Source organism: Macaca mulatta, chromosome 7 (assembly GCF_049350105.2).
Source record: "Macaca mulatta isolate MMU2019108-1 chromosome 7, T2T-MMU8v2.0, whole genome shotgun sequence".
Lineage (NCBI taxonomy): Eukaryota > Metazoa > Chordata > Mammalia > Primates > Cercopithecidae > Macaca > Macaca mulatta.
The window spans coordinates 79,293,837-79,365,925 of NC_133412.1; the positions used below are offsets into that span (position 1 = coordinate 79,293,837).

At 46.0% G+C, this 72,089-nt stretch overlaps 1 protein-coding gene and 1 long non-coding RNA gene across 4 annotated transcripts in view; both read right to left on the reverse strand.

Moving 5' to 3' along the window:
• Positions 1-13,074, reverse strand: part of RHCG (Rh family C glycoprotein) — a 24,909-nt gene extending 11,835 nt beyond the window's left edge. The window contains exons 1-2 of one of the 3 annotated variants that reach the window (XM_077937660.1): positions 12,781-13,074; positions 2,960-3,179 (exon numbers count right to left, since the gene is read on the reverse strand). In XM_077937660.1, coding sequence (XP_077793786.1) covers positions 2,960-3,126 — 167 coding nt within the window. In that variant the 5' untranslated portion in view covers positions 3,127-3,179; positions 12,781-13,074. 3 annotated transcript variants of the gene reach the window in all.
• An 8,040-nt stretch (positions 13,075-21,114) lies between these two features.
• LOC106999279 (uncharacterized) lies at positions 21,115-40,960 on the reverse strand. The gene is made up of 4 exons (XR_013395264.1): positions 40,516-40,960; positions 24,501-24,551; positions 23,418-23,423; positions 21,115-22,948 (listed from the first exon to the last, which is right to left on the reverse strand). It is a non-coding gene; the product is annotated as an uncharacterized LOC106999279 (long non-coding RNA).
• Positions 40,961-72,089: the final 31,129 nt, after the last annotated feature.

Genomic DNA, 72,089 nt, shown 5'->3' on the forward strand with positions numbered 1-72,089 from the left:
AGGTCCTGCTCAAGCATGGACCCTGAACACCCTGCCAGCCCAGCAGAGGGCTGATGAGGCAGACAGCTGAGTGGACATTGTGTAGACCCTGGTTCCATCCATGTGCCCACTTTGCCCAAGCCTGGCCTCCTTGTCCCCTGCCAGCAGCAAAGCTGTCCTCTGGATTCCAAGGCAAGACCCTCAGTGTGGCTGTTAGGCTGGGAGAGTTGCTGATGGGGTGGGTGTAGGGATAAAAGGGGCTACTTCCTCATGACTGTCACATCTAGAGGGGACTCCCTTCCCCTTCCATGCTCAGGGTTGTGTGTGTGAGAGAGAGAATGGGGTGAGGAGCGAGAATGAAACTAATTGTAGGGCCAGTTAGTGGAATGGGGGTGGGGTCCCTCCCAGTCCCTCCCAGTCCCTCCCAATACAGAGTGTTCACTGAACTGTCCACTCCACTATTGCCTCATTCACCACTGTGTCCCCAGGGCCTAGTAGGGCCTGGCTAAATGAGCGATGGCAGTTCCTAAGTGCTAGGCTCTAGGGTATCTACTAAGTACTATATATGCTCCCCTGTGCCATCCCTGAGCCATACAAGACAGGCACTGTCATTAACCACATCATTCAGATGGGACATGGAGAATTAGAGAGGCTGAGTTATTTGCCCAAGATCCCATAACTGCAGCTGGAAGATTCATCTTGATAGAAGTGACGGTTAGAAAGGAGAGAGAGAGGCCGGGCACCGGTGGCTCATGCCTGTAATCCCAACACTTTGGGAGGCCAAGGCGGGTGGATCACGAGGTCAGGAGTTCAAGGCCATCCTGGCCAACATGGTGAAACCCCATCTCTACTAAAAATACAAAAATTAGCCAGGCTTGGTGGCAGGCACCTGTAATCCTAGCTACTCAGGAGGCTGAGAATTGTTTGAACCCGGGAGGTGGAGGTCACAGCGAGCCAAGATCATGCCACTGCATTCCAGCCTGGGAGACAGAGTGAGATTCAATCTCAAAAACAAAAAACAAAACAAAACAAAGCAAAAAAACAAGGAGAGAGAGAACAGAAAGGCCCATCCCTTGGGCTATCAGCATCTGGGAGATGGAGATCCAGATGCCACATATCTCAGGAGGGCCAAGGAGGCTTGGGCAGGGCTGGCAGAGGGGCACTTTCTACAGTGACAGGTGGAACTTGGAAGACTCTTCAGCAGGGACAGGACAGAAGCCGGCGGGGGCGGGGGCTCCACATCTCTGGATCCACAAGGTCAGGTCTGGGGACTACATGCTCATCCCAGCCTTGGGCGCCAGAAATCAGCTCCAAGTCAGGTGCTGAAAAATCAGTCTCCTGAGAGCCAATTTGTCCAAACTCAGATTTTTCAAGTGACCAACTTGCTGAACAGCTGGTTCACCACAAACCTGTTAACTCACGGTTTGTAATAATTCCCTTTGAATTTTTTTTTTAGATTAAAAACATTCATTTAGCCATAGCTATTTTGCTGTGGTGGCCAATGATATATATTACAGGTGTTTTTATACTTCGGATCTATGGCTTTGGGAATGATAACTTCTTGTGCATTTTGAACTTCAGGGTGATATGATATGTGTGTCAAGGGTCTTATACACAAAAAGACTCATTTATTGGTTCCAACACTTATCCAGTCAACTACCTTTCCTGTTTCTCTTAATTCATGGGTTAATTAGTTGGCTTGGATGAGGTAATTTTTTGCAAATATTTGACACGTGTCCTAGATTTCAGACACCTGGCCTATCAGAACTGGTTGGTATCCTAAAAGCAACAGCAGGGATTTGCCCTTTAAAGATGGTTTATACCAGTTCGCCTCTACGCCCTTTCTGTGGACAGTTTATGAGTGAGCTAATGAATGTTCATTTTCAAACACCAATGATTACTTTTCTCAGATTAAATTTTTTTTTCTTGAAGGATGGAAGAATGGAGGAAAACAATTTTTTTTCTTTAGCCAACCTTGTCGTATATCTACAGAAATAAAAGTCTGCCTAAACTGGACTTAAAGAAGAACCTCCAATAAACTAAAACTTGGTTAAAGCGGGAAAAATCTCCCAAAGGCTCTTGATTAGGACCTGAGCAACAGAAATTGCTATAGGTTTCATAAGTTGCCATGGGATAGAGAGTTTGATAAAGGAGTCATTCAGTGAGCTGACCACTTTGTCCACTGATTTTTTGGCAAGTTGGCTTTGGGTGAATTTATTTTATAACCTGTTGGTGGTGTTGTGGGTTGGGGAGGTGTGTTGAGGCTTGGAGGAGGTCACTGCAGAACAGAGGGAGGGGCTGAGTAACCTGACAAGAAGGGGCTGGTGGTGCTCATCAGGCCAAGTCATCATAGAGAAGTCATGAGAAGGACGGAGCTGGGAAGTGACGGTAGGGTGCTCCACCCTTGGAGGCTGAGGCAGGGGGAGGGGGGCTTCAGCCCTAACACTCCACACCCACACCTGTCTCACAGCTGTTTCCAGCACCTGTTCCCTGGGATGGGTGGGGCGGTGAGGCAAGGCACGGAGAGAGGTACTTCCATTTGGCTGGAGTCCCCATTCGCTGTTCCCTTCACAAGGAGCCTCAGAGGCTGGCGCAGACATCCCGGCTCTCCCACCAGAGTCCCGTGAGCTGCGGTCTCTCAGGGCACAGGGCTGGGCGATTTTGATGTGCCGGGCCCGGCTGCACCCGGCCGGACCCTGCCCCCACAGGAAAGTCTAGCCTCAAGTCCCTGCAGCTTTTGTCGTAGGAGAAGGGAGACTCTCCTATGACACGTGGACGACTCCCACCCTGGAGAGTCGCTGATCAGGAAGCGAAGTAAGTGTGTGTGTGTGTCTCGCAAGCCCAGTGTGGCCCGAAGGAGGAGTTGCCCTCCAGCCCCAAGCCCCGGCACCGCCAATGGGCACGCCCTCCTCCCGCAGGCTCACCTGCCCAGCCCCACCCCTCCCAGTCTGCCCCGCCTCCGGGACCGACCCACGCTCACTTCTCCACTCCCACGACGATGTAGCGGCCTTCTAAGAAGTGGAACCAGCCCTGCATGAGCAGCGCCCATTGGATGCCGAAGGCCGCCAGCAGGAAGTTGAAGCCGACAGCGCTGAAGCCGTAGCGCTGCAGGAAGGTCATGAGGAAGCCGAAGCCCACGAAGACCATCACGTGCACGTCCTGGAAGCCTGCAGGGACAGTGCAGCCCGGGACTCGGTGGTCTAGCAAAGGATCATCCCAGCCCTGGGTTGTACTAGGAGGGCTGGGGCAGCGCCTCAGTCTTCCCCGCCACTGGCCCGTCTCCCTGCTCCACCATCCTAGCCCCGTTTCCCCATCCCTACATCTGAACCCTGGGGCTGGGCGCGGTAACGCTGCCAGCAGAGCCTCCAGTCCCTTCATAAAGGCCTCTCTAGAAAGGGAGGCGCTCGGGGGGACCCGAGGTGGGCCCCCACCTTAGCTTATTTAAACCACTGGGCTGTAGTGCCAAGAGATTCCCAAGCACCCTCCTTGAGAGATGGCAGTTCCTTGGTTCTACCCTCCTCCCTGGGTGGCTCTGCTGGCCCAGGCTGGAGGTGGCAGCTGGGCATCGGAATTTGAGGCCAGGTGTGGGTTACACGCAGGGTCTAAGGTTTATAGCCCAGACCATCTGAGGCTATGATGCCCTGCCCTCTCCACCACAATCCTGTTCCTTTGCTATGGAGAATCAATGCTCATCTGGCCAAGGAGTAGCCTGGACAGGCCAAGCACATCAGTTACGCTGATCACATCCCCACATCCCACCACCGACTCCAGCAGATACATATCCCTGCATCACTGAGACTTGAATTTGGACCCCAGTTACTCCATCTCCTGGGTGGATGACTCTGGGAAAGTTAAGTGTTTTAACTTAGGGCTCGGCACCTGCTTCTGTAACGCTTACATCACAGATGTTGCAGGGATTAAACGCAGATGTGTATGTTAAGAAGCATCTAGCACAGTGTCTACCCCATACTAGGTGATCCAAATGGGCAGATGTCATTGTTTATTTTCACTCAGGCATGGCCTAATTCTGAGTTCTGACCCAAATCTTCTCCACCTCACAATGTGGCCTTGGCAAGCCACTTCCCTTCTCAGAGCCTCGGTTTTCTCAACGACCAAACTAAAGGGATGTATTAGGATGATCTTAACTGCCCTCTTGGCACTTATGTTGTATGGTTCTAAACTCCAAGAAAATAAGAGAAGACAAAGAGCTTTGAGAAGCAAAGAGAATTGCAGAAGCATAACACACTAATAGGAACTGCAGATGTCACAGGACACAGGGGCCAGATGGAAGGGCTCCCACTGGCCAAATCTGGGACAGTTTGAGCACCAAAGTAATTACGTGTTATAATGAATTAAAACCATTAAAAAAGGAACTCATGAGATCATACTGATAATAAGTTGGTAAACACATAAATGAGGTAGCAGATAGGGCTCTTGCCTACAGTAGAACGCTGAGGCTACGCTGGTAAATGTGGAAAAAGTGCTAGAGTTGGAAAATCATCATTTTCATGGTAAAGATTCAATCAGTGGATGGTAAATGCAGGCGGGAATTTTGATTATGCACAGGACATTTGCATTGTCTTAAAGGGTTTCCTTATAGACTGCTTATTAGTTGCAGAGGAAGAAAACAGTAATTATACTGGGCAACATATTGACTGGGTGATCAAAATTAATATCACCCATGCCTCCACATGTGATACCCTGAAAAGGACCTATCCCCTATGTGGGATTCTAGCTGAGACTGCAGAACCCAATCTCATCATGAGAAAACATCAAACACAAAATGAGGAACATGCTATTAAAAAGGGGTAAGGCTGTATTCTTGAAAAGTATCAGTCATAAAAGACCTTCAAAATGTTCCAGATTAAAAGACATGACAAAAGTTATTAAAGTCAATACCTTACTCTAGACTGGATTCTGTATTTGGTGGGGCTGGGAGGGTTGGGGGAGTGCTATAAAGGTCATTATTGGGTCCATTGAGAAAATCAGGTATAAACAGATGAAGATATTGTATTAATCAGATATAAAAAGATGAAGATATTGCATTAATGGAAATTTATGAAGTTTATTACTATGGTTATGGAAGAGAATATCCCTATTCTTAGGAAATATACTGGAGTAGTTTAGGGTAGAGGGCCATGATGTATGTGATTGACCCTCAAATGGTTCAGAAAAACAAAGCACACATGTGTATGTGTGAGTATGTGTATGTGTGTGTGCATATGTGTAGAGAAAGAGTGAGCAAATAGCTGAGTCTGAGTATATAGTATTCTCTTAAATGTTGAGACATAGTCTCATTTTGTTGCCCTGGCTGGAGTGCAGTGGCGCAATCTCAGCTCACCAAAACCTCTGCCTCCTGGGGTTCAAGCGATCCTCCCACTTCAGCCTCTGCAGCAGCTGGGATTACAGGCATGTGCCACCACGCCCAGCTAATTTTTTTTTTTTTTGAATTTTTAGTAGAGACAGGGTTTTGCTATGTGGGCCAGGCTGGTCTCAAACTCTAGGTCTCAAGTGATCTGCCCATCTTGGGCTCCCAGAGTGCTGGGATTACAGACGTGAACCACTGCACCCGGCCAGAGTGTAGCCTTCTTTGTGCTATTTCTGTTTGAGCAACTTTTTGTAAATTTGGAATTATTTCCAAATAAAAAGTCAAAAGGAAAAGAGACTTCAGGGCCCTGACTGGCCTGTCCAGCCCCATCCACTTGTCTCCCCAGGGATTCCTACTCCCTCACCTACCTGCCTCCCAGGGGATCTCTACCTCCCCACATCTTCACCTCCCCTTGGTGCTCCAGCTGCTCTGGCCTTCCTTCTGCTTCTCAGTCCCACACTCTAGGGTCTTTGCCTATGCTGTTCCCACCACCTGGGATGCTGTTCCTGCAGAATGGCCAGATCTCAGCAAATTGTCGCCTCATTAGAGAGGCCTCCCTGACCACCCATTTAAGATAGGTTCTCTCCCTATGGCACCCTGTTTTCTTTCCTAGGTTCTCTCTCTTATGGCATCCTTTTTTCTTTCACGGTTCTTGTTATAATTTGAAGTTATGCATTTGTTTGTCTATCCAACTCCACTATAAAACTCCAAGAAGGCAAAGTCATGCCTGTGCCAAGGTCGACTCTCAGTTAATAGCTATGGATGAATGAATGATTGTTATTGTCTCAGAAGCACCCAGGTGTGCCAGCTGAGCAGTGGTCCAGGAGCTCAGGTGGGATTTCACAGGAGGGGCTGCAGCCCCCCTCCAGTCCAATGCCTCCCACCAGGAGGGCTGATAGGTTCTGGTGCCCACTGTAGCCTGGCCAAGGTTGCAGGAGCATTGCTTACGGCACAGCTGCCTGGACCTTGCCTGCCCTCATCTGTTTCCCCTCCAGGCTTCCCTGAGGCTCAGGCCAAGGCCACAGACCCCTCAGCTATCACCTACCTGGAGGAGGCTTAGGGGGCTTGGCACACTGAAGGGCAGGGGTACAAGCCAGTGTGGGAGAGCTGTGGGTCCTGCTCCAGGGTGGTGCTCTGAGCTTCCCTCTGAGTTTAGCATCGGTGCTGAGTTTACATGAACAAACACACCTCAGCTTAGGTTTCTCAATGTGTGCAGCTGATTTCATGTATGATCGTGTTGCAGGGTTTATCACATTTCTAACTGTTGTGGAAGAAATTGAGCTGATGTATGTGAAACACCATAAATGGTATTATGGTTATTCTGGGAAGAACTGATGGGTGACAGACTGGAAGAGAGGTGTAAAACAGAGGGAGGTGACAAATTCAGATGACAATTCCAGAAGCAGGGAGGGGAGTTGGCAGGATGACAGGATGGCAGTGCTGTTGACAAACACAAGGCAATGGCAAGAGGTTGCTGTGTGGGAGGGAGGTGCTGGGTCTGGCCTGGCCGTGGTGAATTTCAGATGACCACGGGGGTGAGGGCTGGGCAGTGGGTGCGGGGTGAGGGGAGAAATGGAGCCTGGCCGTGGGGGCTTGGAGCTGGGGTCTGAGATTTGGCAGGCCTTCAAATAGAGCTGTGAGTTGCAATGTGGGAATGAAGGGAGAGAAAGACACAAGCTGAGAACTGGCTGTGCCTTGAAGCTAGCAGAGAAGACAAGGAAGGCGCTGGCAGGGAGGTGGGAGGAGCCCCTGGGGAAAGACAGCATCACCGCAAGTGAGGTCCTTTCGAGGAGAGGAGTATCAGTTGCCTGGTGGTATAGAGGGGCCATGCTGGCAGGGGCGAAGCTGAAGAGGACCAAGGGAGCCACTGCTGCAGGGGAAGGTGTGTGTGGTTTCAGGGCTGCCTTGGCCTCTGTGTGGCCTGAGAGCAGGAGCAGAGAGCCCTTGTTTTCCTGGTCCATCCTCCCTGCCTGTCCCCTCTCACCCTGCTCTTCTCCCTGCTCTGGTGGGTGCCCTGTCTCTCCTTTTCACCCTGTCTTGGGGTGTCTCTTTTTTTCTCTTCCCTCCATCAGGAACACAGACACCCACTTCCTTCTCCCTGGGCACCTCCCCGATTTGTCCTCTTGCTTCCCATCTCTTTATCTGCCCAACTGGTCTTAATTCAGCATCGAAATGTATCCATTTATTAATTTCTGTTTCATGAAGTTTGGTGCTACCTAAAATGATTTTTAGGCTGGGCGTGGTGGCTCATGACTGTAATCCCAGCACTTTGGGAGGCCGAGGTGGGTGGATCACTTGAGGTCAGGAGTTCGAGACCAGCCTGGCCAACATGGGGAAACCCCATCTCTGCTAAAAATACAAAAATTAGCCGGGCATGGTGGTGCACGCCTGTAATCCCAGCTACTCGAGAGGCAGAGGATGGAGAATCACTTGAACCAGGGAGGCGGAGGTTGCAGTGAGTTGAGATTGTGCCATTGCACTCCAGCCCGGGCAACAGCGTGAGACTTCGTCTCAAAAAAATAAAAATAATTAAAAAAAAGATTTTTAGTAGTGATGATTTGAGGGTCCAAACTATATGGACCTTCAGCACAACAGGACAGAACCTCTCAGATCTACAGGTTCTTTGTCAGTCAAATGGGAGACAGTAACAGCCCCTGGACAGTGCTCACTGCAGAGCTTTGTAGCACACACGTAATGGGATAACCCAATCAAAGCCCTGTGCAAAGGCAGCTGGCTCTTTAGCAATTGCCCCATAATATTAGTTATTATTTCTCTTTTTCTCTTTCAAGACTGACAAGGTTGCATTGGTTGGCAACTTGCTGAGGGTCAACCAAGGTTGACCCTCAGTCTCCCTCCCCAGCTTTGGTGACTCCAGCTGTCCTGCCCAGAACTGTCTTCCTCAACCTGGAGGTCCCTGATGGGGCGGGGCTGGCACTCTGGCCTCCAGGGGGCACTAGTACCCAGCTGTTCTCCCTCTTCCCTTACTCCCAGCCCCCAGCCCCATTCTAGCTCCTGTTGCTTCCCTCTGTAGATGAGTCCCCCACCAAGATGGCTGAGTCTAGGGGATCATTAGGGTCCCACACTAATGGGCCTCTGCAGCCCTCTCCTCTGCTGCATCAGCACAGGAAGGACGGTGCCCTCCAGGGGCTGGGTGCCGTCCCCCTCCCCCTCCCATTCACAGCCCAGCCTAACTGTTTGGTTTGAGACCTACTGGCCAGTTCCCTAATTTCCCCAAGACTCCGTGCCCACCTCTTCCACATCAACACTGCAAAATCTCCTGGGGAGATGGTCGGGGCAGCAATGCCACAGAAGACCCTGGAAAGCAGGTAAGCCCTGGGGCAGGGGGGCTTGGCTCTGACCCTGCCTGTGCCACTGGCTGGCTGAGAGTGTCCAGCACCTCTTGAAACTTCATTACTTCCATCATAAAATGGAAATTATAAATGCCCCACCTGACAGGGCAGGCAAAAAGCATTTTGTGATTGGGAAGTGCACAAAATAATTTAAATCCTATAATAGTTCCAACTAATATTCAGGGAGACGTGTCTCCACCATGTTTCTAACAAGGTGCTGATACTTAATCACCTTAATGGAAGGAGCACTTACTCCCTTCTGGGAAACTCAGTGGCAGCATTTACTGTCTTCTCTCTTTATGCCAGGAGATGAGTGCCCTAACAGTCACCTGTCATCTTGACTCTTCTTAGACATCCTATACTTTAAATAATATTTCCACCTTAACATGGGCACTCTGAGGCTCGCTGTGGTGAGGTGGTTGGCTCCTCCATGCAGTGATGCACCCGAATAGGATCTGTTTAATTCTAAAGTTCCACTGCCTCCTGCCTGTGGGTAAGCTTGTCCTTTATCAAATGGAGCCTGCTTTGGCCTCATGACACAGTCCTTCCAGTGTTTGAAACCAGAGCTTCCTCCACCCTGGGTCATCTCCCAAAATGTGTCCCACTCCCTCCTTGGTCTTCCAGGGAGCTTCTGGAGTCCAGGGCCTGGTGGCTCCTCCTTGGGCCAGCCTCCCTGAAGCCACTGCCTTCAGCGACTCACCCAGACCCTGGATCACCAGCCCATAGGGAAGCTGCATGTTCAGCAACCACAGCCACTGCCCCCATCACGGGCCTCCAAGGGCACTGCCAGGGTGAGTCCCCAACTGGCTCCATGCCTGCTGCCTGCTGTGGGGCCCATGCCTAGGGAGCTATCCTCAGGCCAAGCCAACTGGAGCTGGACTCCTCTGGACACTGGAGATGGCCAGCAGGCTTCACTAGCCCCCTGAGTAGAAACGAGGCTCACACAGTTGCTGATGGCCTGGATCCAGGAACAGGGAGGGCACCTTGAGGCCTGCCATCACCCCAATCCCCTAGGAATCACCTCGCTGCCCAGGAACCCAGGCTTGGGGACTCACATGGGCCAGGAAGCCTTGTGCCCTCTAACTCCTAACCACAGCCACCGTGAGTGGAGGAGGGGAAAGGAGGAAGGTTGAGAATAGGGAGGAGAGTGGGTCAGGAGTATGGGCTCAGACCCCAGGGCTGCTCCTCTTACTCCCTGGTTTCCCAGATGAGTGACCTTTGCAAGACACTTCTCCTCTCTGGCCTTAGTTTTCTCATCTGCAGAATGGGGGTCGTCACAGTGCCTCCCTCACAGGTTGTGGTGATGATTAAAGGAGAGAAGACGTGCAGTTGGAGGGGTGGCCACCACTTCTTGCCAACATTCTTTCCCTATACCCCTCTCCTCTGCTGCTTCCTGCTCCAGTGGCCAAGAGCTCCCCAAGAGAACTAGCAGGGGAAACTCAAGGCCCTCCTTGATGCTGGGGCTCTCCCCCTCTTAGCATCCTTACCCCATCCCTTTCACAAACCCTACTGTTGGGCCACACAGAACCACTCCCCCTCCTCACAACACCACCCCCTTTTAGTGGCCCCCTTGGTTGCTCAGCTTCTCCCCTCCTCGCCATCCACCACTTCCCAGGAAGCCATCACAGATCCCTTCTGCTCAGAGCACTTGGTTCCACTGAGCCCTGGGCACCACGGTGCCCCTCTCTGCTTCCAAAAGTCTGGGAACAGAGACCCAGGATATTCAACTTATTTATCCAGAGTGACCACAGCCCTGGTTTGCCGGGACAGTCATAGCTTATCCCTGGGTCCCAGCAAATTACTACCAGCACCACCTTCACTCTCAAAGGTGTCCTCTGAGGATGATAAATTATATGATCACACTACAGATAAGCGCTTGTTGCATGAATACGTGAAGGTGGGGTGTGAAAGGTGGGTGGGTGAGAGTGGTGGGAGGATAAGAGCTGGGGAGATATTGGCCGGGTGCGGTGGCTCAAGCCTGTAATCCCAGCACTTTGGGAGGCCGAGACGGGCGGATCATGAGGTCAAGAGATCGAGACCATCCTGGCTAACACGGTGAAACCCCGTCTCTACTAAAAATACAAGAAAATTAGCCGGGCGAGGTGGCGGGCGCCTGTAGTCCCAGCTACTCGGGAGGCTGAGGCAGGAGAATGGCGTGAACCCGGGGGAGCGGAGCTTGCAGTGAGCCGAGATGGCGCCACTGCACTCCAGCCTGGGGCACAGAGCAAGACTCTGCGTCAAAAAAAAAAAAAAAAAAAAAGAGCTGGGGAGATATAAGGACTGTACCTCCCCACTGGTGAGGTTCTGCAGCTCCTATTACAGAGTTTCTCTCTCTCTCTCTTTTTTTTTTTTTTGAAAGGGAGAGAGATAGAGATTCATTCTGCCACCTAGGCTGGAGTGCAGTGGTGCTGTCATAACTCACTGTAGCCTCAAACTCCCGAGCTCAAGCGATCCTCCCACCTCGGCCTCCCAGAGTGTGCTGGGAATACAGGTGTGAGCCACCGCACCCAGCCTATTTAAGATCTTGAGGTCCTCCACTCCCCAGACACATTGAGCACCTGTGAACGCCTATGGGAGGCCTTGCCCCTTGTGCTCTGGGGTCAAGTGGGAAGCAAGAGCAGGAGGGAGGGACAAGAACAGGCAAAGGAGGGTCTCAAGCTTGCCTGCCTCACTTGTTTGCTGGAAAGCCCCCGCTGAGGAGAGGAAAGGTGGACAATGTGAATAGTGGATTTGGAGCCTGAATCCCAAGGCTGCAGCTGTCAAGATGCCTTTTTAAAAACATCCCTAAATGGAGCCCAGGAGAAACTGTGGTCTCCCCAGCAGGGGGCGCACCCCTTGTCTGTTACTTCCCTTCTAGGCATCATGTAACTATTAATGCAGCCCATGATAGCCCTAACTTTTTGGCAGCCACTTAATATGGCTGGCTTCCACCAAGCCTGCAGCCCCCCAAACTCAGTCTTTTTATCATGCAGGCTGCCATTCTGAAAGTGTGCAGTTGTTTTCTTGGAGATAGAGAATCCCCTGTTGCCGAGAATGTCTAAAGTGCGGAGGGAACACCAGTTGATATAGGCGGATGCTGGAGAGGGGCTTTAGGGTCCCTTCCGAAGCTAACAGTCAATGACTACATGAACACCACCAGCTAGAATAATTGTCATTGACTGATGGCGGATGGAGTGGAAAATTAGAAAGTACAAGGACATTCTGATTTTGGGAAGAGCCCCGGGCTGGGAGTCCAGAGGTCGGGCAGCTCAGAGTGACCTTGGGCTAGCTCTCCCTGCTCCTGAGTCCTAGGACACCTGTGTTTGGTGCTCTTGTAGCAATTGCTCCATTATGAAGAGAGGATCCCACCCCAACTCTGTGCCAGAGCTTTACCTACACTGCCTCGCCACAGCCTCACCCCAACCCTTGTGAGGGAGGCCCTACCATTATTTTCATTCTGTAGATAAGGAAATTGAGGTTTAGGAAGGTTGGCATTTGCCTGAGGCCACCCACCTGGTTTATGGTAAGAGCCACAAGAGCACGAGACAAAGAGAGGTATGTGATTGCAGGGTAGTGCTCTTAACCGCAGCACCGCTGACACCAGAAAATTCAGGAGTGCTTGTTTTCCCTCTCCAGACTAAAAGGGGGTGGGTGTCCTGGCCTTCTGGACCACCAGTGGTCCCACAACACCTCTGCCCACAGCAGGGCTGGCCGGCCATTGAACCATCCCTGTGGCCCTCGACATGGAACCTACCCGCTTATTTGGAGTAAGCGCTCCTCTGGACAAGGGAGCCAGGTCACCCACTGGTTGGTAATGGAGCGAGAGGACTCAGGTCTTTTTAGGATACCAAGCAGGGCTCTCTGACAGGGATGTTGGGGGCCTATGACGGCTGGGAGCGCGGTCAAATAAAAACCTTATCCCGGTGTTTTCCCTACTAGTTTTTCACGGGGAAAAGGAGTTTGTGCACGTCTGACAATTTCCCACGCATGCCCTGCAGAAGCTGGCGAGATGGGGAGTCCGCGGCTGCAGGGCAGATCCCCTCCTCTGCCCTGCGCTGGGCCGAGCCCTTGGCCAGGTGGGGACCGGCGCGGATATGCCTCCACTGGGCCTGCAGGCGGCGGGACTTACTCGGGTAGCGATAGTAGAATTCGTTCTCCACCTCGCTCAAGTTCTTGTGCTTCCTCTCTGTCCACCAGTGGGCGTCGGCATCGAAGTCGTAGCGCACGAACACCCCGAAGAGAATCACCATAGCTACCTGCAGGAGTAGGCAGGTGAGCGGCAGCCGCCAGCGGAGGTTGGTGTTCCAGGCCATGTTGCAGGGGTGCCTGGCCGGGCGGGCAGAGGGCAGTTCGGACGCTCGGAGGCCGGCGGGGCTTTTGAGACCCGGGCAAGGGGGCGGGGTGGCCACGTGGGGCACGGAGCAGCTGACTTGGGCACCGCCCGCGCCTCGCTCGCCCAACTGGCAGGGGCCCAACCCAAGCCAAGGGTCCCAAAAGATTCCCCGCGTTGGGCTGGGGGACAGCGGCAGGAGCAGAGGCCGATAAGGCAGTGGGCAAGAGGATCAGGGTGCCCCAACTTTTGTGTCTCCGGTTGATACTGGGGCCTTTCTCCTTTTGTTCTGCTGAACAGGGAAACGGGGATCATTGGCCTCCAAACGAGATCAGAAGGAATTCCCAGACCTAAGTCATCATCATCATCTGCATCATCATCTGTCCTTTTTCTGATAATGAAATTCACACAGGGCACATGAAAAACAAGGAATGTTTGGGACACTGTCACACAACAGAGCGGCCTGGGGAGACATCTGTGATGTGCTACCCCAGACTTGACCCTGGAACAGAAAGAGGATGTTAATGGGAAAACTGGTAAAATCCAAATAAAGCCTGAAAATTAGTTAATAGTGACGTTCCCATGTTGTTTTCTTAGTTGGGACAAATGTGCACGGTTATGTAAAATGTTAACAGTAGGGTAAACTGTGTAAGGGCTATATGGGGACTGTCTTTGCACTTTTCTGTAAGTCTAAAATTATTCCAAAATACAAGGGTTTTAAGAAAGAAAAAAAACACACGTATAAAGGATTGTAAGAACAATTTAAGAGTTTTTCACAAATTCATTGATCTATAATCAGAAACTGTCTTTTGGTTAAGATCTGTGATCTTGACATGAGTTAACCATAATATTTAGGTAAAATCTATGCTTAGTCTGTATATTGTCACAATAAGTGTGATTTTATAATTTTTCTTTAAAAATACAGAGATAATTGTAGAGATTTTGAAAATACAGAAAAACACAAAGAAGAAAGTAAAAATCACCCATAATCCCACCACCCAGAGGCAATACTAATATTTCAGTGCATGTACTCTTGTCTTTTTCTATCTCATTGAAGAGGGGCTGGAGGGGACCAGGGGGAGTGTTTCAAACGATCACACTAATTTATAGCCTTTTTAACTGCTTTCATATTTTGTAAACACTTCCCCATATTATACTTCTACAACTCTTTTTTGTTGTTGTTGTTGAGATAGGGTCTTGCTCTGAAGCCCAGGCTAGAGGGCAGTGGCTTGATCGTGGTTGACTGAAGCCTTGACCTCCTGGGCTCAAGTGATCCTCCCACTTCAGCCTCCCAAGTAGCTGAAACCACAGACATGTGCCACCAGGCCCAGCTAATTTTTTAATTTTTTTTTTTTTTTTTTTGTAGAGACGGGGTCTCCCTATGTTGCCCAGGATGTTCTCGAGCTTCTGGGCTCAAGTGGATCCCCCTGCCTCAGCCTCTCAAAATGCTGGGATTACAGGCATGAGCCACCACACCCAGCCTGCCACAATGTTACTTTTATAGCAGGATATACTGTGCCTTTTCTCGACAATCCCTAGTGTTAGGTGAGGAGCGATGAGGACATTTTTTATTTGTTTAGTATTGCAAATAATGCTGTCATGAACATCCAGATATGTAATTCTTTGCACAACTTTCTATGAATTCCTGCAGGCAGAGCTGTTTTAATACATATCTCTAGATGTTCCCCTAGAAAGATTTTACCAGACAAAGCGTGCACCCTGCGAACCAGGGGTCAATGATTTTTCCCATGCACTCTTGCCAATGCTGGCTTTAAAATATCTTGCCAGTTGAAATCCCAGATTTGTAAAAGCCACTAATGCCATACATAACATCTGAGGCTAAGCACCTAATCAGGGTGCTTGGAACTTGAGTGTGGCCATACTGTGCCAGTGTGGGGTACCAGGGTATTCCCACTCCCTTGGCAAAGAAGCAGCCAGACACTGCCTGAGCAATACCAGCAATAGGGACCATTTATTAAGTGCCTGCAGTTGCCAGATCTTTTAGATATATATTTAAATTCTCAACTAAATACTTGCTAAGTGGACATTGTAGGTACATCCTACAGTTGAAAAACTTGAGTTCTCAGATTGGCTAAGGAACTTGCTGGAGATTCAAACCCCAGGCTGTCTGATTTCAAAAGTTGTAGTCTTTCTACTGCACCATTCTGCTTGTCCCCTCTGGAAGGAGCTAGAAGGAGGGTTTGACTTCAGGCATGTGCGTTCACTGCTGGGGAGAAAACCATCTAAGTACACGGCAATGGGAGTAAGTGGACGGAGGGAGAAAAGGACTGGGATGGGGAGGCTGCTGCAAGTAGATTCATGAGCGTCTAGGTTCCACACAGGAGCGGTGGTGTTATGGGATAGAGGGCAGTGGGTGGCGTGGTCCCTGAAGCCTGGGCCGGGAGGGGGCAGGTGGAAGACCTCCTCGCCAGGCTGGCCAGCTTTAAGGATAGGGAAGCCGGGGTGTCTTGCTCATTGTTAGAACTGCCCTCCCATCCAGACCTCTTCCAGAGTCCCCTAGCACACCTGTGGTGCTGGAACCCCGGTGCCCCTTGGGGGACTCCTTGCTGGGGCAAGGCACAGGGTCCAGGAGAGAGATGCTGACTCGGGAGCCCTGCAGAGGCTCAGTGGGACAAACCTGGAGCCACAGCCAAGCACAGTCACTACCCACAGCCAGCACAAGAAGGCCACTTGCCCTTGACCTTCATATTTGGTAGACTAGAGGTACAAATGACGGACTTCAGACTACCAGGAGGATACAAGGTTGAAGGGAGACCCTGTTATCAGATGGTTTTTTTCTTGGGTTACATTTTTGGGCCACTCAACTAATACAGGTCATCATGAATTAACATTCAAAAACAAATCCTGGCCAGGCACTGTGGCTGTAATCCCAGCACTCTGGGAGGCTGAGGCAGGTGGATCATTTGAGGCCAGCCTGGCCAACATGGTGAAACCCCATCTCTACTAAAAATACAAAAATTAGCTGGGTGTGGTGGCGGGTGCCTGCAATCCAGCTACTCGGAGGCTGAGGCAGAAGAATCTCTTGAACCCGGGAGGTGGAGGTTGCAGTGAGCCGAGATCGTGCCACTGAACTCCAGCCTGGGTGACAGAGCAAGACTCCATCTCGGAAAAAAAAATTATTTGTTTATAGTATATCAACATACCATTGCATTTAACCCTTTATGGCATTTCTCCCTTTGTTTTATTCCAGGAAGCTGCTAGGTCTCTCTTGACCTCAGTGAGCCCCAGCAATCACCAATCAAGGAAGGGGCCCAGGGAGCCTCTTCCAGTCTGGAAGCCTTCCCTCCATCCTTTTCTCTGTGGCAAGACCAACTGCCAGAGCCTCCACAGCCTGAGGGCCTGGGTGGTGTGACCCCTGCAGAATAGGGGGAACAGAGGGAAAGCTAGGCATTGAAGTCCCTGGTTTCACCTCTGCTTCCGGAGTAGTTGTGTGACCCTGCGCAAATTGTTAACCTCTCTGAGTCTCTACTCTCTCATCTGTAAAACCAAGACAGTTATGTCCCCCGGGGTCTTGGTGAGGCTTATTCTGAGTAGCTGGGACTACAGGTCTGTGCCACCACGCCCACCTAATGCTTTTTGTATTTTTTTTGTAGGGGAGGAGTTTTGTTATATTGCCCAGGCTGGTCTTGAACTTCTGGGCTTAAGTGATCCTCCCACCTCGGCCTCCCCAAGTGCTGGGATTACAGGCTTGAGCCACTGTACCCAGCTGGTGAGACTTACTCTGAGATACAGCACAGTGAAGAGCCCAGACAGTGCCTGGAATGTGAGATGCCCTCAGTTCCTGTTCATTTTTTTCCTAGTGCCTGGAACAATTAAAAAGTATGTGACACTTGAGATTCTCCAGAGAAAGATAAGTAATCAAGGTTGAAGAATTGAGGCAGGCAAGTGTGGGATGCTGGAAGGAGTCCTGGCCTCTGCTGGTGATCGCAGGCAAATTCTTAACCTCTCTGGGCTTGCATCCTCACCTGGAAAATGAAGTGTGTGAATGGGTCATTTCCAAAGCTACTTCTAGCAGCAAGGCTCCCCCCAGCCTAGAGGAGCTAGCCCCCTCTGTTGCTTTTCACCACCCACATGCAGCCTTCTCTCTGGTTGGACAAGCCGAGTGCATTGCTTCACAGCCTCTTGTAGCCCTGCCAGGACCTCAGTCACCCAGGAAAGGCCTCACCCTTGATCCTGGAGTGACCTCAACCACATCCACTGTGTCTTATCCTGTGTGGGGTTTGCAGGCTGCCCTCTTCGGCTTTCTCCGCCTCTCCTCCCATCATGCCCTCTTCCTCCTTTCCACATTCTCCTCTCTTTCCCACTGAGGTGGGAGGATCACTTAAGCCCTCTCTTTCCCACACCCAGCATCCTCCCAGCCACATCGATCATGGCACCTGTCCCCTGTGTGAGGTCCTGCCACCTTGACACAGTGGGGCCCTCTCCTAGTGCCCCCTGCATAATATTTGAGAAGATAAGACCACAGACAGCAGAGCAACTGTTAATACCAGCTCTGCAGGCTCTACAGGCTCAGTTACTGGAGGTCCAAGTTGAAAGTTGGGCTAGGACAGAGAGTTTTTGGGATGAGGTGGGTGGGGAGCACACCACCCTCTGAAGTCATTCATTCCCCAGGGGGGCCATGAACTCTGTTAAGACAGGGGTAACATCTTATTTATAAATCTGTCCCCTGCTCACAGCCCAGTATGGGGCACAGAAAAGGCACCTGGGGAGTGTTCCGGAAGGTTGGAGGAAGGAATGAATAATATTCTTTGAGCACCTAGTGTGAAACAGGCACTGTTCTAGGTGCTGAGACATGGCAGTGAACAAATGAAGCAACAATCCCAGTCCTTGAGCTGGCATTCTAGGAAGGGTGGGAAAGGTTGGCAAACAACCTGCTAGTACGTACCTTACTTATTTACTGTGTTTAACAATAGATAGGTAAAGCAGACAGCATGTCGGAGGGTGATACGTGCTGTGTGGAGCGGAGGGGAGGAAAGTGGGAGAGAGGCGGCCAGAAGTACAATGTACACTGAGTGGCCAAGGAAGGCCCCATGGAGGGAAGCAGGGAAAATCAGTTCATCTGTCGGTGCCCCACTCCCAGCCCACAGCATTTTGATACGACTGTCTTTTTTCCCTTCCCTCCCCTCCCCTCCCCTCTCCTTTCCTTCCTTTCCCTTTCGAGATTGAGTCTCACTCTGTCACCCAGGCTAGAATGCAATGACATGATCTCGGCTCACTGCAACCTCCACCTCCTGGGTTCAAGCGATTCTTCCACCTCAGCCTCCCGACTAGCTGGGACTACAGGCACCCACCACCATGCCCAGATAAGTTTTGTATTTGTGTAGAGACGGGCTTTTACCATGTTGGCCAGACTGGTCTTAAACTCCTGACCTCAGGTGATCTGCCAGCCCCAGCCTCCCAATGTGCTAGGATTACAGGCGTGAGCCACCACGCCCAGCTGTGACTGCCCTTTTCTGAACACCCCAGGCTGTTGTCCCCTTCCTCAACTGCCCTTGGTCTTAGTATGGGCCAAGCTCTCAGTTTCTCTCCTGGGTGGCTGGAAGTTTTATTTCTGGTGCTCCTGGGAAAAAAAAATGGCCACTATTCCAGAAGCCTAGGAAAAATGTCCCCTCCCAGAACATTCTGTCTCCAGCTCACATAAGGCATGGCCAGCAGCCTGCCTGCCCACCTCAGGCAAGGCCCAGGTGCTCTCCAGAGTGTCTGTCCTTGTGGGTAAAGGGGGCTGGGGCTAGAGGGGCTTGATGAGATGGCGGGAGGGTGGCGGTCTCTCTCCCCGCTCTCTCCTATCCCAACCTCCACGTCATGCATTCATACACTGTTTCTTCCTAGTGCTTCCAGTATCTGTCTGTGGTGTCTTCCTACATTTGAACATCAGCACCCAAGGGCAAGGACACCTAGAAGAGATCCGAGCTTGCGGTTGTTGCCCATTAATTATTTTTCCAATGGAATGAATGGATGAATGGATTCTTTCAATTTATTCAGCTATTTAAAACATGTACGGAGCACCCAATGCACACAGCTCCATATCAGGCCCAAATAACTGTATAAGCATGGCCCCCAGATTTGCACTATAGAAGAGGAGGTACAAGTTTGCCCCAACAAGCAAACTTGTGTACCTGAGGAGAGCTTCATGGGCCCTGGGGCGATCAGGGTGGACTCCGTGGAAGAGGTGGACTCCGTGGAAGAGGTGGACTTTGATCTAGGATTTGCAGGGCAGATAATAGGTAGACCTTCACTCTCTGCCCTTTGGCTTTTCTTGTCTCATGTACACCCTACCACATGATTCCAGGCTACCTCCCTCACCCCACCCCAGCTTGCTACTTCAGCTTACAACCCGGAGGTGGAATTCTTGGCTTGTCATCTGAGACCGGGGTTTAAGAAACCTGCAGCTCAAGTCTATCAGGCCAGGCAGGGGTTTTCCGTAGGAACCAGCCTCTTCCTCCTAAAATATGTGTGCCTTGACAAGTAGGGATGACTGGCAGCTGGGACACAATGGTTCTTTCCCCAGCCGGGGAGAGGCAGGGTGTGGTAGCCACTCTGGCAGGAAGGGAAATGGATTTCGAGGCAAAGGTGGTTCAGACTGTCTTTCTTCCAAGTGAGGTGGAGTCTCCCCTGCTCTGGTGTGGCTGTGTTGAGGGCGTGGTGCTGGGACTGTCCCTGCTATCACCCTTCTCTCTACTCATCCCCCTTGATAGATGACTGTTGGCATCCTTGACATCTCTGGCCTTGGTCCCACAAGCAGCCCGAGGCTGTGGCAAGACTCTAGGCCAGGACTCAGAAGTTCTTGGGGCTGGTCCCAGTTTCACAAATTTTTTCAGATCACACCCCCTTTCTGGGCCTGATTTCCTCGATTTGCAAATGGGTACCTCCGTGTCTGTGCTGCTCAGCTCTCGTTTTGCTGTGATGCTCAAAGCAGACCATGCAGCTTGGGGCTTAGCACAGTGACCCAGAGGCTCTAGGAGGCCGGGGCCCCAGTCCCAGCCCTGCCACTTCCTAGCTGGGGGACCTTGGGCAAGCTGCTTAACTTCTCTGGGCCTTGGTTTCCCCATCCATACAGAGGGTGACAGGAGTACCTGGGATGACCTTAAGATGACCTTAATGCATAATGATGCTTTTAACCCCGAGACTGGTGGTATATACTTGATGAAGTGGCAGTTTTTACTATTTGCCACTAGAAATGAATGGGGGCTAGACACAATGGCTCAGGCCTGCAATTCCAGCACTTTGGGAGGCTGAGGCAGGAGGATTGCTTGAGCCCAGGAGTTCGAGACCAGCCTAGGCAATATGGTGAAACCTCATCTCAGAGAAAAGAAAAGAAAAGAAAGCAATAGGAAAGTCTTTTGTAAACTGAAAAATGTCACAAATGTAATTGGTGCTGCTTCTATGATGGTGGGTAATGGCATTCCCCTCTGGTGCTCTCTGAAAAGTCTGCAAAGGCAGGGCCCAGGGGAGGGAGTCCCATGCCCTCCCTGGAGTTGGGAGTGGGGATTAGGGCTGGGGGAAGGGGCTAGGGGCCCTGGGAAGCAGATCTGGACATGCCTCCATCATCTCTAGTCCCTCAGCCACAGACAGGGCTGCCTCCCCATACTCATGGGGAGATCTCATGGGGAGATCTTCAGTAGGTGGCTTATGGAGTGAGAGGAAAGGATGTAGGTCTCTCTGCAAAACTCTCTTGCATGACAACTTATGGGATCAAAAATAAGAACAGCAATAGTGGGGAACTAGACATCACGTGCTGCTCCCTGATGGGCTGCCCCAAGAAGGACACAACCTCAAATGTGCTATTGCTGCCAGAAATGCATACCCTGAATTTAATCACACAGAAGCAGCAGACAAACTCAAATCCAGGGATATTCTGCAAAACAACTGGTCTGCAGTCTTAAAAAGAAATGTAGGTGTCTTGGATGTCAAAAAAAAAAAAAAAAAAAAAAAAAAAAAAAAAACAAGGAGGGCAAAGATTGTAGGCTAAAGAGACATGACAAATCCACAAAATGCTTTGATTCTTGATTGGCTCCTTGATCAAAACAAATCTTGAAAAAAAAAAAAACTATTGGAACAACTGAGGAAAGTGAACTAAGAATGGTATGTTAACTAATGGGATTTATTAATGCAAAGTTTTTTGAGGGTCATCATTGTATTGTAGTTATATGGGAAGCTGTTCTTGTTCCTAGGAGATGCCTGGTTTAGAGGTAAAATGCCATATGTCTCCAACACACACAAACATGTATACTGAGAGAAACGAAACAAAAGTGGTGAATCCAGGTGAAGGGTATATGCATGTTCATTGTGCTATTCTTGCAACTTTTCTGTTGGCTTGATAATTTGTAAAATAAAAAGTTGGGAGAAAAGCCATTGTAGTGCTATCAACCGGAGTCTCTGATATCTACTAGAAAATATCTGCCTATGCAGGTCGGGAGCAGAAGCCAAAGTCAGCGATCCAAGGGGAGTCCCACACACCCTCTACCTAATTACAGTTCAAACCCCGTGGGGCTTTCTGTGTTTTGTACAGCATAGGGTGAGCACATACCAGGCGCTCAGCACCTACCCCATCCCTGGCACTATAAAGGCACTGAGATATCGAGATGTGACCTCTGCTGTTTCAGTCACACAGTTCAAGGGAGAGTCTTCACTCACTTCTTCATGCTAATGCAGAGTATGTTGTCCATATATCAGTCCAAAGACTCACAAATAAACCTCAGGATTTCCAGGGGAAGATGGAAACAGAGATTAGTAACAGCAGCAGCCTCCATGAACTGGGTGCTCCCAGGAGTCAAACATGAAGCTAAGCCTTGTCTTTGTCTGCCCATCACCATGTGTCCTTTTCATGATAGCTGACCATGCAGGAAGGGATTTTTTTTACAAGATGGAAACTCTGGCTCAGAGAGGTCAGATCACTTGCCTAAAAGTCACCCAGCTAGAGGGTGGCAGATCTGAAGAAGAAAGTAGCATGATCTCAGCCGTGAAGAGGTTTAACAAGTTGGCTTGATGGAGAAGGGCACGCCAGGAGCAGTTTGAGGGAAGGTGTGGTGTAAAGAAGGTGAGGGCAGGGTTCCTCAACTTCAGCGCCAGTGACATTTGGGGCCTGATCAATCTCTGTTGTGGGGGCTGTCCTGTGCATTAGCAGCACCCCTGGCCTCTACCCGCTGGATGTGAGTGGTCAGGAGTATGACCACCACCCTCACTGTGACAACTGAAAAGGTATTCAGATATTGCCAAATGTCTCCTGGGAGATAAGACTGCCCCAATTGAGAATCACTGGGGTACGGCATCTTCACTCTGCCTAAGCTGAAGGGAATCTCTTGGCACAGCCTTATTCCTGGCTGGAGGACTGTCTCTGCCCCTGAGGGTGAGCAGGTGGACAGGGCCTGGCATAAGCTCCGCATTATCTCTGTAGGACCTCTCACAGGGCAGGGCCTCAGGTGCTGGCTGCAGCTCCTCCACCACCACTGTCTCACTTCCATTTCTGCCCTGGCTGCTGTGACAGTTAATTTTATGGGTCAACTTGACTGGGCATGGGGTGCCCAGACATTTAGTCAAACACTATTCTTTCTGGGTATGTCTATGAGGGTGTTTGTGGATGAGATCATCATTTGAGTAAAGCAGATTGCCCTCAAATGTGGGTGGGCCTCATCCAATCAGCTGAGGGTCTGAATGGAATTAAGAGGTTGGCCCTCACTCTGAAGGAGAAGGGAACTACTTCTGCCAACTGCGTTCCAGCTGCAGTATCAGTGCTCTTCCTGCTTTCAGACTTGAACTGAAGCATTGGCTCTTCCTTGGTCTCCAGTCAGCTGACATTCAGACTAGAACTGCACCATCAGCTCTCCTGGGTCTCCAGCTTGCTGACTGCAGATCTCAGGACTTGGCAGCCTCCATAATCGTGTGAGCCAATTCCTTATAAGAACTCTCTCTCTCCTTCTCTCTCTCCATCCCCCCTCCGCCCACCCACACACACACAGTTGGCCCTTGAACAACATAGGTTTGAGCTGCGTGTACTCACTTATACACAAATTTTTCTCAATAAAAAGTGCACTGGCAGGCGCAGTGGCTCACGCCTGTAATCCCAACACTTTGGGAAGCTGAGGCAGGTGGATCACGAGGTCAGGAGTTTGAAACCAGCCTGGCCAACATGGCAAAACCCTGTCTCTACTAAAAATACAAAAATTAGTGGGGTGCGGTGGTGGGCGCCTGTAATCCTAGTTACTCAGGAGGCTGAGGTAGAAGAATTGCTTGAACCCAGGAGGCGGAGGTTGCAGTGAGCCAAGATCACGCCATTGAACTCCAGCCTGGGTGATAGAGTGAGACTCTGTCTCAAAAAATCAAAACAAAACAACAACAACAAAAATGCATTGAGTGTGCCTGCTTCTCCTGCCTCCCCTTCCAGCTCCCCCACCTCTTTCTCCTCTGCCATTTCTGAGACAGCAAGACCAACTCCTCCTCTTCCTCCTCCTCAGCATACTCAACATGAAGATGAGAATGAAGCCCTTTATGATGACCCACTTCCACCTAATGAATACTAAATATATTTCCTCTTTCTTATGATTTTCTTAATATTTTCTTTTCTCTTGCTTATTTTATTGTAAGAATACAATATATCATACATATGAAATATGAAATATGTGTTAATTGACTATTCATGTTATTGAAGGCTTCTAATCCACAGTAGCCTATTAGTAGTTAAGTTTTTGGGGATCAAAAGTTATATGTGAATTTTTGATTGCCTGGGAAGTTGGTGCCCGTAATCCCTGTGTTGTTTAAGGTCAAATGTTTATGTATATATATAAATGTTATATATATATACACAATATGATATATATAAATGTTATATACATACACAATATGATATATATAAATGTTAATTTTTTATGGGGACACTTGAAACACAGTGTATATATATACATATTTTTTATTTATGCAAAATAAAATCTCACATGTCTAGTTCATGCACCATGGTCAGACTGGGATTGGGTTAAAGGCCTTATTTGGAAAGGTAAATGAGATGGGAAAAGAAGATTGGCTTGAGGTTTGACTGCAGAGGCATATTTTATATATATAGTATGTTTTGAGTGTCTCCACAAAAACTTATGCTGAAATTTAATTGTCACTGATGGAATTGGGAGGTGGGGCCTTAAAATGTGATTGGGTCATGAGGGTAGAGACCTCATGAATGGATTAATGCCGTTAACACAGGAGTGAGTTAGTTCTAGGAAGTGCATTAGTTCTCACGAGAGCAGTTCATCATAAAAGTGAGCTCAGATTGCCCTTGCAGTCTCTTCTGCATGCACTTCTTTGCCCTCTCCCCTTCTGCCATGAAAGCCTTCACCAAATGGTCAAGCAGATTCTGGTGCCATGCCCTTGAACTTACCACCGCCATCCCCCACCCAGCCACTCTACGGGTTGTTAGACATTTTGACCACCTCCTCTTTGCTCACTCCACTGTTCAACTCACTGCATCATCAATGCATTTATTACAAACCTATCACAAGCTAGGTCTTATGCTAGGTGCTCCTCTCAACAGGTTCTTGAGCTGGCAGGGGAGAGAGAGACATTCAAACACCAGGATTAATATACCATGACAGGTATGAAGAAAGAAGCCTATAAGGGTCCCCTGACAGTGCCATGGAGGTAGGGCATGGTCGGCTCCACCTGTAGAGGTGTCTAAAGGGAGGCTTGCAAGCTGCATCTTGAAGGATGAGCAGAAAATTGTACATGAGGACAAAGGAAGGAAATTCCAGGAAGAAGGATCAGCATGTGCAAAGGCATGGAGGTTGTCCATAGAATGTAGAGAGAAAATATTAAAATCTGTAATTATACTAATTTTTGGCCTCATACTTTTATATTTTCTGTTTTATAGCCATTTAAAATGCGCATAACATATTAACATAGTGATTAATGTGTATACTTTTTAAAAATATGCACATTTTGGGGTATACACTCCCCACAGTTTTTACTAATGCATGATCAAAAATGTTGCCAAGGCTGGTTTGGGACATGCTACGTTCAAAAGGCTTGTGGATGTCCAAGAGGTAACGTCTACGCTTGGGGCTAGATATGGGTCTGGGGGTTGGGGAGACAGCCTTGAGCGTTGGGGGTGAGGAAGGGAGAGGGGCTGAGATGGCCGTGAGTACACAGAAACAGGGCAGGGTGGAGGATGGAGAAAGTGGTTTGAGGCCTGGCTGCACTTTGAATCACCTGGGGAGCTTTTAAACTATTCACTCTTGGCTCTTCTAATTTAATTGGCCTGGGGAGAAGCCCAGGCATCATCATCTTTCAAATTTTCTAAGTGATTCCAATTGCAACCGGAGTTGAGAACCACTGCTTTAGACTAGTCTTCAACATTTCCTGTTGTACATCCCCTAAATAAATTTTGGAAAACTGCATACTCTGTTCCACAATTTTAAGTTGACATCTAAATTTCATATCATAATTTTAACAGCTGCAAGAAAACATAATTTCCCTCATGTTGTGTATAGTTTCTCCAGAACCTCAGAGTTGCATATTTTGTTTGTTTAATTTATGGAAAATATCTGCCATATAAGCTAATTGGCAAAGCCAGAATTCATTGCCAACCCAGTCAGCCCAATTAGACTTACTATCCATCAAAAGAAAATCTGAAGTCATTTTCAGACTCAAATAAATGTAATACACAGCCTCAAGACAAAGCCCGCCCATAATATTTCAATTCTAAATTCTAATTCTAAGCAAAATAGACAACACACAGAGTCTTGCCACCTAGAATTTGTCCCGTAAATGGAACAAAGTGCTGTTCCCCTCAATTTCTATAGCAGATGCTTTCTGTGCTTTGAAGGGGTCTCTGTCTCAGGGGGTGTGCATTCTCCAATCACTGCTTTTTTTGAGTTTCCAGTAGTGTACACATGTCTAGTTCATGTACCATGGTCAGACTGGGATTGGTCAGATTGGCCTTGTTTGGAAAGGTAAATGAGATGGGAAAAGAAGACTGGCTTGAGGTTTGACTGCAGAGGCAAGTAGATCCACATCAGAAAAGAAGACATAGAGAAGTTGAGGATCTGGAAATCTATACCTTTAAAACTGTCTGTGACAGATCCATGCATATATGGTCACTTAATTTACAACAAAGGAGCTGATGCAATTCTATAGAGAGAAGGATGGTCTTTTCTATGCATATTCATAAGGGAAAAAAAGGGGGAAAAAAAACTCTGACCCCTTCCTCACACCATACACATTAATTCAAGATAAATCATAGACTTCAATGTGAAAAGTAAACCAATAAAGCTCCTGGAAGCAGACAGAGTAGGGTGGGGGGCAGTCTCCATGACCAAGCAAAGATCTTTTAAGCTGGACATAAAAGGCACTTACTATAAATTTTAAAAATTTGTAAGTTAGACTTCATTAAAACAAAACCCTCTTTTAATCAAAAGATTAAAAAGAGGACAAGAGACAAGAGATTTTTCCCAATGCATATATCTGACAAAGGACTCATATCCTGAATATATAAAGGTTTCCTACAAATCAATAAGAAAAAGGCAACCAAACCAACAAACACTGGGGGCAAAAGACTTGAATAAGCATTTTACAAATGAGGGTGCCTAAAGGGCTAGTAAGCACCTGAAAAAGCACTCAACACCATTAGTTGTCAGGGAAATGCAAAATAAAATCTCAGTGAGATTCTATGATACTCTCATCAGAATGGCTTAAAATGATAAAGACTGACAACGCCAAGAGTTGTTGAGGAGGTTTAAGCTCCCATACATTTTACTGGTGGGAAAATAAACTGGTAAAAGCCAACATACCCCTATCCTAATTCCCAGCAATTCCACTCCCATGCATTCATCCAAGGCATGGCAGGTGCTGTAGTTTACCCAGTGTGCAAGACATAAGGAGGTATGTTGTTGTAGAGAATTGAGAACAGCAATAAAAATGGCTAAGTCGGTTTGCTTTTTATTATCTATTACTGCATAACAAATCACGTCAAAATGCAGTGGCTTTAAACAGCAATAATCTTTTTTTAAAAAATCTGTCATAATTTTTGCAGATTTGGAAATGTCATGGCTGGGCAGCTCTTGTTTGAGATCTCTCATGTAGTTGCAATCATATGTCATCTGAGGGCTTGATTGGGGCTGGGGGTCCACTTCTAGGGTAGGTCACTCACATGGCTAGAAAGTGAATGCTGGCTATTGTCCAGGGGCTCAGTACCTTTCCCTAGGGTCCTGTTTATGGAGCTGCTTGAGTGTCCTCATGGTCTGGTAGCTGGCTTTCCCTGGAAGGAGCCATTCAGGAGAGCAAGGTGGAAACTACAATGCCTTCATCTTGGAAGTCATCTGCTGAGACTTCTACTGTAATCCAGTGATCAAGGCCAGCCCTAATTCAACGTGAGAGGGGGCCAAGGAGTGTGTGAATGCCAGAAGCAAGGATCCCAGGGATACATCTTGGAGGCTGGCTACAACAGATGGTGTCTTATTAAGCCCTGTATCCTTGGCCACTTGCACAGCCACCATGGGGTGGCTCTGCAGCACTTGCTGGATGAGTACAGAGTAGAATAGAAGGATGGGGCTTGTCCACATGGCTCTCTCCTGGGAAGCAGCACTGTGGCAGGGTGTGCTCCCAAGGAAAAGAGGACCCACAGACTACTGCTGGCCCCCCTTGCCTGGAGTGTGGTTTGTAGGGGGTGAGGGAGTTGGGGCACAGGCTGCTTTCTACCTCTAAGAACAGAGCAAAGGCCCTGAGATGGGTCTCTGATTGTCCTGCCTCTGGACCTAACAGCCAGTTAAAGACCAGTGATACACCCCATGGTGGCTCCTAGTCACTTCCTCTCTGGACTGAATTGATTTCGACATGAGGGAATACACCAGAACATGCCGTGGGCACACGCAGGTGAAGCTGCTTGCAAGGGATGAATCAGAAGTTAAAGGTGCAGGGAGAGGGCAAAAGTCACATGGGTGTGCATGTCCCAACTTATTTCTCCAACTCCCTACAGGAACTTAAAGTGGGTAGAGCATTGGACCTAGAGAGCACTGAGCACGTACTCAAAGGGCTTTGACAGATGATCATAGAGTGGAGTAGGAAGATAGGGCTTGCCCATGTGGCCTCTCCATAGAAGGCTACCATTCACGATGACAGAATACAGGAAGGAGATAAAGGCCTGTGTAGCCACGCTGACCCCAAAGTCCTTCACATCCCCCAACCTCAGTCCCTACTGGCTCTGGTGGGAGCTGCCCAGGCAGCAGTTCCGGATTCTGTTCCAACCTGGCAAGACTCTCGCCTCCAACCTCGTTCCAATTCTTCTAAATCAACTTCCCCAATGAATGCTTCCTTCTGATGATTGTGTCCAGCACTTACCTCCAAACCATCTTTCTCTCTCCTTTGTTGAATAGAACATATGTTTTTTTTTGTTTTTTGTTTTGTTTTGTTTTTGTTCGTGTTTTTTTTTTTTTTTTTTGAGATAGAGTCTCACTCTATCGCCTAGGCTGGAGTGCAGTGGTGCAATCTCAGCTCACTCCAACCTCTGCCTCCCAGGTTCAAGAGATTCTCTTGCCTCAGCCTCATGAGTGGCTGGGATTACAGGCATGTGCCACCACACCCAGCTAATTTTTGTATTTTTAGTAGAGATGGGGTTTTGCCATGTTGGCCAGGCTGGTCTTGAACTCCTGGCCTCAGATAATCTGCCCACCTCGGCCTCCCAAAGTGCTGTGATTACTGGCATGAGCCACCGCACCTGGTGACTAGAATGTATTAAAACATTTTAAAATTACACAACAATGGATGTTTATTTGCTCTCCTTTCTTTGAATGATCTTAGTGAGCCTCCTCACCCTTACTGCAATACTCCTATCCTGGTCTCCAGCTCCCATGTCTAACTTCAAGGTTGACTCATCCTAAAACTGATCTCTCCAAGGTCTATCTTCTTACGAGATACTTTTTAAAACTGTTACTAGGAGAAAATTGGAGAGGGTAGTGGATTTACCCACAGAGACAATCAGTGTTCCATATGAACTAATAACTTCTGGATTGGTCTTTCATTCAATTATGGCCCCCAAGTGGCAAATCGATCTGAATGCCCAGGGTGGTCCACGGTCAAGGCGAGAGTAATGAGAAAGATCCCCAAATACATTCCTGCTTAAAGCAGACCTCACATCTTTGCTTAAAGCCCAAGGGCTTAACAATGAAGGAGGGACAGCTTTCTAGATGAAAAGCTGTTCTTCTACAGAACAGGGAGACCAGTTTTTCTTCATTTTTTAAAACCTTGGTGATAAAGCAAAAGACACTGGATTGAATGCAGCAGGAAGGATCTGGATTCAAAATAATGAAGAATCGCCAAGCTGATGGTGAGAACTATAAAACCTGGGCATGACCTGGCGGAGCAGTTGTGCAAGCCCCTCTAGGAAGTCCTGAGCATGGAAACAGACCCTGACTCAGCAGAATTTATGGGGTGAGCATCAGCCAAGCCCTGCTGCATCGTAGGGCCAGGTGGGCTGGGCTGCCAGGGAGGCAGTGGTGTGAGATGGCCAGGGAGCTCACCCCAGCCAATGAATGACTTAAAGCCATTTTCTGGGCAGGACTGGTCCTATGGAACACCAGGGCCAGTCAGGAACCTGAAGCAGCAACCAACTTGCCCATGAAGATTGGGCTCTTGTCCACTGTCTTTCCTGACCAACTCCTTCTCATCCTTCAGGATTTGATGCAGATGTCACTTCCTCCAGGATGCCCTCCCTCAGGGCACGGAGCACACAGAGGCAGACTCTAGGACTCACCTGCTTCCCTCTCTAGTTGCAGGTCCCTTGAGGGGGACTGTGGGTGATTCATCACTGTGTCCCTTGTGACCTCCAGGTGCTTGGGAGATGTGGAGAAAATGAGGGAAGGGAAGTGGAAGCAAGGGAAGGAAAGTTGAAGCAAGGGAAGAAAAGAGAAAGGGAGGAGGAAGAGAGGGAAGATAGAGAAAGGAAAACTCTTGGGCCCAGAGATTGTACAGATGTCTAAAGAGTCTCATCCCTACTGGATGGACGGTGGCTTTATCAGCAGCAACACTGCCTCAGCCTCCCCGGCAGCTGGGACTCTGGCTGCCTACACATTTTTTGCTCCATGCAGGCCCAGCTCAGGGAGAGGTACTCAGGCCCAGGCTGGTGGTGCTGAGTACCAGGGCTTGGAGTTAAGGGGGTTTGCTGTGGGCACAGGTTGGCAAGTGAAGATGGACAGCTCTGGGGGCCACAAGAGAGCTGGGCAACAGACTTTATGAAACCTGTATTAGATCTAGTTCTTGTTCATTTCTAATTGCTTATGTTATAATTCCAGAGCTGTGTTCTTAGAGGGAAATGTACTTTTATTTAAATGTTTTTCGTAAGATGACAGTAGCATTATTGCCTTTCCTGATTATGAAGAAACCCTGTTGGCCGGGCATGGTGGCTCACGCCTGTAATCCCAGCCCTTTGGGAGGCCGAGGAGGGCAGATCACCTGAGGTCAGGAGTTCAAGACCAACCTGGTCAACATGGTGAGACCTCGTCTTTACTAAATACACAAAACTTAACTGGGCGTGGTGGCAGGTGCCTGTAATCCCAGCTACTCAGGAGGCTGAGGCCAGATAATCACTTGAACCTGGGAGGCAGAGGTTGCCGTGAGTGGAGATTGCAACACTGCACTCCAGCCTGCGCAGCAGAGAGAGACTCCATCTCAAAAAAAATAAAAATAAAAGTAAAAAATAAAGAAACCCTGTTATAACAAATACAAATAATACAAAAATGATTTGAAATCCTAGAGATAATCATTGTCAATATTTTGTTGTATATTGTTCTAGAATATTTATATACTTATATTTATGTATGCTTATATTTGCATATTAATATATTTACGTATATAAAATTTTTTTAAAACAAAAGTGGAATCACATTTTTTTTTTTTTTTTGAGACAGAGTCTCGCTCTGTCGCCCAGGCTGGAGTGCAGTGGCGCAATCTCGGCTCACTGCAAGCTCCGCCTCCCGGGTTTACACCATTCTCCTGCCTCAGCCTCCTGAGTAGCTGGGACTACAGGCGCCCACCACCGCGCCCGGCTAATTTTTTGTATTTTTAGCAGAAACGGGGTTTCACCGTGGTCTCGATCTCCTGACCTTGTGATCCGCCCGCCTCGGCTTCCCAAAGTGCTGGGATTACAGGCATGAGCCACCGCGCCCGGCTGGAATCACATTTTACATAGTGTTTTATAAACTGATTTTTTCCCCACTCAGTAATACCTTATGAAATTTTCTTACCAGTAAATAAAATTTCACATCATTATAGTGGCTGCAAGTATTTTACTTAATGAAGGTAACAATTTATTTAACCTCTTTGGCCATTTATGATTTCCCCCCAGGTTTTCACTCTTAGAAACCACTTTTGGAAAAAGTTAACCCCAGTAACATCATTAAAAACAAAAACGTCTATACCACAAAAGTCAGGTGAAAAAATCAGATGTGATTTTGAACAACAGTTTTAGGAATAACTTCCTTGTAAATAATCGACCGTATTGTTAATTAAGTCAAATATTGTGGGAGAAACAGAACGGGGCATACCTGAGACTGAAATAATTGATAGTGAGGTATGGAAAAGGAAAGTTTTCATTTTGAAAGGAACACTGAGCTTTCATTGTTTTGCAAAAATACACTTGTCTAAATATAGTTGTTTTGAACAGTCTGTTGCCTGTAATCATTACCTCTACCAATCCCTTGTAGTACTGTGTCCTTTCAGGGTACAAGTGTTGGTCTGTCTATAAACGCTAGAGATTTCTCCCTCTTCCGGCACTTTGCTAGCCTCCGAGGATGGAGCAGTGAATAAAACCCACCCACACCTTACCCTCCTGACAGTTAGCCTTAGAGGAGAGGCACACGGGCTTCCTGTCTGGTGAATGAGATGATATTGCTAAGCATATCAGGATACCGGAATCTCCTGCCTCTTCCTGGCATTTGCTTCGAGATAATCCGCCCCTCCCAGAACTTAGAGAATACTAAGTGCACAGGACATACCTGCCACCAGATCATTCAGGTACACAGTCTTTTCACTACCATTGCTGAGATCAGGCAAATTTCAGATCTGTTTTCATGAAGCTAGAAGAGGGCTTAAAGGTCACCTTGTCCAACTGACCTGACCTGTTGAGGCTTGAATCTTCCCTCTGTAAACCTGAAAGAATTAAAAGGATCAGAATCCAGTTTAAAGTTTATTCAAGTGAAAAGGTGAAATGATCATCCAGGAGACAAAGAATCCAGAGAAATGGGATCTGTGCTCCAAAATTAAGAGTTAAGTTCTTGCTTACACAGGTAGAAAACAAAGAAATTTAATGGAATTACAGCATTTTCTATATGAGAGTGGTATAAGAGTTCAACAAATTAGTTAGTTATAGTCTGTTTGCTTTTCTCTACAGTTTGTTTTCCTTACTTTACAGCTGATTTTCATTTCCTCACTCACTTTAAAAGAGTGTATTTAACATTCCATCTTAAGGCAATGTGATAGTCATAAAGTCTTTATGTGAGAAAGGTAAGAGGGAAGTTAATCTATAATGAAGATTAACAATAAAAGGGAAGGGTCAACATTAAAAAATCAAATAAATTTCTATATATTAGCAATAAACAATTGGAATTTGAAAATAAAATTGAAGCATTATTTACAGTAGTACCAGAAAACATGAAATACTTAGGTATAAATCTAACAAAATATGTGCAAGGTCTGTCTGCTGAAAACTATAAAGCACTAATAAAAAAAAAATCAAAGAGGCCAGGCACAGTGGCTTACACCTGTAATCCCAGCACTTTGGAAGTCCAAGGTATATGGATCACCTGAGGTCAGGAGTTCAAGACCAGCCTGGCCAACATGGTGAAACTCCGTCTTTACTAAAAATACAAAAAATTAGCCAGGACCGTGGTGACTGGTGCCTGTAATCCCAGCTTCCTGGGAGGCTGAGGCAGGAGAATTGCTTGAACCAGGGAGGCAGAGGTTGCAGTGAGCCAAGACGGCGCCACTGCACTCCAGCTTGGGCAACAGGAGCGAAACTCCATCTCAAAACAAAACAAACAAAAAACAAAGAAAACCTTAAAAAAAAAAGAGGAGGCATACCATGTTCACGGATTAGAAAATTAAATATTGCTAAGATATAAATTCTGCCCACACTGATTTAGATTCAATGCAATTCCAATAAAAATTCCAGCAGAATTTTTTTTTTTTTTTTTTTTTTGTAAAAGTGGACAAGCTGCCAGGCGTGGTGGCTCACACCTGTAATCCCAGTACTTTGAGAGGCCGAGGTGGGTGGATCACAAGGTCAGAGACTGAGACCATCCTGGCCAACATGGTGAAACTCCGTCTCTACTAAAAATGAATACAAAAGTTAGCTGGGCATGGTGTCGTGCGCCTGTAATCCCAGCTACTCGGTAGACAGGCGGGAGAATCGCTTGAACCTGGCAGGCAGAGGTTGCAGTGAGCCGACATCACACCATTGCACTCCAGCCTGCGTGACAGAGATTCTGTCTCAAAAAACAAACAACAACAACAACAACAAAAGTGGACAAACTGATTTTAAAGTTTGTATGAAAAGACAGTGGGGCTGGGCACGGTGGCTCACACCTGTAATCCCAGTACTTCGGGAGGCCAAGGTGGGTGGATCACCTGAAGCCAGGAGTTCGAGCGCAGCCTGGCCAACATGGCAAAACTCCATCTCTACTAAAAGTACAAAAAATTAGCCAGGTGTGGTGGCAGACATCTGTAATCTCAGCTACTCGGAAGGCTGAAGCAAGAGAATTGCTTGAACCCAGGAGGTGGAGGCTACAGTGAGCCAAGATTGCGCCACTGCACTCCAGCCTGGGCAGCAAGAGTGAAACTCCATCTCAAAAAAAAAAAAAAAAAAAAAAGGCAATGGAACTAGAATAGTCAGAATAATTTCAATCAAGAACTACAAAGTTAGATAATTTATACTAATTTTATGACTTACTCCAAAGCTATAATAATCAAGACAGTTGGTACTGGTGAGAGGATAGTACACATCAAGCCGGTCCAACTTGCAGCCCATGGGCCACATGCAGCCAAGATGGTTTTGAATGTGGCCCAACATGAATTCATAAACTTTCTTAAAACATTACGAGGTTTTTTTTTTTGCAATTTTTAAAAGCTCATCAGCTATCGTTAGTGTTAGTGTATTTTATGTGTGGCCCAAGACATCTCTTCTTCTTCCCATGTGGCCCAGGGAAGTCAAAAGATTGGGCTCTCCTGGTACATATCAATGGAACAAAATAGAGTCCAGAAACAGACTCGCACATATATGGTTAATTGAATTTTGACTAAGTTGCAAAGGCATTTCAATGAGGAAAGAATAAACTTTTATTTTCCTTTTTTTGAGACAGGGTCTCTCTCTCCAATGTCCAGGCTACAGTGGAGTGGCCTGATCACAGGTCACTGCAGCCTTGACCCCTGGGGCTCAGGTGATCCTCCCACCTCAGCCTCCCAAGTAGCTGGGACTACAGGTGTGCACCACCATGCCCAGCTTAATTTTTTAGTATTTTTTGTAAAGATGGGATTTCTCCATGTTGCTCAGTCTGGTCTCGAACTCCTGGGCTCAAGCAATCTGCCTGCCTCAGCCTCCCAAAGTGCTGGGATTACAGGTGTGGGCCACTGCGCCCAGCCAAGAATAAACTTTTCAACAAATGGCACTACAACAAATGGACATCCATATGAAAAACAAAACAAACCTCAATCTATACCTCACATTACTTACATTTAACTTAATGTGCACCATAGGCCTAAATGTAAAATAGAAAACAACAGGACTTCTCAAAGAAAATATTTCTTAGATATGACACCAAAAGCATAATCCATAAATTTGGGGGGATAAATTGTACTTCAATAAAATTAAGAAGTTCTGATTTTTTAAAGACTCTGCTAAGAGAATTAAGAGATAAATTACGGTCTAGAAGAAAATATTTTCAATTTACATATCTGATAAGTGACTTGTATTTAAAATATAGAAAGAACCCTCAAAACTCAATAATATAGCTCCTCAAAAAATTAAAAATAGAATTACCATATAACCCAATAATTCTACTCTTGGATCTATAGCCAAAAGAATTAAAAGAAGGGTCTTGAAGAGATATTTGTGCATCCATGTCTACAGCAGCATTATTCACAATAGCTGTGGAAGCAACCCAGATGTTCGTCTTTGAATGAGTGAATACATAAAATGTGGCTGGGTGTGGTGGCTCACACCTGTAATTCCAGCACTTTGGGAGGCTGAGGTGGAAGGATTACTTGAGTCCAGGAGTTCAAGACCAGACTGGGCAACATAGCCAGACACTATCTCCTATATATATATGTATGTAATAAAAATACAAAAAATCCCACAAAATGTGGTGTCTACATATAATGGAATATTATTCATTATTAAAAAGGAAGGGAATTCTGACATATGATACAACATTAATGAACCTTGAAGACATAATACTCAGTGAAATAAGCCAGTCACAAAAGGGCAATACTGTAGGATTCCACTTACATGAGGTATCTAGAGTAATCAAATTCATAGAAAGGAAGTTGAACGGTAGTTGCCGGGGGTTGGGGAAGGGGAGAATGGGAAGTGATTGTTTAATGGGTACAGTGTGTCAGTTTCGCAGGACGAAAAATTTCTGGGCCCAGTGTGGTGGCTTACGCCTGTAATCCCAACACTTTGGAAGGCTGAGGTGGGGGCATCACTTGAGGTCAGAAGTTTGTAACCTGCCTGGCCAACATGGTGAAACCCTGTCTCTAATAAAAATACAAAAAAATTAGCTGGGTGTGATGGTGGGCACCTGTAATCCCAGCTACTCAGGAGGCTGAGGCAGGAGAATCATTTGAACCTGGGAGGTGGAAGATGCAGTGAAGCAAGATCACACCACTGCACTCCAACCTGGTAGACAGAGCACAACTCCGTCTCAAAACAATAAATAAAGAAACTAAAAATCAATAAATAAATAAAAGAAAAAGGTTCTGGAGCTGGATGGTGACAATGTTCACACAACAATGTGAAAGTATTTGATATCACTGAACAATACACTTAAAAATGATTAAAATGGTAAATTTTATGTTATGTATATCTTCACACAATTTTTAAAGTAAATTTTATCTTTCTTTCTTTTTTTTTTTAAGACAGGGTCTCATTCTATCTCCCAGGCTGGAGGGCAGTGGTGCGATCACTGCAGCCTACCTCGTGGGCTCAAGCAATTCTCCCACCTCTGCCTCCTGAGTAGCTGGGACTACAGGTGTACACCACCACACCCAGCTTTTTTTTTTTTTGGAGCGATGGGGTCTCACTTTTAGGCATGAGCCACCATACTTGGCCAAAAGTAAAATTTAAAAACTCAAAAGGAAAAACTAATCTATGGGAACATAAACAAGACACTATTAAGATTAGCATCAGAAGTGAAGGTGGAGAATTAAGTAAGTGGTGAGTGGATAAGGAACAGTCGTGGGAGGGGGACTTTCACAGCGTTGCTTTTAATATTTTTTCAGTGACTGCATTACATACTCAAAGCACTAAACATATAATTTTTTAAAAAATTTAAGTTCTTCCTGGTATTAAGCCAAAAATCTGTCCTACAACTACCTGTGTTGAACAAATCAAATTGCTTCTCAAAGTGCCAGTCCTTTAATATTTTGAGGATATTCTGCTCCCTCTGAGCTTCCTCTTTAGCTCTCCACCCCTTGTACTAATGCGGGCACTAACTACAGCAGGTGGGGTGTCTGAATCTGTGGGCTCTCTGGGGGATGTTTGCCATTTGGGAATATCCAACATCTACCCACCCTTCTCCCACTCAGCCCCTAAAGCATTCTACCTCTCCTTTGCAGAATCTCACACTGAGCACAATCTCTGCGGGAGGACGTCCTAGCTTCCCACTAAGAAAGCAGGAGGTCCAAATGGCTCCTCCCTCTGTCTATGCTGGTCCAATCAGGAGGCAAGGATGTGACTCAACCAATCAACTCGCTCTTCCTAAGTGTTGCCTGTTAGAGCCGGGTACGTGGAGGTCATATTTATTCTAGCAGTGGTGGCTCAGGCTATTTGGACTGGACAGCCCTTATGCTCTCTCCCTTGTTGGGGCACCTGCCACCCAGTCCTCCAGAGCTCCTTGGTTCTCACTCATTTTCCAATCTTGTTCTTCCAACCTCCATCAATTCTGTAAGTCCTAAAGGTCTTCAAATAAGTTATCTTCACTTAAACTAACCAGAGCCAGTTTTTGTAGTTTATGAGCAAGAATCCTGACTGCTAAAAAGCTCCCATTTACATATGACTTTAGGAGATGTGACAAATTGTATTTCGCAGCATGGCCTCAATAATGTCTTCCATCCACATGCTGGCCAACAATGTTACTTTGCTATTCCTTCCAAGGAGAAGTGAGCTCTATGTGCCCTCCTCTCAAATCTGGTTTCCACAAATAAATATGGCAGAAGTGATGGTGAGACAGCCAGGTAGGAAGGGCTCCCCAGAAAAAGCTCCAACCAGCCTTGGCACTGGGTGGAGCCACAGAAGTTCACACCCTTTGCAGCAGGGAGGAGTCAGGCTCTCCTCTTCCTGTGCGGACCCTGGGATTCAAATGGTGGGGACGGGAAGTGCTCTAATGGAGGGACTCTGGCCTTGCGAGACGGACAAGGATCCCATCTTTAACTGAACTAAGGAAAAGTCCTGCAACAATGGTATGTAACTTTTGAGACTAGGTCATAAAAAGTCACGCAGTTTTTGCTTGGTCTCCTTCATTTGAGCCTTCAGATAATGACAGCACCATCTAGTATCTGACCATAACTACATGAGAAATCCCCAGCAAGACCTGCCCAGAGGAGCCTCCCAAATTTCTGGCCCACAAAATCATGAGCAAAAAGCCTATTGCTTCAAGCAGGTATGTTTGGGGATCATTTGTTATGCAGCAATAGAAACTACAACATTAGGCTGGGCATGATGGCTCAGGCTGTAATCCCAGCATTTTGGGAGGCCAAGGCAGGCGGATCACGAGGTCAGGAGATTGAGACCATTCTGGCTAACATGGTGAAACCCCATCTCTACTAAAAATACAAACAACAACAACAACACACACACAAAAAAAACAGCTGGGCACCTGTAGTCCCAGGTACTTGGGAGGCTGAGGCAGGAGAATGGTGTGAACCCGGGAGGCGGAGCTTGCAGTAAGCCAAGATCACGCCACTGCACTCCAGCCTGGGCAACAGAGTTTGACTCCGTCTCAAAAAAAAAAAAAAAAAAAAGAAACTAGAACATAAAAACTCTTGCTTTCTTATCTTGCCCCACAGAAAAGTACATATTCTCAGCAATCAGAAAGAGAACAGGATAAAAGGCAGGGAAAGCTAAGTTTATTGAGTCCTACCACAGGACAGATACTTTACAATCCCACCTAGCATAACCCTCATGATTCTGTGAGTTGGGGACAATGTTTCTTTGTCAAAAAGAGGGCGGTAGAGTTCAGAGGGGACAAGGCTGTCAGATTGCAGAGGTGGTGCTCTTTCTGCTGGAGCAAAATGTCCCAAAGACTGCAGAAGCAAGAGTCAGGCAAGAAAGTTTGATTTCACAACATGGTGTTTTTAGGATAAAGCCCTCAGGAGCCATGGGATCCTTTTAAAGGATAAAATGTCCGTTTTGCTTCCCTCCTTCCTCCCCGCAATTAGTCAAATGGCAGGTGGAATATGTAGTCTGTGAGGCAGAGCTGAGGAGTGACAACTTTCATAGAAACTTCCACTTACAACCAGGTATGCGGACTCATGCCCGTACTCCCAGCACTTCGGGAGGCCAAGGCAGGAAGATCACTTGAAGCCAGGAATTTGAGATCAGCCTGGACAATATAGCGAGATTCTCTGTCTACAAAATATATATTTTTTAATTAACTGAGCATGGTGGCACATGCCTGTAGTCCCAGCTACTTGGGAAGCTGAGGCGTGAGGATAGCTTGAGCCCAGGAGCTGGAGGCTGCAGTAAGATGTGATCACACTACTGCACTCTGCCTTGGGTGACAGAGCAAGAGCCTGTCTCTAAATAAATAATTTTTATTTATTTATTTATTATTTATTTATTATTTAATTTTTTATTTATTTAAACAAGTAAATAATTTTTTTTTTAAAGAAATGTTCACAGTGTTGCAGAGTGTTACAGAGAGGAAACTTCTAGAGTCTTCACGCTTGTAAATCACTTCCTTTAGTTCTCAACTCATTGAAGACTTGAACTGAGTCCTCCAGGTGGTCAATTTTAAGACATATGAGGCATAGAAATGCCTTGGTGAGTTCCTATTATGGGCCAGATGCTATGTACACTATCCATGATCCTGCAAGAATGACATCGCTATCTCCCATGGCAGATGGAGAAACAGTCACAGGTGATTAAGTTATTTGTACCAAATGTCACACAACTAGGAAGTACAAGCTAAAGAAGGGTCCCAGTGGAGCAGAGTATGGGGGAGTAGACAGGCAGACAGGCAGTGCGGCCCCACTGGCACAGAGCCCCGAGACAAAGCCTCAGAAACACCAGTCCAGGATTCCTGCAACCTGCGGACCAGGGGGGGATCTAGCAGAATGTGGGGTCCCCAGAGGACATAGAATCAAAGATGTTAGAGAGAGAACAATGTCCTCATCAACATGGAGCTGATAGAGCAGAACCCCCAAGGATAACTTTTCACATTCATTTACTCCCCAGCTAGCAGGGATTGTCTGATCCAACCCCTCAATTCTGACATATAAGGCAACTGAAGCCAGAAGGAAAAAGGGCCATGCCTGAGGTCCCCCAGCTTGCCAGAAACAGGGAAAGACAAGAGTTCCTATTCCTGATTCAGGGTCTAATGCTCTTTCAGAGGCACCTTCCTGCATTCTGAGATTAAACTCAGGCTTTAACTAGGGTGACCCTTTTAATTTATGATCCAAACCAGAATGAGAAGGGGCATTATTAATAATTACAACAGGACAGCAGGTGTGAACAGGATTGCCCTGTGCAAATGGGACACACAGTCGTTCTAGCATGGCATTCTAGAATGCCACCTACTTGCCCACCAGGAAAGCTTCTTCACAGCCTTACGGCTATGGACCTAACAACTCACCATCACCCTCCATGCCAGGTGAGGGACTGATGAACCAAGCAGCCCTGAGGGTCTGGCTTTCTTAGGGGTCTTTAGGGAGCTCAGAACTGGCTGCTCCAACACTGGCCTCTGTCCCCACCTGGCACTGTGTATGCATAAACAGAGGCCCCATTTGTTCCCACCTATCAGGGGCAAGCTCCCTGCCAAGCCCAGTGGAACTCCCGTTTTAGGTGCTTGCCTCTGGATGATACCCACTGAACCAAAGCTGTCCTCACCGTGAGACTGTGAATGTGGGGCCCTCCTATGGAGCTCCAGGACCGTGGAAGAATGCCCCTGCTGGCTTGGTAGCCAGGTCACGGCAGAAACTATGAGGATGTGAGAAGCACACCAAGTGGCATAAACTAGTTGTGCTGTTTCTTCCCCCTCCTTCACTCCTCGGTAACCCCCAGTAGTCATCAGCTTCTGAAACTTTACCTTACACACACAGCTGGGGATCTTGTTAAACTGTAGATTCTGATTTAGGAGACCTGCAGTGGAGCCTGAGATGCTGGATTTCTCACAATTCCCAGGTGATGCCAATGCTGCTGGCCCAGAGGTCACTTGGAATAGTAACTCTCCTATACCATCCTGCTCAATCTCTTCAGAGCAGTAATCATAACTTGTCATTGCTTTCTTATGTGGTCGTTACTGATTGCGGCAGATTGTTGCAGTACAGCCCTGATAATCACAGGCTTGAAAAGCACATGTGTGTTGGGCTTGTCCTCTTGGAACCCTGCTGCTGAGTGAAGAGCCCCCGCTAGCCTGCTGGCGGCCCCTGGCTCAGTCAACCGCCAACATCAATGGCCAGACCTAGGAGTGAGACCATTTAGATCATCCAGCTCTAATTGCAGCCACATGAATTAGTCCAGAAGAATCACCCAGCTGAGCCTAGCCCAAATTGCTGACCTATACAATGGTGAGCACATAAAATGGTCATTGTTTAGGTCACTAAGTTTTGGGGGAGTGGTTTGTTACATGGCAATAGATAACTGATACACTGCTTTAATGTCTCTGTTAGGGGTGGGACTAGATTTGTTTTATTTGGTACATTACACCCGGTGTTTTGAATTGATGAAAAAATGAACTAACCTGGACCCGTCTGATTCTAAAATCCAAGAGTTTCTGCTCCACTGCTTCTGCTCCCTGTTCCTAGACAAGTTGCTCATCCTCGGTCTAGTGAGGTCAATGGTAGGATATGTAATCTAGCCTAGGTTAATTAGTGCTTTCCAGTCTACAGTGATTGGTTAAAGGATGAATGTGTGACCTAATCTAATCCAATCAGATTGAAACTCAGGACTTTCACTGAGAATGGTGAGGAAAACACCTTCTCTTCCCCAGTCAATATAAAGAAGAAATATAGGAATAGTTTTCAAAATCTGACTAATCATAACTAATCTGACAAGTCACTATAGGAAGGAAGGACTTACACAGGCCCACTGCTATGCTGGGCTTTTAACTTTTTAGTTGCATTTGGTGGTAGTGGGGGGGGAGGGTCCAGGATACTCCCATACTTGGAAGACAAGAGCATTTAAGCTCTGAATAAAGTCTTATCTGATGCTAAAACTACCACTGAGCTTCTAAATCACACGAGACCAGCCATATATTTATTTCAGCCAATAGGGCTGGACTTTCTGTTGCTTGCAATTATCAAGCAACAGAATGCTTCCTAACTGGCCAACCTTCTATTTTCTGGGAATCTAACTCTCCTTTAAGGTCAACCAGATGATCCAGACACTCTAAAATTAACCCAGGTTTAAGCCAGAACAAGAGAGGAATGAATCCCTGGGAGGACTCACAACATTCCCTACAGAATCAGTTTTACTCTCCTGTGTTTTGCCAAAAGAAATGTTTTGTAAAACTCATCTTTGAATCTATTGGAAAGATGTTCTTGAGGATGTGGCTTCCCACTTTCCACAGGGTCTTTCTGGTCTTTCAGCTGTAGATTCCTAAGCAGTAGACGAATTTTCTACCACATGGACAGTTATGAACTATGCAACTAACTAGTTTTCCCTTTTGGTCTTGGCTGCCAGGAAACCTCACACCAAATATGTACCCACTTGCAGCAAAAATGCACAACTCCATGATGTGTCTTTTTACAGTAGCTTCATTACTGGTTCAATTTTATGTCCTTAACCTTGTTGTACCCTTTTCATTTTTATTTCATTTGACTTATATAATCTTGCTTCATTTTGTGTATCCCTATAAGAAAATAGTAGTTATAATTCAAAAAAAGTAGGCTGGGTACAGTGGCTCACGCCTGTAATCCCAGCACTTTGGGAGGCCGAGGTGGGCAGATCACCTGAGGTCAGGAGTTCGAGATCAGCCTGGGCAATATGGTGAAACCCCGTCTCTACTAAAAATACAAAATTAGCCGAGCATGGTAACACTTGCCTGTAATCCCAGCTACTCGGGAGGCTGAGGCAGGAGAATCTCTTGAACCTGGGAGGCGGAGGATGCGGTGAGCTGAGATCGCGCCATTGCACTCCAGCCTTTGCAACAAGAATAAATCTCCGTCTCACCAAAAAAAAAAAAAAAAAATCACTTCGATTTAGACTTGGTTAAAATGAAAAGAAACTACAGGGAGTACTGTTATGTCAACGACTTTGAATTTCAGTGAAGGAAACAGAAGGGAGGTATGGAAGAACATATACATTCCAAGGATCTCAAAAGCATAAAGAATCGACACCAAGGCCAGGTGCAGTGGCTCAGGCCTGTGATCCCAGCACTTTGGGAGGCCAAGGTGGGCAGATCACTTGAGGTCAGGAGTTCGAGACCAGCCTGGCCAGTATGGTGAAACCCCATCTCTACTAAAAATACAAAAATTAGCTGGGCATGGTGGCAGGCACTTGTGGCCCCAGCTATTCGGTAGGCTGAGGCAGGGGAATTGCTTGAACCCAGGAGGCAGAGGTTACAGTGAGCTGAGATTGCACCACTGTACTCTAGCCTGGGTGATAGAGTGAGACTCTGTCTCAAAAAAAAAAAAAAAAAAAAAAAAAAAAAAAAAAAAAAGATCAAGACAAAGTGGGAAAAAACTTAGTTTTAAATTTCAAGTCTCTGTCTCATTTAAGTTCTTCCAAGATGAAGCAAAAAGTCTCCTGAGCAAATGAATCCAGAGTTCTTCTGGAGGTGGCTATTGAGTGTCAAGTACAGGGTCCCCATACCTGGGAAGCCCTGAAAACAATGTATATTATTCATTTAATATAGAAAATGTTTGTGGAAGGAACTAAAACTTGCTCACTTAGGTTACAAACGAACTATAGGTTCTTCTGTTAGAAAAATCTCAGACCCCTGGGTGCAGTTTTTCTCTTCACTGGCTGTGCAAGTTAAATAATAAAAAAAAGTGATTCCAGCAGATTTGAACTCAAACACAACATAGAGCTTGGGTTCTTTGATCATCTTAGACTCATTTAAGTCCTTTCTGAAACCAGACCTGATGCAAATAAGTAAACAACAACAAAAAATAATTAAATGAGCATCATTCTCAGTTGGCATAGAAAGTGTTGAGAAATGGAGAGGAACGGCCAGTAAAATCTGGAAGGAGAATTAATGCAATGCTCCAGAAGAAAGTGTTTCTAGTGGGAGTTGGACAGGACCTGATAGGAAGGGAAGAGAAGGGAAAGGAAGAGGAAGTTAGGGAAGAAGAGGTTAGAATGTTATAGAAAAGGCCAGGCGCACTGGCTCACGCCTGTAATCCCAGCACTTTGGGAGGCTGAGATGGGCAGATCATGAGGTCAGGAGTTCAAGACCAGCCTGGCCAACATAGTGAAACCCCGTCTATACTAAAAATACAAAAATTAGCCGGGCATGGTGGCACGTGCCTGTAGTCCCAGTTACTTGGGAGGCTGAGGCAGGAGAATCACTTGAACCTGGGAGGCGGAGTTTGCAGTGAGCCGAGAGGGCACCACTGCACTACAGCCTGGGTGACAGAGTGAGACTCCATATCAAAAAAAAAAAAAAAAAAAGTGGGGGCTGGGCACAGTGGCTCACACCTGTAATCCCAGCACTTTGGGAGGCTGAGGCAGGCGGATCACTAGGTTAGGAGATTGAGACCATCCTGGCTAACATGGTGAAACCCTGTCTCTACTAAAAATACAAAAAATTAGCCGGGCGTGGTGGCGGGCGCCTGTAGTCCCAGCTACTCGGGAGGCTGAGGCAGGAGAATGGCATGAACCCTGGAGGTGGAGCTTGCAGTGACCCAAGATCGCGCCACTGCACTCCATCCTGGGCGACAGAGCGAGATTCTGTCTCAAAAAAAAAAAAAGAATGTTATAGTAACGGGAGAGGAAACGAGAACACTCCAGGTGGTAGGTACCAAGAAGTCAAAGTCTGCAGGGAGACCAGCCTTTGGAGCCCCTCCGTCTACAGAGCTTCAAAATACCATCCAGTCATGGACTCTGTCTCCACGTGGGTCCCACTTGAAGCATCCCATGCTTTTGAAGAAAAAAATTTTATAATCCTCCATCCTGCCTGTGACTTAAATTGGCTGAGCCTGTGTGCTCCCACCTTAAGGTGACTCTCCCAACATGTCGCATCCAAAGGAAACACTGCTCTTACCCTGAAGGTCTTGTTTCTGTGTTGTTTTTACATTTCCTGGGCATGAGGTAGAGGCAGCCAAAGAGAGACCAGATCAGCTAATGTTAGCTAAAATCCCCCTTCCCCATTTCTACTCCTAGAGAATGACCTTTCAGGGCAGCTGCAGCTCAGTTGGATCTCATCTTCCATAGACTCTAAAGTGGGGGTTCTCAAAGCATGGTCCCCAGACCAGCAGCATCAGCATCAGCATCACCTGGAAGCTTGCTAGAAATATAAACTCTTAGGCCTGTGGGAGGCAGAATGATGCCCTCACCCACTACCCCCACCAAAGGTGTCCACATTCCAGTCCCTAGAACCTGTGAATATGTTACTTTACATGGCAAAAAGGACTTTGCAGATGTGCTTAGGTTAAGGACCTTGACAGGGAGAGGTCATCCTGAATGATCTAGGTGGGTCTGATATAATCACAAGGGTCCTTACAAGTGAAAGAGAAAGGCAAGAGAGCTGGAGACAGAGGAAATATGATAACGGAAGCAGAAGTTAGAATGATGCAATTATTGGCTGTGAAGATGGAGGAAGGGGCCACAAGACAAGGAGTGCAGGTGACCTCTAGAAGAGGGGGCAAGCAAGGAAACAGATTCTCCCTGAGCCTCTAGAAGGAACACAGCCAACACCTTGATGGTAGCCCAGTGAGACTCATTTTTAATTTCACACCTCCAGAACTGTAAGAGAACAGATTTCTGTTGGTTAAGCCACAGAGTTTGTGGCGATTTGTTACGACAGTCACAGGAAATTAATACAGGTCCCATTCAGACTGGCTGGGTGGGAAACTCTGCAGGTGGGGTTTGGCATCCTGTATTTACCAAGCTCTTTAGGGGGTTCAGAGGCACACCAAAGTTTGAGAACCACTGCTCTCAAATGGTGGTTCTTGACCTTCATGGCACATCACACTCATCTGGGGTGTTTCCAAAAACACCCGTACCCAGCTCTACTCCCAAAAATTCCGATTTGATTGGCTGCAGTAAGGTTTAGGCATCCCATTTTCAAAAGCTCCATCTACAGTTCTAGTGCTCTGCACTGCCAGAACTGGAAAGCTGGGCTTCCCTTCCCACTTCCTGCTTCCCACTTCCTGCTTCTGCCTCTGCTTCCTCCTTCTGTCCTCTAGATGTTGGGTCCATCTTAGTCTCCTCTTTCCTTCTTGGCTGAACAGTCAGTGAGTTTTCTTCCTGAGATGGCAGGGGATGAGTTTACCCGTATTTCTAACTAAAAAAAATTTATAATATGATATATAATTTTTATTATATATTAATATAATAAACTCAATACTGCCACAAACCCAATATTCTGGTGCAGGGGACAGATTTAGTCACACACTCCTAGAAGACGAGGATCTTGGAGAGTGTCTAGCCCTACAACACCCTTTCTAGTTGGGGAAACTGAGGCCCAGAAAGAGAAAGTGACTAGTTCAAGGTTATAGGAGGGAGGCACAGAGCCTGGGACCAAACCCTGGTCTTCTGGTCTAAAGCCCGCTGTCCTTTCACCTTCTGACTTTACTCTGGCTCTGTTCCCTGCACTGGAATATACAGGACTCCAGGCAAGAATCTGGCTTGTAAAAAAAAAAAAAAAAAAACAGCCACCCCCTCTCTCCCCATTTCTAGGCAAGGCAGAAGGGGGCCTGTGTAGTAAGCAGGTGCTGGAACCTTCTGGGGATGACCTTGAGCTGGGTCTGGATGGCAGGAATGATTCTGATGACTGATAAGTCTCGATCCTGGGGGAGGAGAGGCAGCCAGCTGAGACTATCTCACCTGGGAAGCAACCAGCCAGATTCCCACCTGCCCTGGGCAGGAGAGCCACCCAGAGAGAGAGAAGGATGGTGGGGAGGAGTGGGGAGAAGCCAGGCCTGGGCCAAGGGTCTTCAAATAGCCCCCTCCTGACTGCAGTGGCCCTGGGCTAACAGAGACAGAGAACTGCGGTGAGGTCAGGTCCTCTGGCCCCTGGTGCTGTCTACACCCTCTCTTAACACATGCAGGACCGCCCCCGCCCTCCTCCCCGGCAAGGTTGTGCGATAGAAAGAGGGGTGAGATGGCGGTAGTGAGTTGGTATGGGAAACTCACCCTGGCTGCCTTGTGGCAAGTTTGGGAGAGGCAGTCCTGTGGAGTCCTTAAAGGCACAGGCAGTGTTTGGAATCACAGAATCTGTCACTTTCAGCTGTGTGACCTGGAACAAGTCCTTGAGCTTCTCTGGGTCAGTCTCCTCCCCTATAAAATGGGGATAATTCCTGGTTTTTGTGAGGAGTCTGAGAAAATACACGTACATATATGTACATTTGGGGCTCAGAAAATGGCACACAGAATCGTGAAGTGTCCAAACCGCCTGGGTTCACATCCCAGCCCCACCCCTTTCTACCTGGCCATGACCATGCTGTGTCTATTTCTGGAAAATGGGCTGGCAGTAGTACCTACCTTGTAGGAGTAAGTGAATTAATGGATCCAAAATCTTAGGACAGGGCCCTGGCTCAGTAGGTGCTCCAGACCACCACCTTTAGTTTGGCTTCTGGTATCATTGCTGCTGTGTACCCATCGAGGACTCTTGTGGCAAGACTGGGAAAGGCAGTAGTGTGAAGTCCTTAAAGTGCTAGGTCCTAGGAGGTTTTCATACACACATAAACATGTATAAGACTGGAGAAAAAAAATTACTGGCCTCAAAATATGAAAGGAAAAGTGCAAAGTCAAAATTAGTGACCCTTTTGTTAAATGTCCACAAAACATACTATTACTTCAGCTTTATAAACTATATCTGAAATACGTCATAACACTTGAAATCAATTTATTGGCTAGATTTTTCTCCTTCTTCAAGAATTTAAGTAACGATGACTTAAAAATCAGAACAATCATAACTTATGTAACTCATAACCAAATAACTTCACATGCAAAATTACAAGAATTATTTTAATAGATCATTGTAATAGAATTGAAAAAAAAGGTGAACACTTTAGATCTCTGTAAGGAATATATGTAAGGAATATATATATATCTCTGTAAGGAATAGATATAAAGTTTAAGGAAATGAATGGGAACAATATCCTTCAAATTTAGGGTGGTAGTTATCTCTGCTGTAAGGAGAGTGTATCAGAGAGGCCACGCAGATGTTTCAACCCTCTGGGTAACATTTTATTTCTTAAGCTAGGTGGTGAATCTTACAGATTTGTATTGTATTATACTTTGTCTACTTTCTGTACATATGAAAAATGTTGTAACAAAATTTAAAAGTATGCTTTGGTAGCAAAAAGAAGAGATAGAAATGTCCCCGGATAATTTCAAATTATTTTATGGCAAATTTGTATTTAATGTGAAATGTTAGGGGTCTTTTAATATGTTCTATATAATGTCAGGCAGGGCTTCCAAAAGCATGTCCCCAAGGCCCTGACTCTACCAATGGTCCTCCAGGCCCCAGACCCCTCACTGGGGTCTTAGCTTGCTCGGGCTGCTATAATGAAAACGGATGGCTTAATAGAAATTTCTCACAGTTCTGGAGGCGGGAAAGTCCAAGATCAAAACACTGGTGGACTCAGTGTCTGGCGAGAGCCCACCTTCTCCTAAATGGCACCTTCTTGCTGTGTCCTCACAGATGGAAGGGATGACTGGGCTCTCTTGGACCTCCTTCATAAGGGCACCAATTCCATTCATAATGGCTCTGCTCTCATGACCTCATTACCTCCCAAAGGCTCTACCTCCAAATACCATCACATGGGCGGTTAGGGTTTCATCACGAATTTTGAAGGGGCACAGAGATTCAGACCATAGTACGTGGGTTCTGGTTCTACCGAAGGAGCTTGGGGCAGAATGAACAATCAAGTGACCACTGCAAACCCTGCAGACCCTTGTAGGAGTTTGAGTTCTTTATTAAACATTGTCTGTCTACAAAGTACAAACATTTGTATTTCTCACTATGTGCTAAGTAGGGAGAGACAGATACATGGAGTTGTGAGAGAGCCAGACAGTTCCAGAAAATAGGACTCCTGCATAAAACCATAGGTTCTGAGAAGACCTGGGGTCACTCCCACAGCCAGGTCTAAGTGGGGCCATCTGTGGCCAGATGCTGGCTATTGGCCAAAGAGGGCTGCCTCCCTCCACCACCCCTTAGGAGAGGAAGCTTCTGCCTCATACCTGCCAATGATAAAGTGATATTAATAAGGTGTGGAGTGTAAAGGGAGAACTGGGAGATTTCAAGGCCTGGGCTTGATGGACAGGGAGGAAGCGGGGCAAGAGTGTGGAGAGGCAAAGGGTCTCCAAGGTGAAAGAGAGAGAGAGGGGTCTGTTTATCTGCAGTGTGTGGAAGCCAGACTCCCCAGTGTGTCACTGCATCGCACCCAGCTCATTGGGGCTCCCTGAACGGAATCTTAAGCGAGAATCTGGGAAAGGACTTCCCACAACTAGCGAAGATGTGGCCTGTGGTGGTGGATGGATGGCTGGGCCAATGCTCTGGGCTGGATTTGGTTTGTGGCCTTGTTTGGCTTGAGGTTAGGAGGCAGGATTCAAGACAGAGGCCAACAAACATCTAATCCCTGGATCTGTTCATCCACTCCTGGGTGTGAACAGGAAGGTGAAGTTTTTCTACACACCTCTCATAATCAACCAGACGTGGGACAAGAGGACTAGTGGTGGGAGCTGAGGGTTGAGAGATGGGGTGGAAGGCTGGACTCAGGGGCAGCCTCAAAATGGAGCAGACAGCCTAGACCCTTGGCTAATGCCAGTCTCTGCTAAGTTCAACCCTGGGGGAATTTTTCCAATTCATGGCAGGTGCAGTCTCTTGTTGACAAGGGTCTAAAGGCCAGTGGTGAGAGATCCACAAATAGGCATGAAAGAAGGTAAACACATCGATTACATAATTTACTGAAAGGCTATGGCAGGGGTCCCCCATCACCACCCTGTACTGATCTGTGGCCTGTTGGGAACCAGGCTGCACAGCTGCAGGTGAGTGGCAGGCTAGCGAGCATTACTACCTGAGCTCCACCTTCTGTCAGATCAGCTGCGGGATTCGAGTCTTACAGGAGGTCCAATCCTGTTGTGAACTGTGCATGTGAGGGATCTAGGTTGCATGCTCCTTATGAGAAACCATACCCACCGCCCCACCCCCCTCCATGGAAAAATTGTCTTCCACAAAACCAGTTCCCGGTGCCAAAAAGTTTGGGGAACTCTGGGCCGTAGGAACACATCATTCTTTATGGGGAATATAGGAAGCATCTCCTTTAAAATCCAGATGAGGACAATGCCCACTGTCACCCCTTCTACTTAGCATGGCTGCAGAGATCAAACTCAGGTCATAAGACAGGATAATGAAATTAAAGGAGTAAGGTTCAGACAGGAGGAAACAAAACTATAGTGGCAAATTATGCGATTACATTGAAAACCAAAAGAATCAGTAAACAATTAGAAATAAAAATTTAGCAAGATGGCTGACTATACAATCAATAATAAACAATCACTTCAATTTACATTGACTCCCATTATACGTAACAATAACAGCAACAGTTAACCTTTCCTTTTTTTTTTTTTTTTTGAGATGGAGTCTCACTCTGTCACCCAGGCTGGAGTGTAGTGGCGCAATCTCAGCTCACTGCAACCTCTGCCTTCCAGGTTCAAGCGATTCTCCTGCCTCAGCCTCCTGAGTAGCTGGGATTACAGGCGCCCACCACCATGCCCACCTAATTTTTATATTTTTAGTAGAGACGGCTTTCACCATGTTGGCTAGGCTGGTCTTGAACGCTTAACCTCAAGTGATCCATCCGCCTCAGCATCCCAGAGTGTTGAGATTACAGGCGTGAGCCACCACGTCTGGCCTAGTTAACCTTTCTTAAATCAACATGCTTTGCACTCACTCTATGCTAAGAGCTTTCTATAGATCAGCTGTGTGCTCAGAACTACCCTGTGTGGTTGGCACTATCATCATCCCCATGTTAAGGAAGAGAAAGCTGGCAGATCAAGCAAATTTCCTGTTGCTACATAGCTGGTGTGTAGTGGAGGTAGGACCAATTCCCTTTTACCTGCTACATCATCCTGCACACTCCAGTGCACAAATCTGATGTCCAGGGTGGGACTACAGATCTCAGGCCTCTCTCTCATTCTCTGGACATCATGAAAGTTTCCAATATTACTGTGTGAGCAAACAGAGGGAAGGAAGGCCCTGCAGGGGCAGTGAAATTTCCCTCCAACCTACTGCAGTCAGACTTAACCTGAACTAAAGAAAATAAGGAAGTGTGATGTTTCTTGCGCACCTGAATCGTGGCCTCAAAGTTTTGCATAGTGTGTTTCCCTTAATCTTATTCAAGCCTCAAAAGAGCTGTCTCCATTTTACCGATAAGGAAAGTGAAGCTCTGAGAAATTCAGAGACTTGCTAAAAGTCATGGAGATGGAAAGTGGCAGAGGCACTGTTGGATCCTAAGCTCACCTCCCAAACATCAAGGCTGTTTAGACTTTTTCAAGGAGCTAGTGTGTCCATAATTGGTTCCTTCCAGTGGGTTCTTGGACTCACTGACTTCAAGAATGAAGCCGCAGATCATCCGGGTGTTACAGTTTTTAAAGATGGTGTGTCCGGAGTTCTTTCCTTCGGATGTTCAGATGTGTCCAAAGTTTCTTCCTTCTGGTGGGTTCGTGGTCTCGCTGACTTCAGGAGTGAAGCTGCAGACCTTCACAGTGAGTGTTACCGCTCTTAAAGGTGGCACGTCCAGAGCTGTTTGTTCCTTCCAGTGGGTTCATGGTCTTGCTGGTTTCAGGAGTGAAACTGCAGACCTTCATGGTGGGTGTTACATTCATAAAGGTAGCACAGACCCAAACAGTGAGAAGCAGCAACATTTATTGCAAACAGCAAAAGAACCAACCTTCCACAGGATACAAGGGGCCCCTACCGAGTTACAGCTGCTTGCTCAGTGGCCAACATTTATTTCCTTATTTGGCCACGCCCACATCCTGCTGATTGGTCCATTTTACAGAGCGCTGATTGGTCCATTTTACAGGGCGCTGATTGGTCCATTTTACAGAGTGCTGATTGGTGCGTTTACAAACCTTTAGCTAGACACAGAGTGCTGATTGGTGTGTTTTTACAGAGTGCTGATTGGTGCGTTTACAAACCTTTAGCTAGGCACAGAGCGCTGATTGGTGCGTTTTTACAGAGCGCTGATTGGTGCGTTTACAAACCTTTAGCTAGACACAGAGCGCTGATTGGTGCATTTTTACAGAGTGCTGATTGGTGCGTTTACAAACCTTTAGCTAGACACAGAGTGCTGATTGGTGTGTTTACAAACCTTTAGCTAGACAGAAAAGTTCTCCAAGTCCGCTCTCGACCCAAGTCCAGCTGGCTTCACCTCTCACTAGCTGGGAGGCAGACAAGGGCACAGTCATTCATAGGGCAGTGTGGTGAGAGTGAGCCCTGGGTAGACACCTGCAAGGACAGGAGCAGCTGAGGATTATTATTATGAGACAGCTTTTTAATTAGTATTATTATGAGACAGCTTCCTGCCTTAAGCTGGGCGTTCAAAGATGAGTAGGAAAGAGCCAGGGGAAAAAAGCACTGAAGACAGCATCAGGTGCAAAGGCCCAGAGTTGAGAGAGAAGTGGCAGGTTCTCTCAACAACTGGTAGCTCAGACAAGGCGGGAAAGAAACTAGCTGAGGAAGAGTCTTCTGTATCCACTGCTGACCACTGACCCAGCCCACCAACCAGAGCCCCTAGATAGCAGCAGCACCAGCTGGGGCCTCGCCCAGCTTTGCCCTTAGAGATGATGCAGTTGGATGGTTGGGAAACTTTGCCTGCGGTCAGCTCTCAAGAGTCTTGGTCGCCAGGCTTTGGCTCCCTTCCCTTCCTCCATTCAAGCATTGCTCAGAGCTGAGCTGGGTCAAATGAAATCACAATGCTGGCTGGCCCTGGCTCATCGTGATGGCCCCCTCACAGCAATCCCAATATGCCTTATTGCCAAACTGGGCCAATTCATAGCATTTACTTTAGTGCTTTTCAAACTTCAGCGTGCATTCAAATCACTGGGGATGGTGTTAAGATGCAGATCTTGATCTGGCAGGTCCAGGATGGGGCCCGACATTCTGTATTTTTATCAGGACCTCACGTGATGCTGCTGTTGCTGGTCCATGGACTACACTTTAAGTAACATCATCTTGGCAACTATTTGTGGAGCCCCTGTGGTGTGCCAGGCACTGTGCTGGCTACTTTTTATACATTTTCTAATTTAATCATTACAGGCACCCTCTGAAATTGAACTTTTTGCTTTTACTTTTCAGAATAGGAAACTGAGGGTCAGAAAAATATTTCACAATGTTAGTGAATGGCAGAGCTGGGCTTTGAACTTGGGTCTGTCTGACTCTAGAACTCATACTGGGCTTCCTCTTCAGAGGGCCTGCTATAGACTGAATTGTGTCCCCTCTAAATTCATATATTAAAGCCCTAATCCCCCATGTGGCTGTATTTGGAGTAAAGAAGTAATTAAGTTTCAATGAGGCCACAAGGGTGAAGCCCTGACCCCACAGCATTAGTGTCCTTAAGAGAAGAGGCACTAGAGAGCTTGCTCACTCACTGTCTGTTGTGTGAGGACACAGAGAGAAGGCAGCCATCTGTAAGCCAGAAAGACAGCCCTCACCAGGAGGTGAGCTGGCTGATATTTAATCTTGGACTTCTAGCCTCCGGAACTGGGAGAAATAACTCTGTTTTTTCAGCCACCCAGTTTGTGGTATTTTGTGATGGCAGCCAGAGCAGACTGACACAGGGGCCCAGCTGCTTATCAGTCAGCCAAAGATGCCCATTAAAATGAATCCCACCCCCCCTTTTTGTGGAATGCTGCTCTACTCAACCTTAGCAGGACTGCAGAAGAACCAAAATACTTCTCGACCCAGGAAGTCCAGCTGGCTTCACCTCTATATGTAAATTCCATATAGACAACTGATTCTTATAATATACTTTTGCTGTTGTTGCCAAAGTCTTGTATCCGTAGATACAATTATTGATTCTTTATTAATTATTTTTATAAGTTTATGGAGTACAAGTACAAGTACTACTACTACTACTAATAAATCACACTCAAGCCAAAGCCACCTGTACCCATTCACAAAATGAGAGCACAACAAAGCAGCTCAGAACAATGGAGCCACCCAAAGCGTCACACCCTAAGTCCAAGCATGTTTCATGAGGAGACAGGAAGTGGCATAACAATCAGTTATAGTCTGCTGATTTGCTGCACGTACTTAGATGACTGAGTCTGCATCCTTGTGGAGTGAACAGGTATAATTAATAAGCAAATCCTAAAGGTTAGCCAACCCTGTGTAGCCGGGAATCAATGGAAACCATGAATCTGAATGATCCTCCTAAAGAAAAACCTAAATGCTGAATAAAATATTAAACAAGGGCCGGGCGCGGTGGCTCATGCCTGTAATTCCAGCACTTTAGGAGGCTGAGGCGGGCAGATCACGAGGTCAGGAGATTGAGACCATCGTGGCTAACACGGTGAAACTTCGTCTCTACTAAAAAAAAATACAAAAAAATTAGCTGGGTATGGTGGTGGGTGCCTGTAGTCCCAGCTACTCAGGAGGCTGAGGCAGGAGAATGGCCTGAACCCAGGAGACGGGGCTGGCAGTGAGCCAAGATCACACCACTGCACTCCAGCCTGGGCGACAGAGTGAGACTCCGTCTCAAAAAATAAATAAATAAAAATAAATAAATAAATAAATAAATAAATAAATAAATAAATAAAATATATTTTAGGTGTATCCTCAGTGAACTGAGATATATCCTCTTAGGTGTATCCTTCTGAACTGACACAAACATACATAATCCACAGACCCCAAAACTGAGGATTAAAGAACCTTGAAACTGGCTGGTACTCTGAGGGTTTCGGCAGGATCCTGGAGACTTTTAACTTGCACTCTGATGGCTGCCCCAAACGGGAGATCAGGAGATAAGTCTTAGGGTCCACCCCACGATGTGGCAAAAAAAAGCATACATATATACACACATAAACTTTACAGATATAAAGGATGTATAGCACATAATTTACAAATAATAACGATAAAATATATAATACTCTTTGTAAATTCCATATAGACAACTGATTCTTATAATATACCTTTGCTGTTTTTGCCAAACTCTTGTATCCGTAGATACAATTATTAATAAGTAATTCTTTATTAATTATTTTTATAAGTTTATGGAGTACAAGTACAATTTTGTTACATACATTGATTGCGTAGTGGTAAAGTCTGGGTTTTTTGTGGATCTATCACCCAACTAATGGCCATTATACCCATTAAGTAATCTCTCATCATTTACCCCCTTCAAACCCTTCATCATTCTGAGTCTCCATTGTCTATCACTCCACAGTCTACATACATATGTACACATTATTTAGCTCCCACTTATAAGTGAGAACATGTGATATTTGCCTGTATCTGAGTTGCTTCACTTAAGATAATGGCCTCTAGTTCCATCCATGTTGCTGCAAATGATTTCACTCTTTTTCATGGCTGAATAGCATTCCATTGTGTATGCTTACCACACTTTATCCAATCATTCATTAATGGACACTTAGATAGATTCCATATCTTTGCTATCATAAATAGTGCTGGGATAAACATATAAGTGCAGGTATCTTTTTAATTTATTTTCCTTTGAGTAGAAGCCCAGTAGTGGGATTGTTGGATTAAATGTAGTTCTATTTTTAGTTATTTGAGAAATCTTCTTCATACTGTTTTCCATAGAGGTTGTACTAGTATGCATTCTCACCAAGAATGTAAGAGTTCCCTTTTCTTTACATTCTCAACATCTGTTTTTTTGTTTTGTTTTGTTTTGTTTTTGTTTTTGTTTTGTCTCTTTAGTAATAGCCTTTCTGACTGGTGTAAGATGATATCCCATTGTGGTTTTAATTTGCATTTCTCTGGTGACTGCTGATGTTGAACATTTTTTCATATCCATAGCCAACCTATTGTTGTAATTCACCATAGCTCTAACTGGAATGTTGGTTGACACTTATGATAAGGAGAAAGATAAAATGAAATGACAACGACATATGTGTATAAGTCTGTTTTCATGCTGCTGATAAAGACTGACACAAGACAGGGAAGAAAAAGAGGTTTAATGGACTTACTATTCCACATGGCTGAGGAGGCCTCACAATCATGGTGGAAGGCAAGGAGGAGCAAGTCACATCTTACATGGATGGCACCAGGCAAAGACAGCTTGTTCAGAGAAACTCCCAGTTTTAAAACCATCCGATCTTGTGAGACTTACTCACTATCACAAGAACAGTATGGGAAAGACCCGCCCCCACGATTCAACTATGTCCCAATACGTGGGAATTGTGGGAGGTATAAGATGAGATTTTGGTGGGGACACAGCCAAACCATATCATTCTGCCCCTGGCCCCTTCCAAATCTCATGTCTTCACATTTCTTTTTTTTTTTTTTTTTTTTTGAGACGGAGTTTTGCTCTGTCACCCAGGCTGGAGTGCAGTGGCCGGATCTCAGCTCACTGCAAGCTCTGCCTCCCGGGTTTATGCCATTCTCCTGCCTCAGCCTCCCGAGTAGCTGGGACTACAGGTGCCCGCCACCTTGCCTGGCTAGTTTTTTTGTATTTTTTAGTAGAGACGGGGTTTCACTGTGTTAGGCAGGATGGTCTCGATCTCCTGACTTCGTGATCCGCCCGCCTCAGCCTCCCAAAGTGCTGGGATTACAGGCTTGAGCCACCGCGCCCGGCATGTCTTCACATTTCAAAATCAATCATGCCTTCCCAACAGTCCCCCAAAGTCTTAACTCATTTCAGCATTAACTCAAAAGTCCACAGTCCAAAGTCCCATCTGAGACATGGCCAGTCCCTTCTACCTATGAACTTGTAAAATCAAAGGCAAGTTAATTCCTAGATATAGATACAAATGGGGTACAGGCACTGGGTAAATACTGCTGTTCCAAATGGGAGAAATTGGCCAAAAGAAAGGGACCACAGGCCCCATATAAGTCCAAAATCCAGCTGGGCAGTCAAAGCTCTAAAATGATCTCCTTTGACTCCATGTCTTACATCTAAGTCACAGTGATGCAAGAGGTAGAGGTGAGTTCTCATGGTCTTGGGCAGCTACACCCCTGTGGCTTTGCAGGGTACAGCCTACCTCCTGGCTGCTTTCATGGGCTGGCATTGAGTGTCTGTGGCTTTTCCAGGCACACAGTGCAAGCTGTCAGTGGATCTACCATTCTGGGGTCTGGAGGACAATGGCCCTCTTCTTACAGCTCCACTAGGTGGTTCCCCAGTAGGGACTCTGTGTGGCAGCTTCAACCCCACATTTCCCTTCTGCACTGCCCCAGCAGAGGTTCTCCATGAAAGCTCCACCCTGCAGCAAACTTTTGCCTGGACATCCAGACATTCTGATACATCCTCTGAAATCTAGGCAGAGGTTCCCAAACCTCAATTCTTGACTTCTGTGCACCCACAGGCTCAACACCACATGGAAGCTGCCAACACTTAGGACTTGCACCCTCTGAAGCCATGGCCTGAGCTATACCTTGGCCCCTTTTAGTCAGAGCTGGAATGGCTGGATGCAGAGCACCAAGTCCCTATACTGCACACAGCATGGGGACCCTAGGCCCAGCCCACAGAACCATTTTTCCTCCTGGGCCTCTGGGCTTGTGATGGGAGAAGCTGCTATGAAGACCTCTGACATGACCTGGTGACATTTTCCCCATTGTCTTGGGGATTAACATTCGACTCCCCATTACTTACACAAATTTCTGCAACCAGCTTGAATTTCTTCTCAGAAAATGGGACTTCCTTTTCTATTGTATTGTCAGGCTGCAAATTTTCTGAACTTTTATGCTCTGCTTCACTTATAAAACTGAATGCCTTTAACAGCACCCAAGTCACCTCTTGAATGCTTTGATGCTTAGAAACTTCTTCCACCAGATACCCTAAATCATCTCTCTCAAGTTCAAAGTTCCACAAATCTCTAGGGCAGGGACAAAATGCCACAAGTCTCTTTGCTAAAGCATAACAAGAGTCCCCTTTGCTCCAGTTCCCAACAAGCTCCTCATCTCCATCTGAGACCACCTCAGCCTGGACCTTGTTGTTCATATCACTATTACCATTTTTGTCAAAGTCATTCAACAGGTATCTAGGAAGTTCCAAAATTTCCCACATTTTCCTGTCTTCTCCTGAGCCCTCCAAACTATTCCAACCTCTGCCTGTTACCCAGTTCCAAAGTCACTTTCACATTTTCAGGTACCTACAGCAGTACCTTATTGGTACCGATAGAGCAGTACTCTATTGGTATCAATTTACTGCATTAGTCCATTTTCATGCTGCTGATAAAGACATACCTGAGACTGGGAAGAAAAAGAGGTTTAATGGACTTACAGTTCCACATGGCTAGGGAGGCCTCACAATCATGGTGAAGGGCAAAGGGGAACAAGTCACATCTTACATGGATGGCGGCAGGCAAAGAGAGAGCTTGTGCAGGGAAACTCCCATTTTTGAAACCACTGGATCTCATGAGATGTGGGAATTATGAGATCCCAACATGTGGGAATTATGAGATCTACAAGATGAGATTTGGGTGGGGACACAGAGCCAAACCATATCAATATGTTAGAACTTCATTCATTCATCAATAATGTGATTTGCTTATTTGGTGAATCAGATAATAATTTTCATATACTGGATAACTATTTCCTTGATTTGCTGTGCTATTCAAATGTAATGACTATAGACACAACAGAACTTTAATTTGAATTTGAATTACTAACATTTTTTCCATCACTTTCTTAAGTCTAGACAATCAGTAAAACAATAAACCATGCCATGGTTTATAGCATTTGCTGATTTCCATGCTGTAAATATTTCCACCATGGCTGATTTCAAGCTGCCAACATGATGTCACTGAACATGAAGTTGGGAACAGATGCACAATAACCATTATTAGTATCTCCATCACTCTATAGACCCCTATAAAGAAATATCAAGCAGATTTGAAAAATAACCAAATCGATTTTTATACCTAACCAAAACAGTTAAGTAAAAAATACGTTGGATGACCATGAGGAAGTAGACAAATCCAGAAAGTAGACATAATACACTTTCCTGGTTTAATCAAAAAGCCAATGTCCAAAAAAGGGGGGACTGGGGAAAGAGGAGGGATGATCCTAAATTAAAAGAAATTTAAGGATAAAACAACAAAATACAGTGTGTGGTCCTTGGCTGGATCCTTGTTTGAAAATCTAGCCATCAAAGCTATTTTGGAAGGCCAGGCACAGTGGCTCATGCCTGTAATCCCAGCACTTTGGGAGGCTGAGGTAGGCAGATCACTTGAGGTCAGGAGTTCGAGACCAGTCTGACCAACATGGTAAAATGCTTTCTCTACAAAAATACAAAAATTAGCTGCCCATGGTGGTGTCCGCCTGTAATCCCAGCTACTCGGGAGGCTGAGGCAGGAGAATCACTTGAATGCAGGAGGCGGAGGTTGCAGTGAGCCAAGATTACACCACTGCACTCTAGCCTGGGTGACAGAGTGAGGCCCTGTCTCAAAAAAACAAAACAAAAAAAGCAACAACAAAAAAAGAAAAACCCAAACAAACAAACAAAGCTATTTTGGAGATGACTGGATACATTTGAATGGACTGGACATTAGACAGTATTTAAGAATTATTGTTAATTTAATTAAGTGTGATAATTATATTGGGTTATTTAGGAGAGTGTTCTTTCTTAAAAGAGATACATACTGAAGTACTTAATAGTCTAGTATTTATTTTAATATAGTTCAGCAAAAATATATATATAAATGTAACAAATATGGCAAAACATTAAATTACTTGAATTTAGGTTACAAGAATGTAGGTCACAATCCTTTTCTATATATTGTATGTTTGAAATTTTCTATAATTGAAAAAAGATTTTTGGGCCGGGCACAGTGGCTCATGCCTGTAATCCCAGCACTTTGGGAGGCTGAGGTGGCAAATCACCTGAGGTCAGGAGTTCGAGACCAGCTTGGCCAACATGGTGAAACCCCATCTCTACTAAAAATATAAAAATGAGCCACACATGGTGGTGAGGGCCTGTAATCCCAGCTACTTGGCAGACTGAGGCAGGAGAATTGCTTGAACCCAAGAAGCAGAAGTTGTAATGAACCGAGATCATGTCACTGCACTCCAGCCTGGGTGACAGAGTGAGAGTCTGTCTCAAAAAAAAAAAAAAAAAAAAGACGAAAGAAAGAAAAAGAAAAGAAAAAAGATTTTTCAACAGGGAATAATTTAAATTAGTCAGCTTTTTTTCTTTTGCTTTGTGTGTGTGTGTGTGCAAATGACCAGGTAAGAAATATTTTAGGCTTCATGGGTGATATAGATTTCTGTCACATATTATTTGGTTTTCTTTACAATGCTTTACAAATTTAAAAAACATTCTTAGCTCAAAGACCATATAAAAACAGGCCAGGTATGGTGGCTCACACCTGTAAGCCAAGCACTTTGGGAGGTCAAAACAGGTAGATGACTTGAGCCCAGGAGTTTGAGACCATCCTGGGCCAACATGGTGAAACTCCACCTCTACAAAAAGCACAAAAATTAGCTGAGCATGGTGGCACATGCCTGTAGTCCCAGCTACTCAGAAGGCTGAGAGGTGGGAGGATATCTTGAGCGCAGGGGGTCAGGGCTGCAATGAGCTGTGATTGTGCCACTGCACTCCAGCCTGGTTGATAAAGACCATGTCTCAAAACAAACAAACAAAAAAACCTAAAAACAAGCTACGTGCCAGATTTGGCTCATAAGATATAATTTGCCAACCTGTTTCAAATTTAAGATTAGATATAGTAGAAGAAAGAATTAGTGAATTGAAAATACGGAGCTGAAGAAAATACAACAAATACAGCCCAGAAAGACAGTGAGATGAAAAATACTAAAAAGAGGATAAAAAATATTAAGAGATACAGTGAAAAGTCTCAACTACATAAAATCATGGTTTCAATGGGAAATAAGTAATGAAATAGGAAAAAAGGTAATATGCAGAGATGATGGCTTAGAATGCTCTAGAATTGTTGAAAGATACTAATCCTCAAATTCAGGAAGTCCAGTGAATCCTAGGCAGGATAAACGAAAATAAATCCAAACTCAGGTACCTCACAGCAAAACTATAACACAAACACAAGAGTCAGAGAGATAGAATCCAAAAAGCAACTGGAGAGAAACACAGGTCACCTACAAATAAATAGCAATTAGACTGATGGCTGATTTCTCAACAGCAACAACTGAAACCAGAAGAGAGTAGAATAATATCTTTGCTGTCCTAAGAGAAAACAGCTGTCAAGATTCCATGTCTTTCAAGAATAGTGAAATAAAATCATTTGCAGACCAACACAAACAGAGCGAGCTATATAAAAAAAAATTATTATTAAAGAAAATTTAAATAATGTACTTCAGTTATCCCAGATGGAAGAACCGAGATAGAAAAAGAAATGGGACTGGGAAAGTGGCTCACGCTTGAGTCCCAACATTTTGGGAGGCCAAGGCAGGGGGATCACTTGAGCCCAAGAGTTCAAGACCAGCCTAGGCAACATGGCGAGACCCAGTCTCTACAAAAAATTTTTAAAACTTAGCTGAGCATAGTGTTGCACACCTATAGTCCCAGGTACTCGGGAGGCTGAGGTGGGAGGGTTGCCTGAACCTTGGGAGGTGGAGGCTACAGTAAGCCATGTTTGTACAATGCACTCCAGCCTGGGTGACAGAGTGAGAGAAGAAAGAAAAAGACAGAAAGGAAAGAAGGAAGGAAGGAAGGAAGGAAGGAAGGAAGGAAGGAAGGAAGGAAGGAAGGAAGGAAGGAAGGGAGGGAGGGAGGGAGGGAGGGAGGGAGGGAGGGAGGGAGGGAGGGAGGGAAAAGGAAGAGAAAGAAAGAGAAGGAAAGGAAGAAAGAGGGAGAGAGAAAGAAGGAAAGGAAAGGGGAAACGGAAAGGAGGAAGGAAGGAAGGAAGGGGGGAAGGAGAAAAAGAAATAGTGAGCAAAGATGTTGGCAAATACGTGAATAAGATTAAGTTTATATTGTCCTTACAAAAATATTAAATACTATTAAATCTGTGTGTGTGTGACATGGGAAACAGCTCAAATGCTGTGGGAGAATACCATATAAGTCAGGGACGTGTGACTGGCATTAAAGCATTCTAAGGTTCCTATATTATTTGGGAGGAATGTACAGATATTGATTGACTTTTGGCTTCATTATGTTAGGTATGCATGTTAAAGAAAAAGCTAGGGACAGAAGGTAGAATAGTAGTTACCAGGGATTGGGGAAGGAGAGTTACTTCTTAATGGGTACTGAGTTTCAGTTTGGGATGATGAAAAAGTTCTGGAGATGGATAGTGGTGACAATTGCACAACAATGTGAATGTATTTAACAACACTGAATTAAACTCCTAAAAAATGGTTAAAATTGTAACTTTTGTGTTATATATATTTTACCACAATAAAAAAATAAAGAGCTAGGGTAACCACTAAAAGACTAGACATAAACCATATAAATTCCAAACAAGTAGGAGCGTTGGGGGAATGAAATAAAAAGTTTTTAAAAATCAAAAGAAAACAAGAAAGGAGGTAAAGTTGAGAGGCAGTCACAGGTAACAGCATAATGCTTAGGGAGGCATGTATAGTGGTTCACAGATAGAGAAAATCAGGGAAATGAGTGACCCAGAATTCAGAAGAGTGATGAGGGGCTGGGCGCAGTGGCTCACACCTGTAATCCTAGCACTTTGGGCGGCTGAGGCAGGCAAATCACCTGAGGTCAGGAGTTCGAGACCAGCCTGGCCAACATAGTAGGCGAAATCCCGTCTCTACTAAAAATACAAAAATTAGCCAGGTGCGGTGGCACGCCTGTAGTTCCAGCTACTCGGGAGGCTGAGGCAGTAGAATCACTTGAACCTGGGAGGCAGAGGTTGCAGTGAGCCAAGATCGTGCCACTGCACTCCAGCATGGGTGACTGAGCCAGACTGTCTCAAAAAACAAAACAGGCCGGGCACGGTGGCTCACGCCTGTAATCCCAGCACTCTGGGAGGCTGAGGCGGGCAGATCATGAGGTCAGGAGATCAAGACCGTCCTGGCTAATGTGGTGAAAGCCCGTCTCTATTAAAAATTCAAAAAAATTAGCTGGACATAGTGGCGGGCACCTGTAGTCCCAGCTACTCAGGAGGCTGAGGCAAGAGAATGGCGTGAACCCAGCAGGCGGAGCTTGCAGTGAGCCGAGATTTGCACTGCACTCCAGCCTGGGCAACAGAGCGAGATTCCATCTCAAACAAAACAAAACAAAACAAAAAAAGAATGGTGGGGAGGGAGGGGTGTGGAATCACGTAAGGGGGACACACAGTGGCTTCTAGGGCACTGGTAACTTCATTTTTAAAGCTGGATGGTGAGTGTATAGGTACTCATTCTATTATTTTTCTTTAAAACTGTTCAGTTTTTAATATATTTTATATGTATGAAATATTATATAATTACATTCATAACTTTCTTAAGAAAGAAGGAAAACATCATTGTAAAGAAGGTGTTAAAATTAAACTCTACAGAGGACTAGGGGTGAGCAATGCGGGGCACCAGCTTCAGTGCTGACGTCTGCAGCTGAAGGATGATTTAAACCTAGCCTGTTTTGTTCTCTCCCCTTTGGTTCTCCCTGAATGGGGATAGTGTCTTCTCTGTTTTCTTATCCTTTAGTGCCTTCTTTATGGTTAAGGTAGGGCTGTCACAAGCCTCCCTCCCTGGTTTGTTTTGTCGTCTTCTACTTTTTCATGACTTTTGTGACAACCAACAGGTGGCTAACATCCTGCAGGTATTAGTTCAAGGTCAGCACTGTCTGGTGACCTCTGCTTCACCTTGATCTTCAGAGGTTTGACAGTCTCCTCACAGGATTAGCAGTTACGTGGCTTGGAGGCTCTCCATCTTCCCTGTATTTATTACATAGAATATAACTCTGGTGTGTGGATAATGGACAATGGGGAAGACACAGCTAATAATTACAATGAATACTCATTTATTCTGCGTAAGCACTCTCGACACATAATCTCATTTAGTCCTCACAGCAACTCCATGAGCTGACTAGTATTTTCATTTTTGATTAACACATAAAGAAACTGAGTCTCAGCCAGGCGCGGTGGCTCACTCCTATAATCCCAGCACTTTGGGAGCCAAGGAGGGTGGATCATGAGGTCAGGAGTTCAAGACCAGCCTGCGCAAGATGGTAAAACCCTGTCTCTAATAAAAATACAAAAATTAGCCAGGCATGGTGGTGGGCGCCTGTAATCCCAGCTACTCGGGAGGCTGAGGCAGAGAATTGCTTGAACCTGTGAGGTGGAGGTTGCAGTGAGCTGAGATCACACCACTGCACTCCAGCCTGGACCACAGAGTGAGACTCCATCTCAAAAATAAATAAATAAATGAATGAATAAAAAAGAAAAGAAACTGAGTCACAAAGAGGTTAAGTGAACTGTATACCTCGTCACAGGAGAGCCAAGCCACCTCACTAAGACGTCAGGTTCCTTGAGTGCCTGTGGCTGCTTGTCTAGGTGAACACCCAGAGGGCCATTGCAAACCCTTGAGAAGACTGAGAAAAGACTTGCCTCGTGTTCACAGGAAGTCCAGAGAAAAGTCCTCATCCACCAAGACCTTCTCAGAGTGAAAAGCTCACTTGGGAATTATGATACAATTCTACAAACTCACTTTCCATTTTGCCTCTTACCTTTATGAGCAATTAGGCAATTAGGAGCATGGGAATGAGATGGTGTGAATTTGGGCAAGTCACTTAACTTCTCTACCTCATTTAAATGGAGATAATGGTACTTACCTCATGGAGTTATTATAAAAAAATGTTAATATATGTGTAGTTCTTAGAACAGTGCTTGGCATACAGTAATCACTATACGTTGACTGTCATTATTAGTAGTAAATTATTATTAATCTGTAGTCCAAGTGACCCCAGGGACTCCTCCTGAGTTTTGGATGGCTGGGTTGCTGGGTTGTCTCCACATGAGGCTGGGGGATTAAGTTCCATGTTCGAATCCCAGAGGAAGGCAGGAAGGTGGGCAGACCCAGGCAGTTAAGAAGGAGATTGGGGTGGGTGAGCTGAAAATGCAACTGAGTAAGGACAGTGGAAGTCTTCCTCTTTCCACTCACTCATTGCGTGCTGTGAGTAGCCCCTGGGCTGATGAAAGGGGGCTCTGAGGTGGATGTTTCATCCCGATTGGTACCAGTACAGATGAGTCAGAGAGCATCGTTTAGACCAGGCTCTGTGGCTCACACTAGTAATCCCAGCACTTTGGGAAGCCAAGGCGGAAATTTTTTATTTACAATTTTTTTTTTAAATGAGAGAGAACATTGTTTAGACATGGCTGCTATATATCATGTGGCTAATTGATTTGATAATTCCCATGTATTCTTTCTCAATACCAGAATTTGTGGTGTGGCTTTCTTATTTCTTTTTTCTCTGGGAGTCTTGGGAATCAAAGGAACATAGAGTCCCAAGAGCAAGGTGATATTAATCCATTAAGCTCTGGGAGCATTGTGAAAGAAGTATTCATCACAGGAGATTCTTGAGTTTCAAAAGGACCCAAAGGGAACATCTCATAATCTGGCTTGGAAGAAGTTCAGTTCTCATTTGCCCTATCTGATTAGCAAGACTAACTCTTCCTTGTCAAGAAACATGAATCAAATGCTTAACGTCAAGGTAGACAAGACAAGGCTCTTTTTTTCCTCTTGAGACGGAATATCGCTTTGTCGCCCAGGCTGAAGTGCAGTGGCGCAATCTCGGCTCACTGCCACCTCCAGCTCCCGGGTTCAAGCGATTCTTGTGCCTCGGCCTCCCAAGTAGCTGAGACTACAGGTATGCACCACCACGCTCGGCTAATTTTTTTTTTTTTTTTTTTTTTTTTTTAGTAGAGACGGGTTTCACTGTGTTGGCCAGACTAGTCTTGAACTCCTGACCTCAAGTAATCCACCTGCCTCGGCCACCCAAAGTGCTGGGATTACAGGCGTGAGCCGTTGCACCCGGCCAAGACAAGGCTCTTTTTGGAGATTTCACTAAGATGACAACAGCTTCCTCTTTCAGCACCTTCCTTGCTGATGCCTTCCCAGCACCCTGGGCCTCCACATCTCAGTGGGGGCTGACTCTCAAAATGACCAGGTTTGGGGGAAGTAGAGAGCTGGCTTCCAGGCTATGTTATCTCCTTCATTCTTCACAGTAAGAGGCCTAGAGAGATTAAGTGGCAAATCACTCAGAGTTTTTGGCTGCAAACAACAGAACCTACTCTGGCAAGTTAAGCACAAAAGGCTTTTTTGTGCCTCTCAAGGAATCTCTGTGAAGGCAGAGGTCAGGCTTGACAGCTGTGACAAGGCAGAGCCACTATGAGGAAACAACTCTGCTACCCGTGGGCCATGCTGCCCCTCATGTGGTGGATGCAGGGCTCCACATGCCACCATGCAACCCTGCCACAGCTGCCTTCAGAGTCTGAGTACTTCTGCCACCACCCAGTCAAAACCACTCTTACTTCCCAAATCCTAGGCTCCAAGGTTGCATCTGATTGGTGCAGAGCAGGTCACATGTCTGTGCCCTAGCTGCAAAGGAAGCTGGGAAAGTAAGTTTCCGGTTCCTACTCCCGGGAGGCACAGACTCAAAATGTGAAGGACTCCCTAAAAGAAGAAGAGTGTGCATGGGCAGCCAAGAATAATGATAAATGTTCACATATATCAGCTACCTAAAATCACATGACTGAGACACACCACAGAGCAAACCACACTACCCTGAGAAAGGCCTCGGGGTACTAACCTGCTGCCTGGGACAGAACCCACCTGCATCCCCTCAAGTTCTCATTCAGCCACAGGAGTCATCAGCATAAAGCTGGTCCCTCCTTCTTACCAGGGGCCTTCCTTCTTCATGTATTCTGGAAGCAATGGCTTCGTTGTTGCTTTTATGTTTTATTGGGCCTTTTTAGGCAAACTGAGTGAAGTGGGCAGAGGAGAACTGCTGGGGACCAGAGGGGACCTGAAGGAGCAGTCACTGCTCAGGGCCAGATGTTTCCATTTGAAAATGTGGGCCCAACAGCCAGGTACTCTGATTTTTCTGGAGAAGCCAGGCATCTGGCCAGGCATTCTCAATATGACATCTCCAGATTTTTTTTTTTTCTTTTTTTTTTTTTTTTGAGACGAAGTCTCACTCTGTCGCCCAGGCTGGAGTGCAGTGGCCAAATCTCAGCTCACTGCAAGCTCCGCCTTCCGGGTTCACGCCATTCTCCTGCCTCAGCCTCCCGAGTAGCTGGGACTACAGGCGCCTGCCACCTTGCCTGGCTAGCTTTTTGTATTTTTTAGTAGAGACGGGTTTCACTGTGTTAGCCAGGATGGTCTCGATCTCCTGACCTCGTGATCCGCCCACCAGATTTTTTTAATGTTTGAGCAAATTTACCATTGAGCAAATATTATTCTTTTTAAAAATGTTTTAATATGAAAAACTTCAAACATATAGAAAAGTAGAGTGAATACTATAATGAACACCCATCATCCAAATATACTCATTACTCAAATTTAACAGTTTTAACATTTTGCCATATTTTTTATCTATTTTTTTCTGCTTAAGTTTTTAAAGTGACAACATCAAAGGAGCTATTAAAATGTTTTCGTCCTTAAATACTTCATAGGCATCTTTTCAAAGTTACCATAACACTTAAAAAAATCAACACATTTCTTATTATCATCTAATACCTTGTTCTTACACAAATTTCTTTTGCTACCCTAAAAATGACTTCTTTAGATGGTTTATTCAAAGCAGAATCCAACTATGGACCAAGAATTGGATTCGGTTATCACGTAACTTATGTGTCTTTAATCTCAAGGAATCCCCACTGGTTTTGTTTTGTAGGGTGTGTGTGTGTGTGTGTGTGTGTGTGTGTGTGTGTGTGTGTGTTTTAACACTGATTTGAAGAACCCACGCTGGTGTCTAGTTGAATTGTTCTGTCTATATATCTGACTCTTTCATTGTGGTGTCACTTAACATGTTCCATATCCCTTGCATTTCCTACAAACTGGAAGTTAGATTTAAAGTCTGGATTGATCTCAGGTTAATATTTTGGGAAGAATATATCCCAGGTGATGTGGACTGCCTAATTCATCACCTTGGAAAGTACAGGATGTCATCCTACTAACATTAATGCTAAGATGGTGGACACAATTCCCTCCAGTATAACTGTATTTTCTTCCTTAATCCAGTCATTTTCCCCCCAGAAACTTTTTACCTAATGGTTTTAACATCCATTGATACTCCTTGCCTGAATCAATTATTTCATTAGGATTAGGGATTGCAAGATGGTGTTTTTCTTTTTTTTTTCTTTTTTTTTTTTTTTTTTTTGAGACAAGGTCTCACTCTTTCGTCCAGGCTGGAGTGTGGTGGTTCAATCACAGCTCAATGCAACCTCAAACTCCTGGGCTCAACAATCCTCCTGCCCCAGCCTCCCAAGTAGCTGGGATTACCGGCACATACCACCACGCCTGGCTAAATGTTTAAAATTTTAGTAGAGACAGGGTCTTACTATGTTGCCTAGGCTGGTCTCAAACTCCTGGGCTCAAGCAATCCTGCTTAGGCCTCCCAAAGTGCTGGGATTACAGATGTGAGCCTCCATACCCAGCCTATAATCTATTTTTAAAATTGGGCACATACCCACTGGGAAATAAACATTGTCAGGAACTACAAAACAGGCTTCATAGAGGTTAACTCTGGGTGATGATTTTAATTTATTCAATTCGCTTATCCATATTTTCTAAATTTTCTGTGATAAGCAAGTATTAGCTTTTAGTAAGAAATACAGGTAAATGTGGATGGTTATATATATATATGTATGTGTATGTGTGGGTGTGTATGAATGTAATCAGGATAAACACGCAAGGACACTCAATGAATAAACATAACAGGTAAGGATAAAAGAACTGGGCTGCCCCAGGACCACACCCATGAGGTCACAGACGCTCAGATGAGAGGACGCTAGGCCTGTAGGTGCCTGTGGGGACAATGCCACCTACTCAGCAACTCTGACTTGTGCAGTATTCTCTGTCATCTTCAAATGGATGTGTCTGTGCTAAAAACCAACAATGCTGACCACACTTCCTACACCACTCAGTTCTCACACTAAGCGCACTAATTGCCCATCCCAACTGGCCCTTAGCTGAATGAATCAAATTATCTTCATATTTGACTTGAAATCTTTCCCAACCAACCCTGTCCCCACCTCAACCCCTGCCAGTAAGGCAAGAGCAGCTCAGGCTGGACCCAGGCCATTCTCGGGTTAAATGTACAGTCACCCAACTTGGCAGTAAAAGCCAATGGGCCGGGGACAGGGTGATACAGGCAATTACCTGGGAGGGTCCCCTTGGCCTGATGCTTGGTTCCCAGCCCTGGCTCTATGGACACCACCCCAGCTCTGTTCCCCTCTACTTCCCCAGGGGCTTGGATAAAAGGCTTCCCTTTCCATGCCTCCACCAGCTCCAAACCAAAGTCGGCCCCTGCACAGGTGTCTGCTGGGGAGAGCGTGGGGCTTCTAAGCTTGAGTCTCCTTCGGCTGCCAGCACTTGGGGAATGCTGACAAATTTGTCCTCCGAAGGCTACGTCTTTGGGATCCATGCCTTTCCCTTTTTCTTCTCCTTTCACAAATTTTCCTCCCCAGTGAAAACTGAAGTGCAATTATTTCAGGTCACTCCCCATTCAAAATATTCTCTGGTCTCCCAGCTTCCAGAGAATAAAGATAAAGCCCAGACTCCTGAGCTAGGCAGTTACAGAACCACAACCCACCCACAGCACAGCTTCCCACCCTTATCTCCCACTCTGCCCCACGTGAATGCCTATGCTCAACTCAGCTTCCCACCTCCTTGCTTCTGTCCACACTGCTCTTTCTGCTTGGAACACCCTCCCACAATGCTACCTACAAAAATCCCAAGTCCTGTCTATCCTTCAAAGCTCTGCTCAAACCTCACCTGTCCTTGAGGCATTGCTGGACATTCCTTGTTCCTTCATTAAAGTGCTCACCTCTGTCTGCTTTGTGTTATGATATAGATGATAAACTCCCAGAGTCATGGTTCTCAACCAAAGTATCTTCCCCATGGATGAGTTTGAGGTAATTTTAAAGTGTAGCATGAGTAATTTGTTACACAATGTTGACTTAAAATCTGCCACTTAGGCTGGGTGCAGTGGCTCACGCCTGTAATCCCAGCACTTTGGGAGGCCGAAGCAGGTGGATCACCTGAGGTCGGGAGTTCAAGACCAGCCTGATCAACATGGAGAAACCCTATCTCTACTAAAAATACAAAATTAGCTGGGCATAGTGGCACATGCCTATAATCCCAGTTACTGGGAGGCTGAGGCAGGAGAATTGCTTGAACCCGGGAGGCGAAGGTTTCGGTGAGCCGAGATCGTGCCATTGCACTCCAGCCTGGGTAACGAGAGTGAAACTCCATCTCAAAAACAAAAACAAAAACAAAAACAGAAACAAACAAACAAAACAACAAACAAATCTACCACTTACTATCGAGTGACCTTGAACAAGTTATGTGACCTCTCTGAACTTCAGTTTCTCACCTCTGAAAGGTTGTGAAGATTAAATGAGACTGGGTGCGGTGGCTCACACCTGTAATCCCGGCACTTTGGGGGGCCAAGATGGGAGGATTGCTTCAGGCTAGATTCGAGACCAGCCTGGGCAACATAGCAAGACTCCATCTCTACAAAAAAATCCAAAAAATTAGTCAGACGTGGTGATGCACACCTGTTGTCCCGGCTACTTGAGAGATTGGGAGGCTAAGCCAGGAGGGTCACTTGAGACCAGGAGTTTGAGGTTAAAGTGAGCTATGATTATGCCACTGCACTTTAGCCTAGGCAACAGAATGAGACACTGTCTCTAAACAAACAAACAAACAAAAATATCCATTCTCTCTTATTTCCTTACTAACAGAAGCCTGATTTCTTTTTAAGATGACAATGTACCTAGACAAAATATTCAACTTTCTAGACTCCTTTGCAGCTGTGGGTGGCCATGTGACACAGTTCTGCTAAGTAGAAATGATCTAGAAATTTCTGGGACAGCTTTTGCTTGCTTTATTTATTTATTTATTTATTTTTGAGGCAAGGTCTCTCTCTTTCACCTAGGCTGGAGTGCCGTGGCACAAACACAGCTCACTGTAGCCTTGACCTCTCGGGCTCAAGGGATCCTCCTGCCACAGGGTCCCATGTAGCTGAGACCACAGGTGCATGCCATAACACCTGGCTATTTCTTTATTTTTTGTAGAGAGGGGATATCACTTTGTTGCCCACGCTGGTCTCAAACTCCTGACCTCAAGTGATCCTTCCGCCTCAGCCTCCCAAAGGCTGGGGTTACAGGCGTGAGCTACTACACCCGGTCAGCTTTTTGGTTTCTTAATACAGGTGCCACCACTTCCTCCGTCTTCTCTTTCCTCCTTACTTTTGCCTTCTTCCTCTGTGGAGCACAGACATGAAGCTGGAGGTGAAGTAGTCACTTAGTGACCACACAGAGGGTAAAGCCAAATGGCAAGGACCCTGGAATGGAAAGACAGTGGCCTGAAACATTCAGGACATCGTGGAAATGCTACTCCCACACTGGATTGCCTTCCTTTAAACCTCTTGCTATGCAAAAAAAAAAACAAACAAACTCGGAATTGGTAAAGCCACTGTTGATGTTTATTTACATAAAGTTGAGTGTTTTCATAAGTGTATGGAAAGTCTAGTTAAGATTCTTGGCTGATGTTGGAGTGATTGCAGAGGGGCAGGAAGGTGGGTAAAGGAGGATGAAAGGGACCAAGGTGAGGCCAGAGGCAGAGGTGGAGGCAGCCCTGAGATACTGCCACAGGGTCCTGCTGCCCGGACAGGAGGATTGTGTTTTTTTTGTTTTTTTGTTTTTTTGTTTTTTGTTTTTGAGATGGAGTTTCACCCTTGCTTCCCAGGCTGGAGTGCAATGGTGCGATCTCGGCTCACTGCAACCTCTGCTCACAAGCAATTCTCCTGCCTCAGCCTCCCGAGCAGCTGGGACTACAGGCCTGCACCACTACGCACAGTTAATTTTTGTATTTTTAGTAGAGGCGGGGTCTCACCATGTTGGCCAGGATGGTCTCGAACTCCTGGCCTCAAGTGATTCACCCACCTCAGCCTCCCAAAGTGCTGGGATTACAGGTGTAAGCCACCACGCCTGGCCGAGGTTTGAGTTTTATACCTAGGGGAATTTTTCTCAATTCATCTTGTTGTTTAAGTAGGATAATGTGGAGTTGCTCATTGGCATATAAAGTTACTAATAATATAATTTTAAGTTTAAAAAGTCAAATTATGAAATAATAAACATACTATGCTCCTATTTTAAAAGAATAGCTACATACACAGATATACATCAAAATGTGAATAGCAGTAGAATTATGGATGATATTTTATTTGTAACTGTGTGATC